The sequence below is a fragment of the Primulina huaijiensis genome, chromosome 3 (assembly GCF_012295235.1).
Source record: "Primulina huaijiensis isolate GDHJ02 chromosome 3, ASM1229523v2, whole genome shotgun sequence".
NCBI classification, from domain to species: Eukaryota; Viridiplantae; Streptophyta; class Magnoliopsida; order Lamiales; family Gesneriaceae; genus Primulina; species Primulina huaijiensis.
In genome coordinates this window covers 9,493,844-9,557,655 of record NC_133308.1, presented here as the reverse complement: position 1 = coordinate 9,557,655, position 63,812 = coordinate 9,493,844, and the positions used below count along the sequence as shown (strand labels likewise).

General features: G+C 34.6%; 2 protein-coding genes across 5 annotated transcripts; both read left to right on the top strand.

The window, feature by feature from the left end:
- Positions 1 to 15,557: 15,557 nt before the first annotated feature.
- On the top strand, positions 15,558 to 41,502 carry LOC140973489 (phospholipase D zeta 1-like). Its single transcript, XM_073436347.1, has 21 exons — positions 15,558 to 16,016; positions 16,857 to 16,958; positions 17,134 to 17,249; positions 17,331 to 17,472; positions 18,653 to 18,823; positions 24,375 to 24,548; positions 25,128 to 25,370; positions 25,476 to 25,592; positions 26,067 to 26,206; positions 26,305 to 26,454; positions 26,783 to 26,939; positions 27,022 to 27,307; positions 27,418 to 27,542; positions 32,263 to 32,373; positions 36,983 to 37,129; positions 37,208 to 37,405; positions 37,908 to 38,009; positions 39,270 to 39,401; positions 39,604 to 39,669; positions 40,907 to 40,968; positions 41,053 to 41,502. The coding sequence occupies exons 1-21, from the start codon at positions 15,822 to 15,824 to the stop codon at positions 41,291 to 41,293; spliced, it is 3,177 nt and encodes a 1,058-aa protein (XP_073292448.1). The 5' UTR covers positions 15,558 to 15,821; the 3' UTR covers positions 41,294 to 41,502.
- A 9,848-nt stretch (positions 41,503 to 51,350) lies between these two features.
- On the top strand, positions 51,351 to 59,116 carry LOC140973488 (uncharacterized). 4 transcript variants are annotated; one of them, XM_073436343.1, is made up of 11 exons: positions 51,351 to 51,565; positions 52,966 to 53,104; positions 53,971 to 54,652; positions 54,780 to 54,864; positions 55,283 to 55,370; positions 56,045 to 56,229; positions 56,884 to 57,016; positions 57,361 to 57,497; positions 57,671 to 57,745; positions 58,177 to 58,296; positions 58,812 to 59,115. In XM_073436343.1, exons 2-11 carry the CDS (start codon positions 52,990 to 52,992, stop codon positions 58,881 to 58,883), a joined length of 1,692 nt encoding a protein of 563 aa, XP_073292444.1. In that variant the 5' UTR covers positions 51,351 to 51,565; positions 52,966 to 52,989; the 3' UTR covers positions 58,884 to 59,115. The 4 variants fall into 4 exon arrangements, with proteins under 4 accessions (XP_073292444.1, XP_073292443.1, XP_073292446.1 ...); XM_073436342.1 differs by lacking the exon at positions 51,351 to 51,565 and adding an exon at positions 52,446 to 52,588 and having other exon boundaries at positions 58,812 to 59,116; XM_073436345.1 differs by lacking the exon at positions 51,351 to 51,565 and adding an exon at positions 53,441 to 53,495 and having other exon boundaries at positions 52,965 to 53,104.
- Positions 59,117 to 63,812: the final 4,696 nt, after the last annotated feature.

The following is a 63,812-nucleotide window of genomic DNA, read 5'->3' as shown; positions in this document are numbered from 1 at the left end:
GGTCAAGAAGCATAATTTTGGCTTCTCGACCCATAAAGCTATATATATTATATATATATATATATATTTTTTNGTAATGAAATTTGTTATGAATTTTTTTAGTTCTATTATTATAAAATTTGTTAAAAATTTTAGTAAAATTATAAAATTTTTTAATGTTTATATACAATAAACATTAATTTCATATGCTTCGATATACATTCATTAAAGTGAATATGTAATGAAATTTGTTATGAATTTTTTTTAGTTCTATTATTATAAAATTTGTTATGAATTTTAGTGGAATTATAAAATTTGTTAAGATTTTTAGTCGAGTATAAATTCAACCCACATTGTTAGAATAAGAGATACATTCTTCTACTTGTTTGAATTTTTTAACTAACATACTTAAATTATAACATATAACTAATGTTTAAACAAATAAATTTTTTATATATATTTACATTCTATTCATATATAAAGTGAATTATATATTATAAAATGATCAAAACTCAAAAATATCAAAAATTTCCTACCCACTAGACCCATCTCGACCCAAACTCGACCCAAACCCTAAACAAAACCCTAAACCAAACCTCTAACATTATCACTCGACCAACTCTTTTTATTTTTTTATTTAAAAAACATAAAAAAATTTAGAAGAGTGGGTCGAGCACTCTTCATTTTTTTATTTAAAAAAAAGTATTTAAAAAAAAAAATTACTCGACCCACTCTTCATTTTTTTTATTTTTTTTTCAAAAAATTTATTTTTTTTTAAAAAAATAGAAGTAGAAGAGTGGGTCGAGCTCTTCTCGACCCACTCTTCCATTTTTTTTATTTTTTTTAAAAAAAATTTATTTTTAAAAAATAAAAAAAATAGAAGTAGAAGAGTGGGTTCTTATCTCTTAAAAAAAATCAAAAAAAAAATCAAAAGAGTGGGTCGAGGTCTTCACGTCCCAGCACCTCGACCCACTGGGTCGAGCGTTTGAAGAGTGGGTCGAGCTCAACCCGAACAAAGAGCTCGATCCCAAGTGAAATTTAACTAACTAATTAATGAACTAATTAATGATCTTATCTAACTAACATATTCAACTCCCTTTTTTCGATTTAAAAAAGTCAAAATCCTTTTTATTTAATTAAATTTTAAATAGATCGTATATTTTTTATTGACCCGGATTCGAGAAGAAAGAGAAAAGGAGAGAAAATTTTATATAACGCACGACGAGATGGGGTGTTCGAAAATGACCACTCTAGCGGGCCTCTTAAAATTTTTTGTCTGGGCAACAGTGCGTGTTGCATTTGGGGCAGTCGCTTTAGATTAGGGCTGGCAAAAATCAGAAAATTTCCGACCATTCTCGACTTCCGACCCGGGCCCGACCCAAATTTGCCCGACCCGAAAAATCCCGACCCGCTCAGAATCGGGAAAGAGATCGGGAATATAGGATATACCCGACAGGATTCCCGACCCGACCCGAATATATTAATAATTTTTTTATTAGATTTAAAAAAATAGGAAATCCCCACTTTCAGTTTCAGTACAAGGATTCCAGCTTGTGGACCCTATCCAATTTCATATTTTCACACAAATACATATTACGCAACAGTCTTTCTAAAAGCCCTAAACCCAACCCACCGCCCCTTTTCCTTCTCCCGAATCCGACCGCCGCATCGTCGTGAATCGATGCTCGACCGCTGTGGGTTACAGCTGAGTCTAGACGTCTCCTGTAGTGGCCTGAATCGAGAGAACCTTGCTCCATTTGAGCAGCCCTGAGCCGATTACACGAGCCCTGTTTTTTGCGTGAGTCTTGGCTGTCTTCCTCGTGAATTCTTGCTTGTTTTTTTTGTTAGTTTTTCTTTGATTTTTTGTAAGTATTAGCATGTATTCGAAGTTCTCAGATTCTTGGGTCGTATTTTGATTGGTCGGGTGAGTTTCATTATCGATTTCTTTTTATAATCCACAATGATAATGATTTGGGCTGGATTGTGCTTTGATATATCCATTTGATTTCTTGCACCCAATGAAATTGACGCATAGCTGTATAGATATTTTGACCATTGGGAATTAGTGTTTGATTAACTCTAAATGAAATCTTCCATTATAGTTGTGTAGCTAGAACTGATGGCTGTGATTTACATAAATTTCTTGTGAGGAGTTTATTAGTTAATAAATTCTCGTAATTTTAAATCTATTTCCCAACTATGTGATGGCATTAGTTGATAGGAATACATTATAGGTGTCATTTCTTCATAAATAGGATCATAGAAATAATTTGTGTGACTGTCAGCAGTAAGTGTTCCCTATCTAGATTCGATGATTTGAGTGAAAAGTGACGAGTCAGGAAAATAGAGATATTCCTAATATATAGATGTGTATTTAGAATTGTGATATTAATTGAAATTTTGTTAAGTTAGATATTAGTAGAAATCGGGGAAGCTTGCGAATGATTTATTTCTAATTGTGCATTAGAATTATTTGAATTGTTTGTTTGGTTTACTTTGTTCAAATATTTGTTTTTTAATGCACTAGAATTTATGAATACATTTATAGACAACTCATCTTTTTCTTTTATTATTGATTATTGATTAGGTGAACATGGATGCATCTAGTGGAAGTAGTAGACTTACTTCCACCACTCAACCTGAAACATTATCTCCATCCAAAACACCTATCATACAAGAAGAAGTAGTGGATGTTGGAGCTAAAAGAAAAAAAGTAGCGAATGTGTGGTCACATGCCAAGAAAATTGTGAGAAAAAATGACAAAAATGAGGTCATTGCTATTGTTGTTGTCTGCAATTATTGCAAAACTGAAGTTCCTACCCATAGCAAAACACATGGGAATAATGGCATTGATGGGTATGTGAAGAAATGCAAAAAAAATCCTCATAATGTAGTGAATTCGACTTCTTCTCAACATATCTTAACACAATCGTCCATGAATAATGCTTTGACACCCCACATCTTTAGCCAAAAAAAGCTTGATGATAAGGTTGTTGCATTTGTTGTTAAAGATGAGATGCCGTAGTAGTGGAAGGGGCAGGGTTTATAGAGATGATGAAGGAGACTCAACCCCGATTCAAGATACCTAACCGAAAGAAAATTGCATCTCTTGTGTAGGATTTATATGCTGTGGAAGTGGCTAAGATAAAGAGTGTCATCCGTGATCAAAGGGTAAGTATCACGATTGATACTTGGACCTTGATTCAAAATATCAACTATATGGTAATCACTGCTCATTTCTTGGATGATGATTGGAAATTGCATAAGCGAAGAATAAATTTCACCAAGATCACCTCTCACAGAGGATATGACATCGGCAAAGTTTTAGAGACATGTTTGAGTGATTGGGGGATAGACAAAGTTTTTACTATAACAGTTGATAATGCTAGCACGAATGATAAAGCAGTGGAATACATGGGAAAAAGACTAAAGGAAATGGGCATTCTGTTATTTGATGGTAAGTACTTGCATTTGAGATGTTGTTGTCATATTATAAATTTAATTGTCAAGAGTGGATTGAAGTTTCTTAATGAGTCAGTTGAGTTTATTAGAAACTGTGTGAAATATATTCACTCTTCTGGGGCAAGGTTGGACCAATTTAGGGAGTGTGCTATCCTGTTGAAGATGGATAGAATGTCAACCGTTCCAATGGACGTGCCTACAAGGTGGAATTCCACCTATAAAATGCTTTCTGTTGCATACAAGTTTAAGAAAGTGTTTCGAAGAATGACAGAGAATGCACAATTTGCTGAATATTTTGAGGAGATTGATGGCTCGGAGACAAAAAAAGAGAGTGGGGCCTCCCAACGAAAAGGATCGGGAAAAAGCACAAGTCTTTGTCAATTTTCTCAAGAGGTTTTATGATACTACGTTGTAATTTAGTGCTAGCAAGACAACTACATCAACTTTGATTTGGGAGGAAATAGTTTCAATGGGGACCGTCATTAACGAGACAATGCTTGACATCATAGATCCTTCATTGAAAGAAATAGCTATGAGAATGGAAAGTAAGTTCAAGAAGTATTGGGGTGATCTTGAGAAGGTGAACAAGCTTATTTTCCTAGGTCATATTCTAGATCCTCGTTATAAACTTCAAATGATTGCAATACATTTGGGGGAAATGAAATTGGATGCTACTAAAATACAATCATTTGTTGATGGTTTAAAGAATTGTCTAATGGATTTGTATCATGCATATAAAGGCATTTCACCTTTTGATACTTTTAACGAGATTGATGATGGTGACGTTGACAGAGAGTTGATGGAAATTTATAAGAATGATCCCATTAAATTGAACTATCATCTGAAAATGTCACAAGTAAGAAAATCTCAAAATCAAGGAGAGATAACTAATGAAGTGGACAAGTACTTGTCGGATCTTGTTGTGAAATGGAGCTCAAGCTTTGAAGTTTTGGAGTGGTGGAAAGGAAATACAACAAGATTTCTAGTATTTTCAAAAATTGCCAAGGATATTTTTGCAATCCCTTCATCTACTGTTGCTAGTGAGAACGCTTTTAGCCTTGGGAGGAGGGTCGTGGATCCATTTAGGGCATCATTGCATCCCAAAATGGTGGAAGCACTTGTGTGCACTAGTGATTGGCTTAAAGGTGAAGAAATTAGCTTATACAAAGAACCGACAGAAGAAGAATTAAATTTTTATAAAGATTGTGAAGAAGTGGTCACAAGTAAGTAAATATTTAATTTTTTAGTACTTTTTATGAATACTTAAATTATGTTTATGTTTTATAAAGATCCATTTAGTACTTTTTATGAATACTTAAATTATGTTTACTTAAATTTTTTAGTACTTTTTATGAAGCACTTGTGTGCACTAGTGGATGGATGTTTATGTTCAATTATCGATCACCTATTTGTAATTGTGAAAATGCTCACATGATTTTATTATCTATTTTACTTAGTCATTGATGTTCATGGAGAAGAATGTAGCTCAGTAAGTTGGAGCGAAGTAAGTTCATGCTTGGTATATATTTATAGTTTTGTGTAATGGTAAGTAGGTGCTTGGTATATTTCTTTTTTAAAAAAAGGTTGGTGCTTGATATATATTTATATTTTATATTTTTAGATTATGTTTATATAATATATGTTGTTTGTAGGTACTCTCATGCACACAACAAAGTAATGCATCCCTCAAGTGTAAGCTCCAAAGGTCTCGTGGTGGAAGAATAATGGATTAATTGTTTCTTTCTTGCTTTAGTATTTGAATGTCGGTTTGGACAGATGTTTGATGTTTCTCAACCTGTGATTGCTTTCTCAGAATGGAAATAGTAGTTTGATAGATAGTAGATAATTTTCAGATTGAACATTCCTGTTACATTTTAATTTGAACATACAATTTCGGCACTTGGTTGCAAAAATGTTCTGGTTTTTGTTCACGTTTTCATGAGTGAGTCCATTGGAACCATAACATTTTTAAAGGGTTAATTTGATGAATCAATGCATTTGTAATTTAATTAACCAGAGAAAACATCAACACTGACTTGAGAATATGCAAGTAATGAAAATTATAAAAACAGAGATATTTTATTTCGATAGCAATTTAGTACAGAAGATGATACTCAACAAAATGATACAAAAGTATATTGAATCTTCTAAACACAAACAATCAGAATACACGCATGACAAAGCATCCTCCTGATCAGAAGTGTAATCCAAGAATTGGGAAAAGAAGCCACATCTCTACTCAATCTCTTATGCTAGTTTCACATCATAAGGCCTGTGGTTTCATAGTTTCAAGTTCCGAATTTTTTAAAAAATATTTATCGGGATTTTGTCTCCCTTCTCGACCCGATCCCGAACATTCGGGATCCTGAACATTCGGATCCCGATATTTGTCGGGTACGAGATCGGGAATCTTTTTTATTCTCAATTCTTATCGGGACGGGGATCGGGTTAGGGGGTTACGGGACGGGTCCCTACCCGATCCCAGTCCTAGTTTAGACAACACTAGTACAACTTAAAAATTTTTTTGGGGACATTGTATATCGTGTTGTGGCGATCATGTTTGACCGCCCTAGTGCATCTTTTAAATTGTTTTTTTTTGGATATAAAGAAAACAAAGCAACAAAAAAATTAAGAATTAAATTAAAATTAAAATTGAAATTTCTAATGCAATGTGAAAATTAAAAGTATAAAAGAATAAATTTAGTTATCAGTTCATAGTCTAGAGCTCGACTGGTTGTCCATCCGATCCTGACTGTCTTGGAACCATGTGGTCCCTATATGTGGCTCAAGTTTATCACCCAAATATAGCTTAAATCACTAGGTATTTACTGTGGACATCCTATGCTTGGCGTCTTTCATAGCTACAACACCCGGTAGTTGTACCTTGGCGATTAAAAATGGTCCAGACAATCTTGACTTGAGCTTTCCAAAGAAAAAAATAAGTCTGGAATTTTACAAAAGTACGACATCACCTTCCTTGAATTCTCCATACTTGATGCGCATGTTGTGGGTCCTTTTTGTTCGTTTTTTCTATGACATTGCCAACTTATAAGCGTGCTCTTTGAACTCCTCTAATTGGCTAATTGTAGCAGTCACTTTTAATCTACAAAAGAAAAATCCAAGTTTAGTGCTTTAGTCGCCCTATATGTTTTATGCTCTAGTTCAACTGGTAAATGACATACTTTATCAAAAATGAAGGATCGTTTGCTGGGCACCTTGAGGTGCTTCAAACAAAATATTCTCCAATGAGCTGCAATAGCTCGTGTTCTAAGAATGTTAACACCGATGAATTAAATCGAGTTTGGTATAAAACCAAGCGGAAGAAATTCGAAGTAATCCTTTGTGAAGAAAGCTGTTTAAATTAGAAAATATTTTAACTTATATAAACTGAATAACTGAAAAGAAAGTGATCAGTTGTCGCATATATCAGTTCAGTTATAGTAAGAACTGAACTGACGGATGCTCTAACTGATCAAGTCAATTTGAAAACAACAGATAATCAGTTAAGTACACAAGATAAGTTATGGATGTTCGTAGACTTCAACTGCTCCTACGTCACCCCTTCTACCACCTCGGGTAGGATCCACTAGAAAACTTTGATTTATACTACTACATGTACAAACCCACCCAGCTTAGGACTTACATTACTGCCTAACTGAACTCCTAGTCTAGACTAAAGGGAGCACCTTACAGCCAACACTTCTTTAACGTCTATGTGTCAAATACTACATACAAAAGTTTAATGTCTTTGTGCAATACTGTATTTGAGTGGTGGTGGTGGTGTGCGTGTGTGAGAACTGATCTCTGAAAACAACTCGAAAGTGTTCTCACACAATGAGGGAAAATAAGCTTCTACACTAAGCTGATAAAACGATTAAGTATCCCTCTAGGCTGAATGCTTCTTGAAAGCAGATAGGCAGATAAGCGTGCCCTTTTCTCTTTACCAAACTCTCTTTGGTTTTTTGTTTTTGTTCTATATGCTTTCGTCTCCACTGATCTTCTTTATATAGGTAGAAAAATGATCGTACAATGAGACTCAATTATTGTATCTGTTGCATCTTGAATTTGTTCCTTGGACTTTGTGTCTCGACCTTTCGACTGCCCTTCTGGAACGTTTGTATTTAATGCTCTGATGCGACGTTCATTATTGTCATTTGACTGGACAATTGCTTTGTACTTTTGTGCATAGCTGGAATCCACTTGAATGAGTTTGTCTTGTTCTTCAACTGAAAGATTCTAACTGATGCTCCGAACTAGTCAGCTGAACTGATTTTCAGTTGGGTTGGCGAAATCAGTTGACTCGTCAGTTGAACTGATCTCGCTCTTGTTCAGTTGAACTGATCAGCTGGGCTCTTCATCAGTTGAACACTCCTTTGGCTGGCCAGGCTTCTGAGGTTCTTCTGCTGAACCACCTATCAGCTGGACAATCAGCTGAACTGCTCATTTAACATATCAGCTTGTGCGATCAATTGGGTCTTCAGTTTGCGATTTAGACAACTCGTAACCGATCCTAGCTTCTACACACTAAGGTAAATCATTAGTAACAAAAAAACAAGTTTTGTTAACATCAAAATCAAGATTACGAAATTGTTGAAAAGTTCCAACAAAAAAGCAACTTATATGGTGTTGTTGGAACAATTCATGTTCGCAATCTTGATTTTGATGTTAACAAAACTTGTTATTGTGTTTCTAACATATTTACTCAAGTGTGAAGTTATTAACACAAGAAGCAAACCGAAACTGAATTTTGCACAAACTGAATTTATAGCAAGCTTCGATATTTGTTTGATATCTCTCAGCTGGATGATACAAATTACAATCCGCCAACTTAATTGATCAGAAACTTAATTTGAAACAAGTTGTATTTCACGTCAGTTGGACAAAATCGGATGTTATCAAGGTCTAACTGATCGCTGAATCACTAAACTGATTGCACGAAAACAACAATCAGTTGTGTATGAGCAGTTGCGGTATTTTGGTCATATCGCTCAGTTCAGTTATTGAAATGAATTGATTCCATGTGCGTTGGAAATATACGACGATGATCTACAAATCATCTTCAGAAGTAAAAGTCTGAATCGAAGCTTAAGATGCTGATAAATGACGATGAAGCTACTGATTTTGCACAAACTGAAAGCTGAAACTGAACCTGTTGAACTGAACGAGACCAGCTGAAACTGAACTGAACTGAATCAGCAGCTGACCAACTGAACTAAATCAGCTGCTGACCAACTGAACTGAACCTGTTGAACTGAACCAGACCTGCTGAACTAAACAAAACCAGTTGAACTGAATCAGCTGAACTGAACCAGACCAGTTGAACTGAATTAGTTGACCAGAGTTGACCACTCGGAAAAATGTTCAGCAAGGCGAATTTGACCGTTGAAATTTCAGAAACAGTACAAAAACTTTCCAAACGATCATATTCTTGTGTCTAACGTATATATCATTGTTGGGGCTTATAAATACAACATCTTGAAGATCAAAGAAGAGCTTTTGAAGAAGATTCAAAGCATGGGTAGTTAGCATGAAGAAATCAGCTAGTTGAGAGCACAAGCCCTTGTGTGAGGATACATTTGAGATGTACACTGTAAATGATAAATTCTTCACACACAATCACTCACACATATACAAGAGTGTTGAACTTCAAATATTAGTTGAGTGAGTCTTTACACAAAGACGTAAAACATTGTGTTTGTAGTCTTTTAATATGAGACATTAAATAATATGTTGATTGTGAGGTACTGCCTACAATCTTGAGTGCTAGGAGTTCTAGTTGGGTGTTGCCCTTCCGGATCGGGTTTGTACAAGTAGTTGTATAAATTAAAGTCTTCTAGTGGATATTTTTCAAGGGAAAGAAGGGGTGACGTAGGAGCATTTGAAGTCTCCGAACATCCATAAACAAATTTGTATCTATTTATTTATTACATTTACTTATCATTTCCATTATTTTAAAGATTTATTGTTGAAGCATTTTATGTGTTCTTCAAATACCAAAATTTTGCATACAAAATGTTTGATAAAATGCTTCAACCAAAATATTTTTACTCATTCAACTTACATATATTTTAAATACTTTACAAAATATTTAATTGGTTTCTACGAAGGATTATTTCGAGTGTCTTCCGCTTGGTTTGAACACCAAACTCGATTTAATTCATCGGTGTTCATTATTTCAATAACCGAGCTATTGTAACTCAACGATGATCTCCCTAACCGATCATGTCAGATGTAGTGTCTATACGTGTTTTAAAGGCAGTTTGATTTGCCCAAAAAGCATCATCCGACCTTATAGATCAATTCTTCCTACTCACACTCGCTATATTTTTCAATATTATCTAGATTTGACAGTTCGAAACTTCCACTTACCCACTCGTTTGTGGATGATATGGGATAGAGAATTTGTGAGTGACACAATATTTGATCAATAATTTTTCAAAAAGTTTGTTTAAAAAATGGTTGCCACCATTACTGATGATTGCTCGTAACCAAATCCATTAAAAAAAATTTTTCTTCAAAATTTCAACACCACATGAACATCATCAGAGACACAAGCCTCCATGTCTACTCATTTAGACACATAATCAATCGCAACCAAAATATATTTTTTCATAAAAGAAGTGGGAAATGGTCCCATAAAATCCACACCCATACATTAAACACTTCACACGCAATGATATTATTTAATGGCATTGCGCTGGAATCTATAACAAGCAAGAACATATGCGCGAGCATCCTTAAAACTACTAGGCCAATAAAAGCCACATTCAAGTACCTTTGCCACTGTTCTCGTTGGTTCAAAATGACCACCTACCTCACGATCACGGCAGTGACTCAAAATTTGTCCAATCTCTTCATCTGCAACACATATTCTTATCATTGAATCTCCACACATTTTAAACAAAAACAGTTCTTCCTAAAAATAATATTTCATGTCAAAAAAAAATTTCTTTAGTTGGTGAAAAACTAGATTTAGAGGAGGAGTGCACGTGACAAGGAAATTTGCCAAATTCGCATACCAAGGACAGTTTGTCAGCACAAGTATTGTTTATCAGAAAACCAATCATCAATGTCATTATCTCGACAATCACTACTAATATGTTATATTCTAGACAAGTGATCTGCCACAACATTCTTTACACCTTTCTTGTATTTAATCTTACGGTTAAAATTTTGCAGCAATAAAATCCACCTAATCAATCTTGGTTTTGCTTTTTTTAGCAAGCAAATATTTCAGCACATAGTGATCGATGTACGCAGCAACTTTAGGCAGAATGAGATACAAGTGAAATTTGTTAAACGAAAATACTATACTAAGTAATTCTTTCTCAGTAGTACAATATTTAGTTGAGCTTCATTCAAAGTTTTACTTGCATAATATATTATATATGAAATACCTTGTCTTTCTTTTGACCAATGACAACACCCATAATAATGTCATTAAAATCGCACATTACCTCAAAAGATGATCTCGATCTAAAGTTGCCAAGACATGTGCGATTACCAAACACTCCTTCAATTCTCAAATGCCTGTAAACAATCATAATTAAAATCAAATGCACTGTTGGGACATCGATTTCTCGCACCCAAGATGCAGCGGAAGTTTAAAAATTTTGTTCTTGGGCGTCGTGTGTTTAAAAACATTCATAGGGTGTTTAGAATTATACCTTGGCGTTCTCAACGCTTGGACTCCAAACTATTCCGATTTTTCACGGAGATAGTCCTTCTTGTAAATCCCTACGAACGACTCTTCAACTTTGATCACCTAATTAGGTCCACGATCGAAAACAGTTTTCCTCGTTTGGTTTGCACTAGAAAATCCAAACGACTTGTGCGTTGGAACTGTAGTCTCCGAATTTCCAAAATCCGGAGACGGTGCAACGACGACGGCGTGGCGGTGGAAGAACAAGGAAGGCCGAAAATATTTCTTCACCAAGTCTTGTGATGGCCGAGAGTTTTTCAAAGTGGGGAAACTTAATTGATTCATAATCAATCATTATCCAAGCTAATCAAATCATTAACAAAATTAATTGGATGATTTTATTTGCTTTTTCTCCACATGGCCGTTACTTCAATTGGAAGAGAGAAAAGCTTTTTGAGTTGTTTTTGTGTGCAAAAACTTGTGTTAGGTATTATGAGTTTTAGTGGTGTATATATAGAGTGAGACTCCTGATCCAATTTGGAGTCCCTCTCCCACAAGGACTCTAATAATTTCATTATATTTAAACTCTCATATTATTAATATATAATGTATTTATTAACCTTTAATAATACATGATATAATAATATTATATACACATATTTTATATCACCATATAAAATATATACATGTATATGTATATTAAATTAAATAACCATTATTTAATTTATAAACTAACTCTTTGGGTTAATTTAATTCTAGACTTTTCTATAATATTTATGAGAATTTGTATATGTTAGTAGTCACCACTACTAGCACTACCATTTAATTAGTAAATTCCAAATTCACTAAATAAATGATTCCGAACTCATTATAACCCCGATCGACGATCCGAGAGCGCCGATATATCAAGGATACAAGTCTTGTTCATATAATGAAAATCGAAAATTTCGAAGATCAAAATTTTCATTTTGCCAATTTTAGAACTTACCATATATGGCAGTTATCATATTTGGTAGCTGCCAGTTTTAGTGAACTCGTTCACAAAACAGACAGTTCCGCTCTACTTCCTTATTTAGCAACCATGCTAACTTCCATTTCTTCCATCCTATGGAATCAGCTTATAAACTTCTTTATAAGCTTCATGTTTGATCTCCATCAAACTAAAGTCGCCAAATTCCAACTCCTTGAAATTTGACTATGTTAACGGGAACACATAATATGATACTTGTGTGACCTTCAATGGTTCAGGGATACAACTAGCCGTTGGTTCACATCTCCATGTGATTCATAATAACATTTAGTCTTATTCGGGCTTACCCTAGTTAGACCCATTCTTTTCATCAACACCTTGATCAAGAATGTCAGAACTCATTTCTGATTGCACCCATCGGATCATGGTAAGAACGTCTAGTAGCCCCATGATCCCCTAGGTATCACTGATAGTGCCTGCAAGAATCTTAGTCATGGTTAGCAGATATCTGATCTTCTGAGATCGTCTTGTGCTGCTGTTTCTTTATCTCTTCACAAGCTATTCACCTTATTACATCTTATTGAGAAGAGTATGTAATATGAAAAGAGTCTTTTCAGAACCTTGTTGTATTCATTACATTGTTTTGTGAAACTAAGAGTTTCAGTAGGCGAAGGGTAAGTCCTATTGAAGTGGGTGTGTACAAGAGTTGTACTGTAAAAACCAAAGTCTTTTAGTGATTACTTCTGGAAACAGAAGAAGGAGAGGCGTAGAAGATTTCATTTTCGAACTTCCAAAAACAACTACTGTCTACTGTCTACTGTTTTATTGTTTTCATCTCAAACCATCAGATCGTGTCCGCACAAATTATTGTGATCTGCTGGGAATATATTAGAACAAGATAATCTATAATCTCTAACAGGATTCTAGCACATTTGCAAAAACGTCAAACAAAGGAACGAGTTTATTCACCCCCCTCTAAACTCTAAGTCGATCCCCAACACATAATCAACCACAACCAAAATGTATTTTTTCGTAAAATAAGTGGGAAACGGTCCCATAAAATCCACACCCATACATTAAACATTTCACACACAATGATATTATTTAATGGCATTGTGCTGGAATCTATCACAAGCAAGAACATATGCGCGAGCATCCTTAAAAATATCAGGCCAATAAAAGCCACATTCAAGTACCTTTTCCACTGTTCTTGTTGGTCCAAAATAAACACCTACCTCATGATCATGACAGTGACTCAGAATATGTCCAATCTCTTCCTCTGCAACACATATTTTTATCATTGAATCTCCACAAATTTTAAACAAAAACAGTTTCTCCTAAAAATAATATTTCATGTCAGAAAAAAAATTATTTTGTTGATGAAAAGCTAGATTTAGAGGGGGAGTGCACGTGACAAGGAAGTTTGTGAATTGACAGTTCGTCAGCACAAATACTGTTTATCAGAAAACCAATCATCAATATCATTATCTCGACAGTCATTACTAATGTGTTCTATTCTAGACAAGTGATCTGTCACAACATTCTCTACACCTTTATTATTTTTAATCTTAAGGACAAAATTTTGTAGCAATAAATTCCACCTAATCAATCTTGGTTTTGCTTTTTATTTTTTTAGCAAGAAAATATTTCAGCACAGAGTGATCGATATACGCAACAACTTTAGACAGGATGAGGTACAAGTGAAATATGTTAAACGAAAATACTATATCAAGTAATTCTTTCTCACTAGTATTATAATTTAGTTGAGCTTCATTCAAAGTTTTCCTAATATATAATATGAAATACCTTGTCTTTCCTTTGACCAAGGACCACACCCATGATAGTGTCACTAACATCGCACATTACCTCAAAAGATAGATCCCGATCTAAAATTGCCAAGACATGTGTAGTTACCAAACACTCTTCCAATTTCTCAAATGCCTGCAAAGAATCATAATTAAAATCAAATGCACATCTTTCATCTATAAAAAAGATAAATTTTGGAAATTTTGGAAAAATATTTAATAAAGTGTAGGTAAAAACTAACGTGTTCTAAGAAACTTTTGACTCCCTTTATCGATGATTGAGATGACAAGTTCTTGATAACTTCAACATTGTCCTTGTGCACCTCAATTGCTTGCTCCAAGACCTTGTGCCCCAACACAATTCTTTCTTGTACTATAAAATGACATTTCTCTCCATTTAACATCAAGTTCGTTTCCTCACATCTCACCAACACCAAATTCAGGTTATGCAAACACTCGTCAAACGAAGATTCAAAAACAGAGAAATCATCCATAGAAACTTCTAAAAAGTGTTCATTCAAGTCGGGGAAATTTACAGTCATGCATATTTGTACTCCATATATAGACTGAATCAATCCGTGTCACAGAAGACCTATTCTTCAAATAATTACAAGACTTTGAAACTCACGAGAACCCAATTTATATACAATTAGTTAAGATTTTATAAAAAAAAATTTTCATTTTTAAATACACAAGTTGGACCTAAAAGCGAAAATCCTATGCTCCTAAATGAACTCCTAGTACAAGAAAGGCATAATATAAAATAATAAACTAAAAGGGTCCCTTGGATGTATGGTATATAAATATTTATTAAATTTCTATTAACATCATTATGCTCACAGCATATTCTCGCAGGCAAGCACTAACTTGGATATTCTGCGATTGATTCGATAGCCAACGTGTCGTGGGCAATTTGGACTCGATGACATGTCATCGATGAAAGTTCCAAGTTACCCTCAACCCTATTTCATTGCTTCATCCTATTTTATTTTAATAATTTAGCAAATTAAGTTCACATGATCACTTTCATTTTTTGCACGCAACAGTTAACTTGTTGCATAAATATTTTATTTTTTTAGGTAAAATAATACAAATATTAACACTTCAATCTACCGTAAACTTATAAAGATACATAAATTTTTAGCGTCTATTATTCATCTTTTAGATTTATGATTTTTTTTTCTCAAAGTGATTCCTTTAATAAAAATTTTAAAAATACCCATAGAACATAATTTTTTTGGACTTAATCATATATAATAGTTTGAAAAGTAAATAATTATTTGATAAATTTAATTTTGAACTAAAAATCCAACCATACAAATGAAACAAATCAAACCAAATATTTATTATTTGTAACTTTATATTATTCACAAAACAAATCATATTCAAAAAAGTGAGATTGACACATATTTGTTTCTTGTATATATGTTTAGCTGCTTCGTATTTATAAAATATTAATCATAGGTTGCCAAGTAGCAGATGATTTATGAACCAAAATATTTGACATTTAGACGTGACCCAAAAGTTAATCCTACTTGATTAATTTAAATCTACATCAATAAATAAAATAATATAAAATTGCAAGTTATTATTATATTTAGGCAAATCAAAATTATAATAGAAGCAAGGGTATATTTGTCATTTGACGACCGTTTGACATACAAAATCCCCCTCGTCTCCTACTTATAAATCTACGCAGCTAAAAGGACTCACCGGACTTTCACCGATCGATACGAAGCACAACCTATCGGTGAGCCATTACGAGTACACGTGTCGCGATTTGATTCGAGTCTCGCGGAAATCCTGGTCATCGGCAGGTCACCCATTCCCGCACTATATTACGCCTTCGGCTTTTGCTTAACCGCAAAATCGAATCTCTTATTTCTCGATTACGTCAGAATTTGGAGCGTTTAGGCAGTTTGGCGCCAATTTTGATTCGGAAACTTGGTGATTTTCGACGGAAATGTCTTCGGAGAGGCTCATATCCGGCGGTCAGTCGGCTGTTTCCTCGTCGCATTCCCTTCGGCTGGCTGAAGAAGATACGGTGAAGATTTTCGAGGAGTTGCCGACGGCTACTATCATTTCGGTATCGCGGCCAGATGCGAGTGACATCACGCCGTTGCTTTTGTCATACACTATTGAACTCCGGTACAAACAGGTAAGGTAACAGCTAAATAATAATATTTTAACTCACATTTAGTTTGCACGTGCTTTCGTTTGGGGCGTTGAATTTGTTTTATTTTTTTATTTGTTGCATGTGCGTTACCATGCAGTGTGGACGTGTTTGCATCATACCTCTGCGTCAAAATTACTTCAATGTTAATGTGATTGTATATTTAATTAACATTTGAAAATTATTACTGTTGGTGTAGATCAGGCGTCGTAACTGTGCAACAAAACGACACTGATTATGAAAGTTGATTTTAGTCTGGTAAAAAACTCACTGCGATAACTTTGAATAATGGAATATTCAACGTTTTATGGATGGGAACTATATAGTTGGCTAACCATTTGTAAGAACTAAAAATGGGATTCTTTTAGAGAAAGATAAGAAACTGTATACTTGAATACATTATTCTAAGTGTCTGATGAAATTAAGGTCCTATTTCTGAGATATCAGATCAGACGTTGGGGCAACTATTGGTAACTTAATGCAATTGGTTTTACAGAAAGCTTTATCGAAATAGGGCAGTTTGCTGTGCTCCCTGGATTTTTTAGATGTAATTGTAGTTTATACATTCCTTTTGTTAGCGTGCCGGTAAGAGAACCTTCTATTATTTGGTTGAATTATTGATCAAGTGAGGTTCAATTATAATCGGGTTGCTAATCCTTTAGGAGTGTTTCTCATTTCATTTTTTTACATTGTTTCTATTCACCAGTAATTGTCCCATTTGTTTTAGATTTCTATTCACATCTTCGAATCTGGAGAGCACAAGAATGCTTTTCATCAGGCACCAGATTTTATTCTTAATGTGTAATTTGAGCTTTATTTTCACAGTTCAAGTGGTATTTGTTGAAGAAGGCTTCCCAAGTTATTTATTTGCACCTGGCATTGAAGAAACGTGCAATAATTGAAGAATTTCACGAGAAGCAAGAGCAGGTTCTTTTTCTTATCTGCACTTCCGTTTTTTATTGCCGAAAATTCCTACCTTTTATATTTCTGTTTTTTATTATGTGTCAAAGTGCATATTTAGTTTTGTACACTTGGTCCTTGATAATGTATTCATGGTTTATTTTCTTATGTTTTGCAGATGATCTTTGTCTTTTCGTGACAGGTTAGGGAATGGCTTCATAATGTAGGATTAGGTGATCATGCAACCGTTGTGGATGATGAGGATGAGCCAGATGATGGAGCACTGCCAATATCCAGTGAAGATAGTGTTAAAAGCAGGTGATGAGAATACATTCCACTTTTTTTTTCCAAGGAGAGATTATCCAATTATAGGTTCTTACATAACATTTACTTTTTCAGATATGTTCCCTCAAGGGCTGCTTTGTCCATTATTCGTCCAACAATAGGCAGGCAGCAGACTATATCAGACAAAGCAAAAAATGCTATGCAAGGTTATCTGAATCATTTTCTGGGAAACTTGGATATTATTAACTCACCAGAGGTGCTCAACTGAATTAGTCGCATTTACACTGAATAGTAATTTTCTATTTTTTAAATTCCAGGAATTTAATCATTACATCGTTGATATGTTCAGTCACTTGCTTTATTGTATGATTTTAAATAGTGCACAACATATTTCAGTTGTCTGATTAGCAGCTAGCCATCAAGTTGTGCCAAAACTTTTTAGTTAGCAATGATTTAAACATATTGATATTGTTGTTGTAGTTAGGCTCATCTTTCCAGATATGATTTCCGTGAATGATTTATTCTTGCCTATTCAATGATTATGCCCTCATCTATTTCATATCTCATCTATTTCAAATCCTCTAAGGGAGGGTCTCCTGTTTCTTCATCACCCACCCACACACACACTCTCTCACACAGTTAATTTGCAAAATGTTCCATTTGGATGGTGGCTGAGCATGCTATTATGCCGGATTTATGATGTCTTTTCCATCAAATTAACTTGTTCAAATTTTCTATTTGCATAAAAACAAGAAAAATTGTGGTTGGTCATGTTTAAAATGTTCGTCGTACTTTAATAATTCATAGTGAAATATCTGTGCTTGACGTTTTTAATTCTTTCGTGCGTAACACTGGTTCGACTGATTATTGTCCTGACTGGCGACAACAATTCAATAATTAGCATTAAATGTAGATAAATTTTTTCTTTATTTTTGATGGTTTTTCTTCTTTTTTTCTTTTTTTTTTTATGGTAAGGATATCGACAAACATTTTATAGAACAACAAAGCCTACGTTTACTTTTATATTATTTATCCTTAATCGATAATAAACACTGTTAGAATTGAATTTTAGTGTTTTTCATGAATTCTGACCCTTATCTAAGAGTTTTTGCAGAACATAAATAAATATTTTTAGTAAAATAAGCTGAATCATATCAATCTACAGAGTATGATGTCATGATGTAGTTAACATGTGCCCATGGCTGTTCATAAGATAAGCTGAATCATATCAATGCCCTACAATTGCATTTCTTTCTATTCCATATTTTTTTACTTACATGTGGTTTCAATCGGTCAACATGTGCCCATAGCTGTTCGTAGATCACCTGCGTTCTTGTACTATTGATCTATATAACCCCATTTTCATGTTTCATATTTTCCGTATGTAGCATATCCAAACCTTAAGAACCTTAAGATCTTTTCTTCCGTCATTCCAGGTATGCAAGTTCTTGGAGGTATCTAGGTTATCGTTTTTACAAGAATACGGCCCAAAACTTAAAGAAGGTTATGTGATGGTAAATCATTTGACAATCCCTTCAGAGGATGTGGCATGTTCAATATGTTGTCTGTGTCATTGCTCGGGTTGTTGTGACAACAATTGGAGAAAAGTAAGTGTTCCCTACTGGAAATGTTTTCCATGTTCTGCTAATAAGTGGCATATCACTAATCTGTCCTGTCATTAACAGCACATTTGGTAGATTTCATGTCTCAAATTTTAATGTTTTCTATGACTAGAAACAAAATGTTAAAGTTTATTTTCTTTTTGTTTAAGAAAACCTACAATTCCATCACAATAACTTTTGCCGGCTCATATTTTTAAGCAAGTCAGATCAGATTTGTGGCAGAGTTGCAGATACCTTGTAAGGGTTAAATCATGCCCATGCATTGTTTGACTGGAAATAATTGAACTTCTCAGACTTTGCTTCACAGCGTGTACTTTCGATTGCTAATGCTTTTTAGGTGTTCCATTATATGATATAGGCGAGAAAATTTACAGAATGGTTCTAATCCTTTCATATGCACAGATATCTTAGCATATACCAAATTTTGGAATAATACATTACAACACATTCGAGCTCTGGGATTTCAGTTATCAAGACAGTTAAGTTATCAAAAACAAAACCATTATACTCTCTATAAGTTACTCTTTTATTAACTTTTCAATGTGAAATTCAGAAACATTAATTTTTCAAGATGCTGTTTGATGAACTTCTACTGACGTTTCCATTAATTACCAGAAACAAGAATCCACTGTGTAAGTTGCTTTCTGATGGACATTAACTGTAACCTTCGTATCAAAATGTTAGCGATCCTTCAAGAATTGGATGTATGGGAGATGACTGGTTTCAGAATACTAATGCCATGAAATATTCATTTACAATGGGGGATTATGTTACGAACTAAATTTTCAGTTGATTCAAAACAAAAAGTATTACACTAATCTGAGTGAAACACTCAGCCAAAGGATTAAATCCTCTTAGAAAGCCGAAACACCTTTCTAGGCAAATCTCTTTTCTGTATCTAATAGATAATCTAAAGTTATCATCTCATAAATGTTTCCCTCATCTTGAAAACCTCCATTCTTTTCGAAAGTACAGAAGCTAGGAAGTTTGGTTTGTTTCAGGTTGTGACAGAAACTCGAACCAGACGAAGTTCATCGGTTTTATTGGATTACAAACCAAAGCAAACTATTAATAAATAAAAACCAAACCAAACTAAACCTAGATTTTTGGTTTTGGTTAAATGGGGTTTAGTTCAGATGATTGATTTTAAATTTTGTTTTTTTTTTCAAGTGGAATTTTGTGATTATTTTTAAATATAATTTAAATTTCTAAATTAGTTATTATAAATAAAGTAATATCAATATATACACAAACATTAAAGCATTTAACGATGTAATATATGATACTAACATAACAAATTTAGCATAAAAAATAAAAAACCTCAGAATAAATTACTTTAACTTTAAAAAAAACTTCATAATCCTCTGCTATCACTTTCATAAAAAAATATATCCTAAAAATCAATTAAAAGAAATAAATAGATTTAAGAAAAGAAATTAAATCAATTACAACAAATTAATTTTCTGAAGTTGAAAATATTATAGTAAATTAAGTATTTAACAAGATGTATTATACAATTTTAATATTTTCCATCCAAGTTCTTAGCCAAACCAATTTTTTTGGTTTAATTGATTTTAAAACCGATCCAAACCATCACTAACTAAAAATAAATCCAAACCAGTGTTTTGATTTGGTTTTGTGGTTTGGTTTTGGTAGGTTTTTGCTCTCTACTGGCTGTAAGTTTTCATTTGGATCTTAAATTTTAATAAGTTACATACTCATGATATAGTCCAAGGGAAAAACCTTACTTGATCGTTTTCAAGAGTTTGAGTTTGAGTTTGTTATGCAAAGATAGCAACAAATCCAGTTAATCATCTTTCTCCCTTGCATGTTTCATGCATTTATATGGTGTACACACTTAAAGAATCTGGTTTTCATTGGGTGTGGCAACAAAAGTAACATGTTTTCAGAAACCAATAAAATGTTCAGGGAGCGAGAAACATTGTCATGGACACTTCGAACCATGACCCAAAACATGCAAGCCCATGCCCAAAGGACATGTATACAAGCGTTACCAGAAAGTTCTCTCATCCCTGAACAGAAGCTTATCCTTATCTTAGGGTTGTTATTTTTGAATAAGAGGAAAATCTGATCCTCGGTATAGCATTTTAGGATTTAGATTTTTTGGTTTATCTTTCAATTGTTTGAATTATGGTTATCTAGGTTTGGTTGTATATAATTGGTACGATCAGATTGAAAAAAGCAATTAAGATTCATTCCAAAAAATATCACGTATTTGTGGAGATCGAGAGGTTCTCTCTAACGAGCCTCTACCCCGTGTTACATCACAAACAAGCAAAAAAACAAACAAAAATCATAGCTCGACACGGTAGAAAATCTCACAAAAATCAAGGTGGACAAGGTGGCAGTGGAACAATGACACAACACCTTGGCCGCAAAATTTGACGAGCTTTCGCAACAGGTAACCAACACAAGACATGAGTTGATAGGTGACTAGGAAAGGGAGAACAACCTGGAAGAATCATCGAAATCACATCACAAGGTCAAGGACAACTGATGCAAGGAGGAGAAGGGAAAATGCTTTGTGCCCAAATTTCTATGCTACATTTTCCAGTATTTGATGGGAAATCTGATCCGTTGGGATGGCTCAATCACTGAGATCACTTTTTTCGCCATCAGCACATGCTCGATAGCGAAAAGTTGGGGCTGGCTTCCTTCCATCTTGAGTGCGAAGGCCAACTGTGGTTTTTGCAACTGGAACGGGATAAACCGGACTTGATTTGGGAAGAATTTAACAATCAATGCCATATGAGATTCGAGCCCTCACCCGATAGCATTCTTTAGTTAGTCCCTACCAATTCGTTATGGAAACCTACCTGCTTATGAGAAGGAACTAATCGGTGAAGGGAGTAAGGCACTGGCACGCTTACTTCTGGGGCAACTCATTCGTGGTCGGCACGGAACATTATAACCTCAAATTTTTATTGGAACAACGTATCACTAAGTCTCCGCAACAACAATGGATAAGTAAATTCTTGGGTTATGGCTTTACGGTGAAATACAAGGCGGGTAAATCCAACATAGATGCCGATGCCCTTTCTCGTCGTGATGAAGATAGATCGCTTTTGGTATCTGCCATATCTATCCCATGGCTTACATGGGAATCCGAAATTAAGGCTGCCATTATCAAGGACACGACACCGCAAACTACTATTCACAAGATCCAAGCAGGCGAAATCCTTGGCCCATGGGACTATGCGGATGATCTCTTGTGGTATAAAAAAAGCTATTTATCCCTTCAAATTCCAGCCTCGCTTCCATTATAATTGCCTTCTTCCACGACTCGTGCCATGAGGGCTATCAACCCTCCATTGTATTAATCGTAATTTTTATTGGCCTGGTAATTGAGACCAAATTCGTCTCTATATGACTGCTTGCCCGGTCTGTCAACGCAACAAGATTGATCATTTGAAACCTGCTGCTTTATTGCAGCTTCTACCCGTACCTCATCACGTTTGGCCGACATATCCATGAACTTTATTGAGGGTCTTCCGTCTTCACAAGGAAAAAAATGTTATCCTCATCGTCGTCGATCGCTTCTCTAGATACTCCCACTTCATCGCCCTGCACCCATACACGGCCGTTAAGGTTGCTCGCATCTTTTTTACAATATTTTTAAGTTGCATGGCCTTCCAGAGTCCATTGTGAGTGATCGGGATGTTACGTTCACTAGTTCTTTTTGGACAGAAGTCTTGAGGCTAAGTGGAACTCGTCTCTGTTTCACGTCCGCTTACCATCCACAATCGGATATCCCATCCGAAGCAGTGAACTGCATTATTGAGATATATCAAGTCGTTTTTCGGGGGACTTCCTGAGCAGATGGCTATAATGGCTCTCTTGGGTAGAGTTTTGTTACAACACGGGCTTTTAATCTTCCCTACGGGCAACACCTTTTAAAGTGGCTTATGGTCGCCCTCCACCTCGCCTTCTATCTTACTGTGCAGGGACTTCCAAGCTTGGTAAAGTCGACCATACACTAATATCCCGAGATCAGTTCTTACTTGAGCTGCGTAAATGCTTGTTTTCCTTCCAATCTTTTATGAAGGCCCATTATGACTCAACCCATCGCGATGTCCAGTTCCTAGTGGGCGAACAGTTCCTTGTGCGCATCCGTCCACACATTTTCACACTTGAAAGATAGCCCAATGATGGGCTGGTTTAGATTGATCCTGTTAATGTGCATAGCCGCAGCAACAAGAAGCTTTCACCTCGTTATTATGGCCCTTTTGGCTTTGTTGAACGCATTGGCCAGGTGGCCTACAAGATAGGCCTACCTGCTTCCATCAAGATACACTTGGTGTTCCACGTTTAATGCTTGAAGCCCTTCAAGAGCAGTGCAACTTATGAGACAGAACTTCCCGATTTTTCAACAACTGACTCAATGCCTTCATTCATGCTCACGATCACGGTTCTCCCGGGGGGAGTTCTGTCATGGACACTTCGAACCATGACCAAGGACAGAACTGGAAAATAGAAGTTAGTTGGGAAAATTTATTTTTAAAAAATTTTAGGGGGGCAAAACAAATATTAAGGAGGAAAGTGAAAAAAATATAATTATTTTTAGGTCCCTAGTCAATAAAATTAAAAAAATTGAGGGGGCGGTCGAACCCACCGGCCCCCCATGACCCAACACATGCAAGCCCAAGCCCAAGCCCAAAGGACATTTTATACAAGCGTGGCACACATGGGAAGCATCACACAACACCTTAGCAAAAAGTTCTCTCATCTGTGAACAAAAGCTTATCCTTATCTCAAGGTTGTTATTTTTGAATAAGAGGAAAATCTGATCCTCGGATCAGCAGTTTAGGATTTAGATTTTTTTGTTTATCTTTCAATTGTTTGAATTATGGTTATCTTGGTTTGGTTGTATTTAATTGGCATGATCAGATTTAATAAAGCAATTAAGATTCATTCCAAAAAATATCACGTACTTGTGGAGATCGAGTGCTTCTCTTTAACGAGCCTCTACTCTGCTTTACGTTACAAACTAGCAAAAGCAATAAACAAAAATCCTAGCTCGACTCGTAGAAAATCCCACAAACACCCTGCACTTGCAGTTTACCCCATAACTCGGCCCGTAACTAGATCCGTATCACGTGCTTGTGACAAAAAATCCAAAAAATTACAGAAGTTAGTGATATGAGCAATATGTGGAAAGAACAAAGGAAAAAAACCATGTAACTATATCTCCATTGTGGGAGAATGTAAGATATTTGGCTGCACTTTGAAAAAGTAGCTCAAAAAAACTCAATTTAGTTCATTATTAATTGGTTGAAAATCTATATTATCGTAACTCGACTATCTTTTTTGTGTTGAAACTAGATACCTTGATTAGGTCTAACTATATGTTCAAAAGATTTGTCTGATCCTTCGGTTACATATTTAACATTTCTTACTGATAAATAGCCTAAGTAGTGTTGCAAACAAGACTTTGGACATCTATGCATAGTTGTCTCATCATCTTGGTATCATGACTCAATTTGAAGATAAGCGATGATCTTTGACTTGCTTCCAGGTTTGGCTTGTTCTTAAGCAGGGATTCTTGGCTTTCCTTGAAAATCATTTTGAAGCTAAACTCCTAGACATAATTATCTTTGATACCCCACCAGCGTCAAATGCTAAAGGCCATGATGAAGTGTACTTGGCTAGAGTGTTAAAACAACGAAACCCTTTGCGTCATGCATTTCAGGTTTGCATTTTCTCTCACATTCCAAGTTCAACATGGATATAATAGCATATGTGAAAGATAAAAAGCAATCTGTTTCAAAACTTCATTAGAAATTTTGAGTTTACTGCTGTACCATGCTTTTTTTAATCTTATCATTAGCTTCCTAATGTCTAAAATAGTTTTGACTTTGGCATTTTAATTTATATAAGTTAATTACACAGTCACTTTTAGGTTCAATAGAATGTGTAGCCAAAAGGAAACTGGAAGCATTTGGTTAAATATATTCTACTGGAATATTATTTGTCATGGAATGTTATATAATTATAGAGAAAATAAAAATATAGGCAGAACTTTACTATTGAAAAGTTGAAAACTGTTTTAGGATTTGAGTAAATGAAATAATAAATATAATCTTCACAATATGCGGGGGTTCATTATTCTCTCGATGTATTTTGACTTTGAAACTGAAAATATCTAATCTCTTATCCTAGTTTGCCTCGATAAATACAAAATATATCTTAAAATTAGAGTGGAGTTGAGAAGATGTCAAATAATTTTACCTCCAACACTAAGTTGCAATCCAACTTCAATGGTGAAAAGGTTTCTGGTGGGAATAGGAACATAAAGTTGAGGACTACAAGTCATGCTAAAGTGCGAGACTGGGTATCTGCCATCAATGAGGTTGGTTCAAAGTGTTCCGAAAGTTGGCGTTCTCTTCATCGTTTCAATTCATTTGCCCCAACTAGAGGATTGGTTGAGGATGGAAGCCAAGCTCAATGGTTTATAGATGGAAAAGCAGCATTTGAAGCAATTGCATCCTCAATAGAGAATGCAAGTTCAGAGGTTAAGTTTTCCAACATACATACGGTGACATTTACTTGCTGAATTTGCCACTTCAATTGCCCACTATAGAGTCTGAAACAGTAAAATTGCTCAAACTACATGCAGATATACATAACTGGGTGGTGGCTTTGCCCCGAATTGTATTTAAGACGCCCATTTCACAACAACAGCTCCTTTCGCCTTGATGTTTTACTAGAGGCTAAAGCTAAGCAAGGGGTTCAGGTGCATTTTTAATCGTATCCGTATTAAGGTGTTCTTCGGTATTTTTGTGGATTGTGACTCACCTTATCGGTTGTCTGTCTCAACAACTTGTAGAAATTATCTATTATTTCTACTCTCCTTTTTTATAATAGTGTAAGTCATGGTTTTCTTAACATCTACTATCTGGTTTGAGGTGGAGTATTGAAATCTGTGACCTGATTTTTGGGGCTGATTGATTTAGTTTGATTTGTTTCATATGATAAAGGATATGGATATTATGTTATTGGTTCCTTGTTTAATATTTTTCTCATTTAGCTCCTTATTTCCAGGAGAATAATTGAATTTTATTCTCAATTATTTACATTCATCATTGTGAATGTTCAGATAATTTTATTGATTTGTTTTCATGTTTTTAATCTTCCAGCCAAAGTTATATACTAAATAGATTCTAACTTTTTCTTATTCTTACTCATATCTATTAGCATTATTGTGCAGATACATATTCTTCTTTACAAGGAAGTTTCTCTTGCTTTAAAAATCAACAGCTTATACAGTAAGAAAAAGCTTATAAATATTCACGAAAATGTTAAAGTTCTGCGGTATCCTGACCATCTGTCAACTGGCATCTACTTATGGTAAGTTGTTGCTTCAGAAATCTAATAGTGGATATCAATACAAGAATTTTCCACGTTCCATTATTTCATACAATTAATTATTTTATGGGAAAATGCAGGTCTCACCACGAAAAACTTGTAATCGTCGACCAAAAGATAAGCTTCATTGGAGGGTTAGATTTATGCTTTGGCCGTTATGACACAAGTGAACATAAAGTAGGTGATTGCCCTCCCTCTTTATGGCCAGGAAAGGACTACTACAATCCAAGGTAGAACAAAATTCTCTTGATTGATGCCAAAAGATTCTTTGTGAACAATTGCATTTGGACTTCTATGCATAAAAAATAATTTTATTACAAATTACAACCATGTGTTAGTTCTTGCTTTGAAAACTTTACTGTCTACAATAGTAATTTGTAGAGACACATCATTGATTGATTATCATGGCAGCATCTCCTACAAGCACTGGAAAAAAATGGTAAATGACTGAAAATTATGCTGATAGTGTGTATCATCAGACAGCAACTTGATTAAATCCCGAACAGGTACCATAGTTTTGCCGATTTGATATATTTCTTTCGTTAATGGAATGTACAGAGAATCAGAACCAAATTCTTGGGAGGATGCGGTGAAAGATGAAATGGACAGACAAAAATATCCTCGTATGCCATGGCATGATGTTCATTGCGCTCTATGGGGACCCCCTTGCAGGGATATTGCTAGACACTTTGTTCAGCGTTGGAACCATGCAAAAGTATGTCTTTGGTTTTTCTTTGTAGAATTATTTTTTTTTTAAAAAAACTCAGTGTCCCAACATATTTCTACCTTCGATCCAGAGAAGCAAAGCACCGAATGAACATAAAATACCACTGCTTATGCCTCAGCATCACATGGTTTTACCACATTACATGGGAAGAACCAGCAAGGTAGACATTAAAAGGAGGACCTCTGAAGTGAATTTTGAGAAACTCAGTGAGAAGGTTTCTTTTTCACCAAAATCACCACCAGAAAATATCCCACTTCTGTTACCTCATGAAGCAAGTGTGCCAGATGCTTCCATTATAGAAAATGGCTTCAGTTCAAATGGATGTTATCAAACTGAGCCAAATATTCCTTTCAAAGGTAGTTCATTTTTTAAAGAGAATCCAAATGTCCAACTTCTTTCTAAGACATGAGAAAAAATTTCTTTGATATTTATGGTAATTCAAATTTTGATAGTGGAAAGTTAACAGAGACAGCCTTAGAATCTTCTTTGCAAGTTAAAGATGATTGGTCAGAGCCAAAAGAGAAAACATTCCAGGTTATATCGGCCAATGAAGTAGCACAAGTTGGCCCTCGTAGTTCATGCCGCTGCCAGGTTAGCTAAAGATAGTAGAAGTCTTTTAAGAGCGTTTTGAGTTCTCCTTCTCTTGAACTAACGTGGAAAGGTGCTTTTATGATCTTTATGTAGACTCACATCATTTTTCTCATGTGTTCCTCTTTTCTTTGGTTTGCAATATTTTATATAAAGTATAATATATACTAACTTTCCAGTCTAGGTCTAATATTGTTTCTATAATAAAATTTTAAGGTGGTTAAATTTTGATAAGGAGATTGAAGAGAGAAAAATCACCATACAGAAATTAAGTGATCTGATAATAACCATACATTCACAAATAAAATATGTCAGTGCTAAAATTCTTATTGTATTCTCTTAATTTGGATACAATATCATCTCTTTATATAAAAAAATAAAATGAATGGAGACATAATCATCATTGCATAATATGAAGTAGTAAGATACAGTGAAGAGATAAGCAAATAATATACATGGTTAATGTCGTCCGGCTATTAAGATGTTAGCCCACAGCTTATCGTTTCCTAGTTTAAACGCAATAATCACCCAGTTATATTCCATAAAGAATCCCTTGGAGATGAATATGCTACAAAATATCACTAAAACTAAATCGGAAGGAAATAGCACTAGATATTTATCATGATGATGATAATATCAATTCCAATTCAAACATATGATATCTTTTTCCCAACACGCACCTTAAAGTTGAACACAAACATTAACTCAAGTGTTCAACTCGGAGAAAATAGATCTCGAGGAAAACTTTCTACAGTTGTGTATCTGAGAACGAATTTGCTATCATGATATGGTACACTATCTCCAGACGAACTAACTTTGACTATGTGTAGAATACATACATACCGTGAGTGGTAGATAAAGAATTATTATTTTTTGTTTATAACAAGTTATGCATTAGAGGTAATTATGCATTAGAGGTATTGAAACGTCCCTAACTTATACATTGCTTTTAAATTGGGTTGTAATAATTTTTTTTCCAAATATATATGTATATACTGTTACTCATTACACCATTAAAATAATCCAACCACTTATTTTAATTAAAAATCAATAACTGCTCTAAAAATCATAAGCTCGCAAACATTCAACAAAACCTAAAACTAGCATTTTTCAAAAGTAATCTGAACGCCATAAATCCTCTCAAAACCACTCATTCGCATAAAAGTCATAAAATTTTTTAAAGTACAGTTAAATCGTCAACTGTGCGGAAAACTAGCAAGGTCCTCGGGTTTCAGTGCACCATCAGTCCAGCCAGTTCAATCATCAAATTCCTGTCTCAACAAAAGTATCCTCACGTGCATCATCACTCCTAGTGAGCTAATGACTCAGCAAACTTTAACTATAATAAATAGTAATACGTATACATCTACATGCAACAGTAAAAATTACCTTAATAGAATAACTTTATAATAAATAGTAATACGTATACATCTACATGCAACAGTAAAAATTACCTTAATAGAATAACTTTAACATGAACATTTGCATGACCTTAAACATTTCCTATCATCTTTATACATATACATTTCCTTTTAGGGGAAAATCAGTTCATTAATTGTGACCGTTCTTTCATCTTTCGGTCGATTGATCAATCTCAGCTGTGACCATGGCACCAGGCGACGGAGCAACAGTAACCACTTTTCCATTCTTTGCCTTAACCTATAGTTGACAGGGGCACCAGCAACCATTTTTCGGTCACTGGGCCGTGGCCTATGAAAATCCGGTATTGGGTTCCCTCAGGGTTTTGTCCCGTAAACGGGTTTCACTGGGACTTTGTCCCTCACGAATCCCCATTTTCTTACCATCACAATCAAATCACCTCATTCAAAACATTTTCAGCATTTCTTTCACTTTATAAAAATACATGCATAAATATTATTTTCTTTGAAACTAAGCATGCAATAAGTATTTTAGTATTTATCATTTTTCGTCATAAAAATTCCATAACCTTTCAAGATAAAAGTTTGATACAAATACCTAAGTAGACCTCTAGGCCAGCTAATTCTAGTATAATAGGCTCATTAATACGTAGGAAAAATATATCGTTTAGAAAAGTTTTCGAAAATATCGAGCATCCAAAAAGTCTTTATTTTAGTCAAAAATCAATTACCGGTTTAAAATATGACTCGACATGTGAAAACATCTCAAAAGACACTATTTTTGAATTTTACACAATAATTATACCATATATTAAATTAAATAATTAAAAAAAATTATTTAATAAAAATATTTTTCCTTTACAGTCACCCCTCCGTTCCTCGGTCGCGTATCAGATAACACTTGAAAACCCTGATTTATGCATTCTAATAGAAAACCCTACTTTAAATATGTAAACATGCCTATCATATTTAATTAATACAATTAAAATAATTTAATTAGACATTTACCATTTTCTTAGATTTGCATGCAGTTGGATTATGTTATCGTATTTTGGACCTTACAGGTAAACTCTCTAGGCTAAACTTGTATTAAAGTTTCTTGCTTTAGATACATGTAAAAATTTTGAATATTAAAAGATAATGAAATTGGAAATACATATAATATAAGATTTATGTGGTTATACCATAATATGTCTATTTGCATGAAAAATTCCAAAAAGGCTGAAATTCTTATCATAGTCTCTAAGGCATCATTTATTGCGAAAAGCAGTACATTATTATATATTTTTGTTTCATGTATTGTTTGACTCAAGTTCTATAAGTGATTATAATCATATATAATTTTATTATCCATATATATTGATTTATAATCCCTATATTATATATCTTTCATGTTAGGATCAGAGATTGATATAGATGAGGGCGTGGATAAATAATCTCTACAAATTCTGAAAATATTTTGGTTGAGTTAATAACACTGAAATGTAATTCTTTTTGATAAGGTATCAATAAATTTGCAGTTGATTACTGCGTGGAAAAAGGCTTACTGATAATGTTGAACACAAAAATGGCTCATGGTAAGAACAATTAGGCTATCAAATATTGAGCAAGAAAAGGAAAACTGAAATGTAAATAACATAATTTTGTTTTTTGGATGTTCGGAGATTTCAATTACTCTTACGTCACCCCTTATTCATTGCAAAAGAATTTCACTTAAAGACTTTGACAATTACAACACTTTGCAGCTGTACACTTCAGTAGGACTTACCACACAGTCTAACTGAAACTCTAAGTTACTCACTCAATAAAACTGATCAGTTCACTTACTTTCAGATTACAAGTATTTCAGAAATAAAATACTGAGCACAAAAGATCTTTAATGATATGATAAAAACACTCAAGTGTGTGTTGAGAACTTTGATCAGTTTGATTCTTGAACGCTTGAGAATATTTGAAATTTTTCAAAGATGCGAGAGAGCTAGACTGACTGATATCTTTCTCTATTTATACACGTTGATCCAACGGTCGATAAAATCAAATATAATATCCGTTCCAAATAGAGTAGCCATTGGTCACGTCGTTTTCCGCCTCATTGTCTTTTCTGACAATAGTACCATGAGAGTATTGTTCGCGAAATTCTGATATTCTATCATAAATCAGAGACGGTTAAAATACGAAAAACTTTATCGGACAATTCAGCTGGGCTCTGATCTTTAACACGGAGTAAACTGAAGGATTCAAGGTTATGTTCGTATGAGAAGCCCGACTGATTGATTTATGATTCGGTAGGCTTCTCAAATTAGTATTCCTCAATTTCAGTTTGTCTCGTAATTCAGTTTGGTAGACTCCGAGAGAAAGTTAAGTAAATTAAGTTGTTTTTTGTTAAACCACTTAACCACCAAAATTTAATTGATCTAACAATTCATCAACCTATCTCACGAACCAAACGGTGCATAATAAGATTGTCCTGAAAGTACCTTGGGAATGCAAATGACAAAGAAAGGGTAGAATTTTGGACGCGATCTTTGCAGGAGGATTATAAGTTTTTGGACAATGACAATTTATTGTATTTGTTGGTCAATCTGGATGGAGCGAAATAGGAGGATTTTCGACAATATAGAAGAGTCGAGTGAAGAGTGTTGTGAAAATATTAAGTTTCAGGCATCTGGATGTATTGAGAAGCGTTCAGTCTAAGAATTTCTCGATTTGAGATTTAGTGAGGGACTGAAGTTATATTTGCTGTTGATATTATTAATAATTTTACTTTCTTTTTTCCCTTGGCAGATCTCTTGCCCGGCTATTGTAAATATTAAATTTTAATCTTCTAATATATTATTGTTTCTTATAAAAAAAATATATAACAAAGAAAATCACGACATTTGAATCACAACAAAATCATATGTAATGTTTATTATATTCTTGATTAATATCCGTTACGATTCCAGAACATCTATTTCATATTGCTACCATAATCTAATTAAAGATTTATCTTGATTTATAAAACCTGACTCCAGCATTCGGTTTTCATATTTGACTTTTAGCTAATACTGTTGTAGTTCATTAGGAACAGGATACTTCAGCCTTTTAGCTTCTGATTCCCTCTTACTCTTTAAAACAGGGTAAAGGGCAGAGTTTAAAAAATACTGTAAGTATAACATAGTACAAAAGATTAGTGTATGCATCGTTGCCATGTCTGAATAAGCCCACTATTTAAAAATTAGTTGTCTATGACTTAGCCAATGATCTAGCAGGGGAGTAGCTAATGAGATAATTATAATTTTCGAATATTTAGCTGCAAAATTTTATTTTTATTGAGTTCATTTTCGTTCCATATTGTTGAATAGGTCGTCAGAAGTGTCAGCCAGTGGTCTGCTGGAACAAGCAAAACTGAAGACAGCATTCATAGAGCTTATTGTGCTCTCATTGAGGAAGCAGAATGCTTCATTTACATCGAGGTGACATTTATGTACATATAATAAGTTGACCTATGATGCCATTCTTTCATATTCATTCTTGCTGCATTTAACTAATGTGAATTTTAAAAATCATTTAAGCAAAAGACATAAACTATCTGATGTTAAATTATTCAGAAACATGAGATCTCAAGGATATACGTGGGTAGGACCTATTGCTTTTTTTTTTTTTTTTTTTTTTTTTTTTTTTTTTTTTTTTNCTTCACCATTGTTCTCCTTTCCAGAACGTGTTTGACTTCTATTTTTATTATATTTGCACATATGCTTGATTTATCTTTCAATTACAACTTGAATATATCTTCATCGTCTCCTCAACAAAGTATGTCCACATGTTGTGAAAGATATTTTACTTCCTGCCAAATATGCCGCCTTCTAAGATTCAGTTTGTTTACACTTATCAAATTAAACCGTCTTTCATCAGCACTGATGTATATATAAGGAATTTTTGGACATATTTTTTCTAGGGTTGTTTCTGACTACAAAATCCATATTAATTGAGAGATAAGTAATTAGGTACCTAATATGTTGATGTGGTCAGCCCTATATCTATCACAATTTGATATGAGCATCTAAATGTTGTAGCTGTTAATTGTTGTTTTTGAACCTATCCGAATTGTTAATTGTCGATGAGTTCCTACTCAAGAAAACCTCGTGTTTGTCAATCATCTCAATTACTCTATAAATTCGTGTTAAATGTGACATCACGGTGGAAAGTTTCGTGGTGGCACAAAGAATAAAAAACATCGTTGATAATATTTAGCATACAAAATCATAGAATATTTTGTTATTAAAACTTGAGAAGGAGTGAGGCTTAGGTAGAGTCTACTTATACATATATTAAAAAATAACAATTATGGAGGCGGAATTCAATTGTTCTTACAGCGGTATACAGGTTATGACCAAGTAGAAATATGTTGTCACCCCACGAGCGAAGGATCTAGTTTTGGGACGATTGACAAGAAAATCCCCACTCCCAATGGTGTTAGCGTGTTTATTTGATTTCCTCCAAGGTCTCACTATTTTGATAGTTATTGTAGAGGCTCACTATTTTGATAAACAAACGAGTTGCAAAAATAAAATCTGGAAATCCTATCACCAATAAAACTAGCTAAGAATATGCAGCTTTAAACTTCCCATGTGTATCTTCGTTTATATCCTCTTCGGCGAGAGAAGAAGCATCCTTCCAAGAAGCTTCTGCTGGCGAGAAACCGGCCCAATTGATTACAAGCTCTCGTCGGCCTCGGTGAACGCGAATCCAAAATATCCAGCAGTTGTGGTGGCGGGGGTAGTCAGGAGAGAACATGGTCAGGTCCGAGCTGTGTGGAATAGACCTCTTGAATGGCTTTTAAGGATGAAATTTAGAAGACCGGGTGGATCAAAGTGGTGTCTGGGAGTTTAAGCTTATAAGCTACCTAGCCAATAAACATGAGTACCACAAAAAGACCATGATAGAGTGGGGAGAGCTTCTTATTCACGTGGGCAGCCGTGATAGACTAACGATATGGTTGCAAGAGTAAACGAACCTTGTATCCCAGAGAATATTGAAGATCACGATGAGAAGAACCAAATTGTTTCTTCATGAGATTTTGGAATGCAAGAGACATGAACTCATTCCATGACTACAATTCCTTGTCAACAACTTCCACTTTAGCCATGTCGGGACTGAATTATGAGGGACGCGGAGGCGGGCGGCCATAAACCACTTCAAATGGGGAAGTCGGTAAGGAGGAATGTAAGTTGGTGTTGTAACAGAATTCTGCCCAAGCGAGCCAGGAGTCCACTTCTGAGGGTATCTCCTGAGATACATCTCCACGATATGGTTAACTGCCTCTGTCTAGCCATCTGAATAAGGATGATAAGCTAAGTAAAAACAATGTTGAGTGCCACTGAGGCGAAACAACGCCTTTCAAATACTGCCAGTGAATGTGATGTCCTTGTCGCATCATGGACTTGGGAAGCTCCTGAAGCTTGAAAATATTCTCGAAAAAAATCTGAGCAACTTGCTCCGCTGTGTAAGGGTGTGAAAGGGCGACAAAGTGCGCATATTTCGAAAATCTGTCAACTATGACCGGGAGAACATTTTTACCTTGCCACGGAGGAAGTCCTTCAATGAAATCCAAAGAAATATCCATCCACACATGGTGGCTTTAAATTTTCAGTCTTAATTGCATTGGCACAACACATGCTGTAACAAATGTCTTCACCTGGGCACTCAATCAAGGCCAATAAAAATCCAGAGTGAACCAACGCAGAATCCGATAGTAAGAAAATCTTTTGTTTGTACCATAGGAGATCATCTGAATAATCCCAAGTATCAAGAGCTTCTCCCTTCTTTACTTTCTCGATTAAGGACTGTAATTCCGGCTTGGGGTGATGTTCGGCCCGCTGCGTGGAGACTGAGAATGCATAGAGGGACTTCGGGTTCATCACGCTGAGAGAGAGCATCGACTACCACATTTGATTTTCTGACTGTATTCGAACCGGAAATCAAACCCTAACAGCTTGCTAATCCAATGTTAGAGTGGAAGTGATACGCTACTCCAACAAAAATTTTAGGCTGTAATGATCCATGTGCACCAGAAATGAATTACGCCGGAAGTAAGTCTGCCAGTGGCGGATGGCCTTAACCAAGCCAATCAACTCCGTTTCATATGCTGGAAATTTATGGTGTTGCAACATCAAAGTATACCATTCTGAAGGAGGACAACACCTAATCCTACTTACAAGGCATCGCATCCCACCACAAAAGGCTCCCAAAATTAGGCAAGGCCAGCACGGGGGTGGATGTCATTGTCTTTTTCAAGGCCTCAAATTATTGTGAAGCATCATCTGACCAAAAAAATGAATTCTTACCAAGGAGATGCGTCAGGGGTGCGGCTATAGTTTCGTAGTCCTTCACAAACTTGCTTTAATACCCCGCAAGTCCTAGGAACCCAAAGCACGTATAGAAGTCGGTGTAGGACATGTAGAAATTGCTGCAAACTTTTCGTCGTCCACTTTAACCTCTGATTGCGTTACCCGATGTCCAAGATATGCATCTGAACCAGAGAAAACTTGGATCTTTTTAGGAAAAACGGTTGTCTCTATAAAGTGGAGAAAACCATATGTAGGTGATCCATGTTATCCTTCCAAGATTTGTTGTAAACCAAAATATCGTCAAAGACAGAGTTAATAATGGCCTGGAAGGTAGACAGTGTGTTGGTTAGCCCGAAGGGCATAACCAAGAACTCGAAGTGTTTGTGATGGGTTCTAAATGCTGCCATGTGGAAGCAAGCTGGCTCCATCAAAACTTGGTGGTATTTAGTTTAAATTGGTCAAATATTGAGCCCCATTAAGTTACTCCAATAACTCGTCAATCACCGGAATTGAAAATTTATCCTTAATGGTCATTGAATTCAATGCCGGATAGTCCATACAAACTCTAGGAATTATCCATTTTTTTTACTAACAACACTAGTGAAGAGAAGGGAGAGTTGTTGGGTCAGATAATCCTCCTTTTTAACATGTTGGCACACTGTTTCTCAGTCTCGTCTTTCTACCCATGTGGGTAGCAATATGGCCGAACTACAACGTGATCTGTCGCTCGTGTCGATAAAATCCTGTGCCGATGTGAAGGGAGGCTGTAGGCTCCAAAAAATCTCAAATTCGGCCAGTAAATCATGGAGGCCTGGTTGCTTCCTTCCAACCAACTCTGAGATTGTATATACAAAAGGCCATTGTTCAATCCCAGATCATCTCCCTTAAGGCTGATCACATTTTCCACATATCATAGATGCATCTCCAATATTAGTAAAATCCCAGTTAATGGTTTCAAGTGTGCACAACCAGTTGAAAGACAACCCCAAATTCATCCGAAGGTATCAGGAAGAGATCAACGGAGAATTTAGCCCCTCCCAGAACAATTTGTATATTTTGGCACACTCCTGAACACTGAAGTTGCTCACCACTAGCCACAAACACCCTTAGTGTTGATCTATGCTCGACTAGAAGTCGCAGCCCGTTGGTCGCGATTGTGGTGATGAAACAATGTGTGCTCCCAAATCAATGAGTACCTTCAAATAGAAGCCGAGAATCTATCCCAAAATTCGCAATGTTTTTGCGCCTCGGGAGCCACCCGAATTGCATGTATAGAACTTTAGAACCAATGCCTATTTTAACAAATGGAGATAATTTTTGTAAATTATATTTGACTTCGCACATTTGTCTCATTTTCCCCTCAGAATTATGCTCAACATGAGGGCTACAATCTGATTATTGAAACATACTATGATACTGATGACTATGAAAAATAAAACTTTAGTTGAAACTACCACTAATAATTTAAGTATCTTCCAAATGAGAAAATTAAATGGTATCAAGCTACAGATTTTTCTGCAATTGGGTTCTTGTTGGAAAATTCTTCTAAAATTCTTCTTTTGTACTGTAGTTTGTTTATTATTTTGTCCTGCGTGATCGAGTATATGGATATGTTATGAGTATTCAACTTGTGTATTTTAGAAAACTTTGGTCCCTACATCCGTCGTCATTTTTTTTGTCAGAACTGAACTTAAAAAAATAATTTTATCTTACTTCTTATACCGATAAATTCCAGAATCAATTTTTCGTATCGGGCCTGTCAGAAGATGAAGTTATACAAAACCGTGTGCTTGAATCCTTGTATAACCGAATAATGCGGGCACACAAAGAAAAAAAGTGCTTCAGAGTTGTAATTGTCATCCCACTCTTGCCCGGGTTTCAGGTTAGTCTTCTGTCCTAATATGAGTTCCAGTTTGGTCGTTTTCATTTCCATCTTTTATTCATACTTTTCAGTGAACAGGGGGGTGTGGATGACAGTGGTGCGGCTACTGTTAGAGCCATAATGCATTGGCAGTATCGGACTATTTGTAGAGGACATGGTTCAATATTACAAAAACTTTGCTCAAAGTTGGGTGCCATCACTCAAGATTTCATATGTTTCTTTGGCTTAAGAACTCATGGCAGACTTTTTTATGGTGGTCCTGTGGTTACGAGCCAGGTGTTGATTCTGGAAACTTATTTGAAACTTTAATGTATGTTGTATCTTTATTGTCTTAAAATATTTGTGCCTGTTATGAAATTTCACTAAATCTGCAAGTTATTGTTAACCTATTCCGATGCATTCGGCGAGTAACCATTTAAGATGTCTCTCATTAGATGGGCCGAGCGATATGTTATCGTGTTTATTTAATAACTTGTTTAAAAGAAAATGTTCAGATTATGATTGTTAACCTTATCAAGCTTCTACGCTTTATAATCTCTAAAGTCAACATCTTTTTAAAACTAATGCCCCTGTCATTGGAAGATGCTTCTGAGGAAGATAATGATTTCAATGGTGGTCACATCTTTTTCTCATCTTTTGTAAAATAAAATTACTGATCAGCATATGAACATAGGCAACCTTTTTTCATTTCATTGCCTATAATTTTTTAGATGAACAATTTAACAAATTCCTGTCTTTTGGTTTACTTATTCTCAAACTTCGCTATTGTCTCACACAGGTTTATGTTCATAGTAAAGTGATGATAGTTGATGATCGTTGTGCTTTGATTGGATCATCCAACATAAATGATCGGAGCTTGCTGGGGTCACGAGACTCAGAGGTGAAGTAATCTCGTCCCTGTTAATATTTTTGAATCAAGTCACACACTTTATTTCATTTTCCAGGTTTATAACCAACACACTTTAAATAGTTATTTGAAATACAAATTTAATTAATCTTATTCTTCAAACTTATTGATCCTCCAGAAAGAGCGAGGGTAGATGAAAATGAAATGCTAGTAACTTTATGTAATGAAAAAATAGTCGATGTAGATAATTTGACAGCTAACATTTCTGATATATCTATCCGTTTAAGCCTCACAAAATTATTCGTAGTTTCCCCATCTGTTATAATTTTATCTTTCCTCCACAAGTCACACACTTTATTTCATGTTCCAGGTTTGTTACTAATGCACTCTAAATAGTTATTTGAAATACAAATTTAATTAATCTTATTCTTCAAACTTATTTATCCTCTAGAAAGAGCAAGGGTAGATGAAAATGAAATGCTAGTAACTTTATGTAATGAAAAAATAGTCGATGTAGATAATTTGACAGCTAACATTTCTGATATATCTATCCGTTTAAGCCTCACAAAATTATTCGTAGTTTCCCCATCTGTTATAATTTTATCTTTCCTCCAAAAGTACGGCGCATACGTGTTTTTTCTCTTGAATATTTTTTTCCTTGATGATGTAATATAGAGGAATACCATCCTGGCATCCAACATGTTGATGGTATAACTTGAATTTACTTGTTCTTGTATTTCCAATTGCACTCAAAACGTAAATTTCGTTCCATTAAGAACTTGAACCTACTTAAATGGAGATGTGACTACAATATGTGGTTAGATTACTTTTAAGACATTATTATTATAACATAATGCAAACATAAACATACATTAGAATTCAAATTCCTAGCATTATCATATTATAATAGATTCTGACTTAATTTATTGAGAATAAAACCATTTTATCTTAGTTTGAGAAACTCGAAAGTCGAATGTAATTAAAATCTAAGTGTAATTAACTCTTAGTTAAACATAATTACTGCATAATATTTAAGTTTGTGTTTAATATTCATATTAGTTAAGGTGTGAAATGCCATTTGACAATTGAAAGAAACAAGCATTTGAAAGGAAATGGTGTCCTTTCAATTGGAAAACTTTGCATTATATATACATAGATGTAGATAAAAATTCTTGTTCCTTCTCTTCTGTCTCATCTTGGTTATTTGATTATTAAGTTCTAGTATATTTTGTTTATTTAATCTTTCTTTATAAGTGAAACGAATAATCTTATATTTGATTTATTTTTATACAGATTTCTGTTGTCATCGAGGATAAAGAGTTTGTTGATTCAACCATGAATGGAAAGCCATGGAAAGCTGGAAAATTTGCTTTTAGTCTCAGGCTTTCCTTATGGGCCGAGCACCTGGGTCTAAATATTGAAGAGGTGGGTATAATCATTAATATGAATGATAATGCTGGTGAAACATCTACATATCACCAGTTATCCTAGAGGTGTCAAATTTTAATTTATGAATGACGATTTTAGGCATTGTTTGGGATTTTCTCAACGGTCTCTTTTTTTTTTCTGAGAAATAATTCTCATATTTACTAATAAATAATGGTGCCAAATATTTCTTTCGTTTTAGGTTGATCAAATAAAAGATCCCATAGCTGACACAACATTCAAGGACCTTTGGTTTGAAATTGCCAAGGTAAGGGTTTGGTTACGTATTAATTTCATGTTTCTTGAGAGTATTTTATTCATATTCTGTACATAAGACTTGTCATAATTCTCTCTAAAGTGTGATTTTTCACTTATGTGCACTTTTATTTTGTACATTTGTTTCACATGTTTATTGATTTCACAATGATGGTGCATAAGTCTTGTTAGTTTAGTTATATCATCCCACCATCTTACTCAGGATGTCTGGATTTAGAAATTTTTTTGCTACACGATTTTATGTTATGAAATAGTTATCATCGCCTATGATATCTTTAACTAGAATATAATACTTGTTTATTTATTATTTGACTTATATAAGAAAGCGAAAACTATATGTGATAACTAATAAAACTCTACTTAAGAAAAATTTGCATCCTGAAAATTTTTCTGTTTTAGTTGAACTTTTCGGATGGAAAATTTTCTGTTTTAGTTGAACTTTTCAAATTTCTGCAAGTACAAGTTCTTTACAATGACGTCAATTTTTCTAGAATAGGAAAACATGTTTAATATTTTCATTCTGTTAAAGAAGTTCTCCCATTCATCCATTTATCTCTTGGATGGTGATATATTACTTCCTACTTAGTTCAAATGTTTATATATGCCACACAATACTAATTATTTTTTTCAATTACTCACTTTTCTAGTCCCTTCTTATGGTAACAAGTGATTTCGAATTACAAAATTAATCAATAGCAAACACTCTTTAAAAAAATATTTTGAGCATCTTTTCAGAGCAACGTGTAAAAACTTCACTAGAAGATTTGCTTTAAAAGGATCAGAATTACTCTGAAACCATATTTCTACCCCAAGGTCAAGAATGTGGCCGTACATGGTGAAGATGTTTCAGATAATAATGCGACCAGTATACAAGTCGTTTGACTGAGCTCCTTATCAATTTGGGATTCAATAGTTCAAGTTTGTTTTCTAGTGATTATGATGCTGACAAGGCCAAGTATATTTGATGTCCTTGATAGATTATATTATGACTGCGCTTGTCTACTCGTGGAACACGGAGCAACTCATTGGCAAATCACACTTCATCACTATGAAAACAATTTAGAATACTCGAGGCATATAGCAATTACACTTGCATGTCGAACATGAGACATGGTGCAAAAATAGATCATGGGCACAAGTTTTTCAGTTGTCAATGCATAATTACTTGTTCTCTTTCATTCTACTTTATAATTTTTCCTTTAACGAACAATTTAATTTTCCACTTCCAGTCAAATACGAAGATTTACCAAGATGTCTTCTCTTGCATTCCAAATGATACCATCCACTCCAGGTGATTTACACTCAGTTTTTGTGTCATTACCCACTTTTGTGTCATTCACTGATCATCAAGATTGATTTTCAGATCTGCTCTTAGACAAAGTATGAGTTATTGGAAACAGAAACTCGTGAATACGACCATCGATTTAGGAGTGGCTCCCAAGAAAGTTGAATTGCTTCAGAATGATGAACTCATAACTGCGGACCCAATCACGATGTTGAAATCCATAAAAGGACATCTTGTTTCTTTTCCTTTGGAATTCATGAAACAAGAAGAAGATTTGAGACCGATGTTTATTGAGGGTGAGTTTTATGCATCTCCACAAGTGTTTCACTGAATATAAAAAACGAAGATAGCTTCAATTTATCAATAACAGTATATATTCATTTATCGATAGATGTACGTATAGTAGGAAGTAAGGGTGGGTGGATCCACCAACTTGAACATTCACTCCTGCAGCAAAGAAAATTTGTATTTTTGTTATGTTCTTTGAACATATAAATTTTATCATTTGTAAGATTACATCCACTACATAAATCATCTTATAATATATATTCAGCTGTTACATCATGATCTTTATTTTACGGAGTATGATTTGTTGCATAAATATATTACAATTCTTAATAAAAGATAGAATATACAACTTTTAATTAAGTTTTCACAAATGATATTACATACGGTTGTTTTGATATAAACCGGTACTGCTCATATATAATGTATGTATGTATGTATGTGTGTGTGTGTGTGTGTGTGTATGCATATGATAAAATATTTATTTCTTTGTTATACCTAAGGAAAAAATAGATATTTAATTAGCACATTATTTGATTAGAGGATCCCTTAACTTAGGGAGACTGGTTGGAGAAGTCTACAGATTAAAAACATATTTCTAAATTATTTTTCCTAAAGTATATTGTTTGGTCACAAAAACTGTTTAAAAAATACTTAAATAAAAGAATTTTTTAAGCCAGAATATCTAGCTTTTAGGCTTCTGCTTTTACTTGAAATTAAAACATAAGAATTTTTCAATATTTATCAAAACGTCAAAATTGTTTCTGTTTTTTTATTCATTAAAAGCACTTCAAAAAACTTGGCTTATTTAAATATTTTTTTAAGCTACAATTTTATATCTAAGCTCACCCTAACTTCATTCTTTCTTGTATCTTATTTTGATATATCAGAGTAAGATTTTCCTATATTGTACTTACTGTTGGGTTTGTCCTGAAAACCAGATCTTAAACGTAGCGGAAATTTAAATTTTTTCAGATATACGACATTTCAGGGACGATCGATTGCCTTTGATTCATATTTAGCATATACGTGTAAATAAAATAAATACGTTAATAGATATTACCACACGATCTAGATCGTGGTGACGATAATCTTGTCCAAACCTGACTGCACGGCTTGACTTTGCTGCTACCACGAACCGCCAAAATCCAGTCCACCAAATGTATATATCTTCCTCAAAATAGCTGGCATTAGACAACTATCCGATTTTCTCCGAACAAATCAAGAAGCACGAAAATCAAATAAAATTTATTTCATCAATTAGTCAAGAGCGAAGTTGAGAGAGAAGCAAGAATTATTTTGAATTAACTCTTCTTCAATCACACCTCTATTTAATTACATGGCTCATTTAATGAATGATTATCCTCCTGTCATGTTTCAAACATGACTAATTACATAGGATATCTTCACCCGTAGGTTATCGGTGAATCCCCAACTACAATATATTGGCTCCTTTGTATTTCGAAACTACACCCAACCTCGTCACCTTATGACCCTATGTGGAATCGGTAAACGAGTCAAAGTGTATGCTAATACGCAGAGCCTCCATATTGGCCCGGGTCAAAGGATTAATGATGTACAACCATAACCGTAGACTATTCCACTCGATAAGTGATAACCACTTGGAAAATCCGAGGGAAGGTTGTTCAGTGCATCATCATATGATCACCCATCTGTATGAATGGACCTCTCCATGCCCTTGTCAATGAAACATAACGTTTTCATCACAGATGCTAGTCTCAAGCTCGAGCGACCTTTATCTTTGTTTTAGACGGCTGAATCAACTAGGAACCGATTTAGAATATACAGTACACATCCTCATGAGTTTCATGATCTTACGTTGAAAGACAGACCTCATGATACTTATTGTTTACTCAAAAACTTTATCTATTCAGCTTGCATATGTATTCAGATAAAGTAAATGTCATAATATGATTAAATCATAAAATATTATTAAAATAAAGATTGTTGTATATTAGAATCAATAAAACCCTAACCATAAGTTAGTTTGTCAATTCTTCCTCTTTGGCCAACGAAACCTCACCTCCTTCACAAATCACGTATGGGCTTTCTAATTTGTAAGATACAACGAAATGAATCCACGGGTTGCCGACCCTACCCGATCCAAAATGAATTCAAAACATTACATTTGCATGCTTTGGATGGAGTAGTTTTCCTGAAATCTATCTCCTATAACTTACCTTTGTCTGAATAATGAATAATTAACTTTAAAAAACAAGAGGAAATGGCCGTGACTTCATTCTCAATTGCAAGAAAATTATACCAAAATTATTAAGTATTTGGATTGTGAAATGCAATTCCTTGCCTTTGTGATTACCGTTGGACCATCGAAAAGTCATTATTATAGTGCCCAAAAACTAAGTATACGTAAACTCATGCATTATTGAATTAATTAATTTATTTAATAATATAAGTAATGCGTGTTATGTGTTAAATTGTTTTAAATGCATAGATATTTATTTTATTATGCAATTTAAGATGATTTATCGAGTTTTAGTTTTTCAAACCAATGTTTGATATCGAACCGGGAAAGGAGACCGGAGACGATTAAGATGTTAAAATTTTTATTTTAAGTCAAGAAAATAGTATTTTTAAAGGTTTTTATAAATTTTAGCATTTAAGGATTAAAACTAAGTTATCGGGTGAAAAAAGAGACGTTAAGCATTTTATTTATCAAAATTCGAAAATAAGGGATTTAAATACTTCCACTTAAAATAAATTGTTTGAATAATTATTTTTATCACTTAATTAATTAAATTAGATAATATTTAATTATGGGTAGAATTTTAAAATTTTAGGACTCTTAATTTAAAATTGAAGGGCTTAATTAGTAATTTAAAATTTGAGGGCTTAATTAGTAATTTAAATTTGATTAATTAAACCTAAAACCCTAGTTAATATTTTATTTATATACAAAGAGGGGTCTTACCCTAATTTCACATAAACAACACGGCCACGACTCACACACCAAGAACACACACACACAAAAGAACACACACAGTTCAGCCAAGATCTTCAACTAGGGTAGGAGGAATTTTTTTGATCTTCTTCCATCAGAAGCTTCTGCCGAACACTACCACCACCATACTTGATAAATTTAGCCACTTTCCGAGTCATTAAACGCAACAATTCGTCTCCGTTCGGTCTCCGTTCTCCCACGCATTCGTTTGTCGATATTTCGTGCGTTTTAACGCAAAGGCATGTCTAAACATTTTATTTATGCATAAATCATGTTATATACTGTATTTTGATATAAAATATGCATGAAAACTCATTTGTTTAATTATATATATGCTAAAACTTGATTAATACTCGTTTCGATATATATATTGCATGAACTTCAACGTTTTCTTCGAGTTTTGATCTTGGCCTTCGTTGGAAAGTACCTATGGATTGATGCTACCTGTGGTTATGTTTTAGGAAGTGTTTAGATGTTATTAGGCAGCCCATGATGGGGCAAGAGGTTGCTGGTACAAAATAAAAGGAAACAAGCGCATAGCCGCACGCGCAAAGGGAGATCGACTTGGTGGCATCGGGTTTAGTTGTAGGCTGGACCAAGGTGCATAGTGAAACGACCTTACTTCTAAAGTCATTTAATTTACAATAGTTTTTTTTTCTATACCATGCATAATTAATTTATCATAAATAAACTAGCATAAATAATCAAATAAATGAATTCCATAATAACCAAAACTCCTTCATTCGGAATAAGTAAATAAAGCAATAAAAGTCTAAAATTCAACTCAATAAATTCTAGCATATTAACAGTCTATATGAAACGTCCACTACTCGATTTTCTTTAAAATATACTACATTTTTTCCCTTCTTATACTACTCATTCGGCCGAAATATACCTTTACATATATACATATATATACATACATATATATATATATATATATAACCAACTATTATTTGAAAATTCACAATAAAGTAATTTAAATCTAAAGTCGTAAAACGTCAACCAACCTAACTTTAACATTTTCAACTATAACTTGACTCTAACATCCTCTCCAAAACCTCTCAAAATAATTATAAGTCATGAATCTTAAAAACCACGAAATCATTTAGCATAAGTCATAAACATAAGTCATAACGTAAGTCATAAACGTAAGTTAATTGCGGAAAACTAGCACTCGTCCTCGGGTTGTGTGCACCTTCAGTCCAACAAGATCAATCATCAAGGCCTCCAGTAACATCAACATCATGCTCACCTGCATCGATCACACCTAGTAAGTCTAAGACTCAGCAAACCTCAACCTTGATAACAAGTAATACATATACAATCACATACAACAGTGAAAATACTTTTACTTAAAATAGCTTTTCATGAATATGCATAAATTTAAACATTTTTCCTTTCATCATATACATTTTTCTTTTCATCATATACGTATACGTTTTCTTTTTTATTGAATTCGGATCGTTAATTATGACTTTCGTTTCAGCTGAAGGTCGATGAATCCATCTACGTGTAACCACAGTACTGGGCGGTGGGGACATCAGCGACACTCTCACCCATCAACTGAGCCTTGGCCTTACATATCATAATATCATGTCGATGGAAATACGATCGTCGGGCTTCCTCTAAGGCCTTCTCCCGTAAACGGGCTCCCTCTGCGGTATTTTCCCTCACGATATCTCAAATCATATCATCGTATTAGTCCCAATCACTTCACCTCCTTCAATGTTTCATATTTTCATCACTTATAAAAATTCATGCATATATATATAAATCATTTTTCTTTTAAACCAAGTATGCAACACGTCTTTTAGCTTTAACGTTTCATCATAAAATCTCATAAACATTTAAAATAAACGCATTAACATTATTTACAGCATTCAGGGCACTGCCAGTTCGTCTAACATTTTTCTAGTGTAAAATGACCGTTTTGCGCCTGAAACCCTAACTTCCTACATTTATCGTTAGACCTCGAAACGACGTCCCCAAATCATTCCAAACTAAATCTATTATCTTAAAACACTCCCTTAAATATTCCTCAGGCTTAAAATTTAGGTTTTCGATAATTTTCTTGATTCGTTTTTAAACTTAGATGCACATCCCGGTTTTGACTCGTATTGACTCGAAACTTAACCAAAGCTTACCAAACTTGAACCAAAGCTTAATAACATCTAAATAAACCATATTCAACCCAAACCAAGCCAATCCAGTCTCTTGAACACACCTAGGAAGCTACTGAATTTTTCTGCACAACAGTCCTAGTTCTAGTGTGATTCGTACCTACGCTATTTTGACTCCAGCCCTTAACCACTCGGTCCAGACCCTAGTCGACCCTCCTAGGGCTCTAACCGAACCCTCTAGGACCCTATTAGACCAGCCTCCCTGGCCCATGCACGAAAACGTGCAAGTTTCTTCTTAAGCTCTCGGTCGCGGCTAGGAAGAGTCATAGCAGTGCGCCTCCTCTCTTCCTAACCTTCCAGCCTTGCATGGACCTTCTTGGCTCGTGGCTAGGACCCTCACACGTCCAGCCCTTCACCCTGAAAGAGTCCCGCGCAGCCGCCTTCCCTTTATTCTTCAAAAGCCGCAGCTAGCCCTAGGTGTCCCACCATCATGCGGTCCCTCTCCTAGCTTGCTTCCAGCCCCTGCACGGCCACCCTATGTAATGCCCAAATTTTGAAATATTGTGGCATTAGTTGTGATGGTTTATGACTTTACGTTATGGTATAAATGGTAATTAATGTTATAGAATGGAATAGATAATTGATGGGTAGAATCAAAGGTTGAATTTGAGCTAAATAGGTGATGGAAGTGCAGAAACGGTATGAAAAATGTGGCAGTAGTTGTGGTTTTTAGCATAATGTTTTGTATATTGATCCAATTGATGTGAGGCTACTTCCATTAAAAAGATATGACATAAGGCTATAACTTTAATGTTTTGAGTTTTGTTCAAATCATTAGGAAAGACAAGCCAAAAGCGCCCCGAAGTGTGTCGTGCGTATCGTCGTTCATACAATGACACATGTTGGGAGATTTAGCATAACGTTTTACTCAGACCTTCAAATGATCTAAAATTTGGAGAGGTTCACGAAAAGACATAGAGCTACAACTTTGTAGTTTACCACTTTCGCAAATTCTGAAGTTAAAAATACCTTTTGGGCAGAATACGGCGCGCCCCTGCGCCAGATCCCGCGCGATGGCGCGCCCGGTGCTGAAATTTTGTTGTTGGACAGTATGGTGCGCGCGGCTGCGCCAAAATCATGCGCCATGGCGCCCAGCACTTTTACAAAAAACGTGTTTTGAGGTTTGGATGGTATATATTTGATTGGGGAATGATTTTTGTATCATTTTCTCTTCTCTTTTTCCTACTCCATCGGTTTAGAGCTAGGGTTCTTCATTTTTCCTTTCATCTTCTAATTTCTTCTTCAATCTATGGGAGATTTGTTCAAGGAAATTATGAAATGAAGTTAGATTTGTGATCCTCTCTCCAAGATCTTCAAGATGGTGTAAGTATGTTATATTTTTATTCAAGTTTGGAAATGGGATGAAGTTTAGAATTGATATTTGTGTTGATATTTGAGATGTTGGAGATGTTGAAATTGTGTTGGTTTGAATTTAAAATGGAATTGAAGCCAATGGCAAAGTATAGGAGCTAATTTCTTTAGCACGCAAGCTATGTGTTTGATGAAATGATTCAATGAATGTTTTTATGGCATATTAAGGTTAAGAAATTTACGGATCTTGATTCAAAGCAGTATTGAACTAATTATGAATTTTGAACAGAAATTACTCTGTTTTGATAGATGATCAAAGTCCTTGAGTTATANTAGTGTATGCGGAGGTCGCTGCTATGGCCTGAACACTCTCTATAGGCGCACCATAGTCCTGGGATTGTAGAACACAGCACCCCACCCCGAGCGGATGAGTCGGTGGATGTTGCTGGGTGATTCTATTCCCTTGGGTACCCTATGACCAGATGATTCACTTGATCTTGAGATTTATTGATAGCCCACAGCTTCTGATCATGCATTGCATTATATTGCATCTTTATGAATTTATATGAAATATTTGAAAATTTAACTCTCATTTGTGATTGATTGTATCATACTGGGTTTATACTCACCGGCATGTCCGGTACCTCTTGTTTTCATGTGCTTGACGGTAGGTGAGGCGAGGCTTGGGATGCCAGAGTCCAGCTCCAGGCGAGGAGATACGAGTTAGAGTGGGATTCTCGGGTCTTAGGAGCTATGTGATGATGTTTGGATTCTTTGGTTCACTACTTCATGTTGGCATGTTAAAAATTTATATTTCAAACATTTGAGACAATTAAATTATTTTGACGATGTTTATGTAAGCTTGTGAACAACAAATTATGTATTTTACTCAATCATTTGGTGTGTGACAATTATAATTATTAGTATTAGATATCGGACCCGGGGCCCCACACCCTAGGACCCTCATACCATCCCTTTAAGTCTCTTGGGCGTGACCCTAACCACAGTTAAGTGCCGTGTTCCCCTAGGAAAGAAAAGTCGAACCCTAGTCCTCAATACATCTAATTTTCGTTCAGCAATGAAGCCCTCACGTCCAGACCTTATGCCGACTCCTATGTGGCTCCCAGACCCTCTGATATTCATCCTTTTTGGTGTCCCTACCATGTCAACCCTTTTAGGTATCCTTAGCATGAGTTTTTTGAATCAGAAAACATGAATTTATGGCATAGCATGGCATAAAAACGAAAATAAATGCAAGGCAAAATATTTTTCATGAAAATATAATAAAATTAAATATACATAATATGGTGTGAAGGATGTTTAAAGAAAGTTTAGGCATTCCTTTGCATATTTTACGCACGAAAACGAGTTGACGATGTGAAGAACGACGACGTAGAAACCATAGGCTGAGTTCTTCCTCAAACTTGCGTGAAAATCCTCTCAAAACGTGGTGTGTGTGACGTGATGCTGCTACCTTAGGAGTCCTAGTGTGTTTGTAGGGGTGGGGCATGTGTTTGTAGGGTTTTGGGGTAGGGTTTAGGGCTTTTATTTTGATTGAAAACACAAGTGTAAGCCTCGGCCCATTAACCATGACATAATATGCCCATTAAGCCCATTAAGTAATATATAAAATATTTTGTTTAGTAAAGTTTGTGAAAATATTAGCCGAGTTCTCGAAAAGTTCATATTTTTGTCGAAAATCGAATATCATTTAAAAATACGACTCGACGTATAAAAACACCTCATTTTCAAAAATAACATTTTAAATACACCACACATTAAAAAAATTAAAAATAATTATTTAATAAAAATATTCTCTTTTTCGTCCCTTGGTCTCCGTTCCTCGATTGCGTCTCGAATAAGCTTTAAAACACATTTTTATGCATTCGTGTAGAACATTACATTTTAAACATGTAATCATACACACCATATTTAATTCATGCAATTAAAACCCTTTAATTAGTCATTTTCCAATTTCCCTAAATTCGCATGCAGTTAGGTTACGTTATCGTATTTTGGATCTTACAATTCCTCCCTCCCTTAAATGAAATTTCTTCCTCGAAATTAAAACTTACCGAATAACTCCGTGTAGCGACTCCTTCTGTCTCTCTCAGTTTCCCAAGTAGCTTCTTCCTCCGAGTGATTTAGCTACTTGACTTTGACCATTGATATGGCTTTGTTTCCGAGTCTTCTTTTTTGTCTTCCTAGGATTTGTGTAAGTCTTTCCTCGTATGACATATTTGGAGTTAATCATATGGGCTCATAATTTAGTACATGTGAAACATTTGACATGTACTTTCGCAGCATCGAGATGTGGAACACATTATGTACTCCGGCTAGCATCAGTGGCAACACCACTCTATAAGCTGGTGTTCCAATCCTTTCCAAGATCTCAAATGGCCCAATGAACCTCGGACTGAGCTTGCTCTTCTTACCAAATCTCATAACACTCTTCAGGGGTGCTACTTTCACAAATACGTGGTCACCCACTGCAAACTCCAACTCTATTCGACGCTTATCGGCATAACTTTTCTGTCGGCTTTGTGCAGTCTTCATCCTATATCGGATTTTGACTACTAGCTCCACTGTTTGTTTTATCAAGTCCGGACCAAATTCTCCTCTTTCACCAATCTCATCCCAATGTATGGGTTATCTACACTTCCTCCCATATAATGTCCTGTAAGGAGCCATTCCTATTGATGATTGATAGCTATTATTATAGGTAAACTCTACTAGAGGTAATTTAGGCTCCCAACTTCCTTGGAAATCAATCACACAAGCTCGAAGTAGATCCTCAAATATTTGAATCACAATTTCGAACTGACCATCGGTTTGAGCATGGAATGTCGTACTGAATAACAACTTAGTCCCCATCGCTGCATGCAGACTCTTTGAAAAAGACGATGTGAACCTCGGATCTCTGTCAGAAACGATAGATATGAGAATCCCATGCAGTCCAACTATCTCTCGAATGTACAGCTCTGCATATACTGTGTCATGGTGATTGTCATCTTGATAGGTAGAAAATGCGCTGATTTCGTTAGACGATCAACTATCACCTAAATGACATTGAATCCCTTGATAGTTCTTGGCAATCCTACAACAAAATCCATGGTGATATTTTCCCATTTCCACTTGAGAATATGAAGTTGCTTAAGTTCTCCTGCTGACCTCTGATGCTCTGCTTTAACTTGTTATGTCAAACATTCAGATACAAATCGCAGGATAAATAAGAGTTGTAAATATTGAAAATTAGTGTGTGATGATGTATGTAATGATGTATTAATTTTTAGATTATTTTCAAAGAAATTCTATAAATAGGTCTCTCAATTTGTGAAGAAGAACACAATTGAGTAGAGAAAATTTTAGAAAAGTGTGTAGTTTAATATATTTTGTGAGTTTGAGATTTATACTTTTTACCGTAAATTTTTTTTAACAATAAGAAAATATATGATAAAATTAATTTTAATTTTTTATTTTTTAAAAATATGAATAATATGTTTTAAATCTTGATTTTTGTAAAAAATAATTAGATTATTTTAGTAAAATTTTAAATTCAATAAATTTTAAATTTCAAACCAATCACAAAAGGAATTTTCATTTTGCAAATTCATGAATTTCCAAATTTTATTTTATTTTTAAATCTAAATCTACAATTTTATGCATCCAAACACATTGCAAATGTTTAGGGAGTTTAAGCCATAGGATTTCGACGCTAGCAGAGAATCGGAGGGGAGGTCCGAAGTTTCTCGTGTGGCAGACAATTCCCGGCTGAAACCCGAGCTGTAAACTGGTTCTTACTGGATTTTGGCTTTGGATTCCGGCAGAACTTCAAAGTAATGAGGCAATTTCTGAGTCGGAGTTTGAATTTAAACTGAATTAGGAATTTGAGTCGAATTTGGGGCTGAGGCTTATGCATATGTTCTTGTGTGTTCGGAAATTGAAGTAATAGTTCAAATGGGAGTTTTACTAATTTAAGTTAGCTGTAAAAGGGTTTGGAATCACACTATTTGGATTTAAAATGAGCAAGATATGCTTAAGTTTTAGAAATGGGTCCAAAAGTTGAATTCACCTAGGGGCGGTGCACTGGTGCTGCGTTCATACGAAATATGACAAAAATCCATAAAATTTGGAATTGGCTTTCAAATAAATGTTTTGATAATCTAGTTAACTTTCATTTGGCACAGGTCTTGCGTGTTTTGGATTGGTATCGAGTGAGTTTTGCAAATTTATAGAGACTACACAATCTGTCAAATTCAGGACATGCGAAAATTAAACTTGTAACATGCAGATAGTTTTTGGGCCATTGATTGAATTTATTTGACAAAACTTTGTGAAGTTGAATGGTTGGGCTCAGTGTTCGTTGGAACGGGAACGGCCACTATCATGCCAAAGTTTAGGGCTACAACATTGTATTGAATCTTACAATGTTAGTTAACTCAAGATTCTAAGTGATTCAAAATTTCAATTCTCAAAGTGGAAAGTAAGGGCGCTAACTGTTTGTATTTTTCACTGGGATAAAAGCTTTACAAAATATTTTTTTCCTGTATATATTCTGAAAAACAATTGTTAATTGATGATCTGATCACTTCTGTGGACTTGATATTGTTGTGGATAACTTTCAATGGGAAACTGTAGATTCCCAAGGTTTCAATCCTTGTGATGCTCATCATTATTGTTTTTAAGTGTTAATAGAATTAGATAATATCACTTCTGTATATCTTTGCAGATAAATATTCTAATACCGGTTGTCAGTTCCAATTTTCAAAATTGAGGTCAGTTAATTGGCCAAAAGCCATCTATGAAACGTTCAGATAGAACAAAATTGAGTAAGCTGATTCACAGAGCTATCAGATTGACATATCCTGTATGCATCTTTCCTCAAATAAAAGAAATTAAAGTCATGTACCTGAAATAAATCTAACTTTTAAGTCGTAAAACATATATAACGATGACTTAAGCTTCACAATCCCAGAAACTCAGAAAACACAGTAAATTAAATATCAGTTGCAAGTTGTTTCATGCCATCTCAATACAGTCGAACAAAATGCAGGTATCAGAGTGATTTTATTATATATTAGATTAATGTGATGCGAATAATGGTGATCCTATAAAAGCCATGTTTCTAGGTTGAAAACATGAGAAAGAAGCAACTTTTTTTTGCCATTCTTGTGAATTTATTAGCACTCATTTATAAATCGTATTAAATATTAATCGTATAATAGCTTTTTGTATTTCCTGTAGGTTTTTTCTTTTGTAACCATTGGAATGGATGGAAGATCTGTAAAGATGCAAACTACCATGTCAAAGCATGCATTCTTTGATCTCTCTCATGTTTCGCCTTTGGTTTTCTTATATCTTCTTAAAGAATGTTATGCTTATGGTAAATTCAGCCGGCCTTCTGAATTTGATTCTGATGAGTATGTCTCAATAATTATCTTTTCTGATTTTTACATGGCTTGAAGAGGAAGTAACTAAATATAGGTTGCTTCACGTCTATTATATAGACAGGACAGGATATTTTAGCTTTATAGGTGGGAATATTGAACTTAGAATTTTGACCTTCATCTAGTTGAAAAAGGTAGCTGACCGATTATCGTGCATTTTAGTGATTAGTTTTGTTCAACAACTCGATATTCTTTTCATCAAATATTCACATTTCTTTGTTCCTTTATTATTTTTTTCTGATTGGCTTGTGATTAGTCTTTAGTTTTTATAGAGTCAGTGGGCTACTTCAAATTATGCTCAGAAACTTCTTTGAAGTTTTTCAACCAGTCAGATATCAATAGATTCTATGATTCAAATTTTGATTTGCGGTTTATTTTAGGCATTTTTAGCTAATTCTTAATGTTCCTTATCATAACATCTCCGTAAACCCTTATTTTTTTTAGGTAAATAAACAAAACTTTGAGGTAGACTGTTTTTTAATATTTTGAACTAAGATAAAGTCAATTTAGGTGCTAATGCCAGTTTGTAAATAATTTGTTTTTGTGATCTCAACCAAGTGATTACTGATAAGTGAAGTGAGCTGGCAATAATACCTTTCAATGAGATGAAATGGCAATACCTTTTTCATTCTCAAATCTTTGGTCACAAACAATGGATAAATTAACGAAAAAATTAACTTAAAATTTTAAGATTATGAAGCCATACGAAAATTTGAAGTCAGATTGTAATGTACATCTGGTTGCCCTTTATGTTTGTGTTTCATTTCTACAGTTTGTTCAAGGATGGAAAATTCATTTGCAGGAACATGCAAAGCAGCTGTGAAGTTCCGTGCTTTACAGAAACAAGTTCACCTAGTTCTGCTCAACAATTCTCAAGCTGGACCAGCTACTTTTATTGCTTGTTGCATCTGCATAATGCCCTTAGTTGATTCATATCGTGATGGCTTCAGTCATTTGGTACTATCTGCACTTCGCCATTTCCTAAAATTGGGATATTGTGGTGAAGACGTTCAGAAGGCAAAACTTTATGCTGCCAAAATGTTTGTGGGTTTTGTTAGAGGAAGATTTCTAATTGATGAAGGGATTCTAATTAAAGTAGTTCAAACTTTTTTTGTCAATTTAGTAGATATTGAAATTGCTATAGTTAATATTCACATGGAGGGAAATAATAAAATGGAGACGGGAAAAGAAGTGGTTGAGAAATATGTTTTCAGGTTGATAGAGTTTCAATCATATTTGACTGCTGTTGATCTGTTGATACAATTCTCTATCCGTGAGCCTGGAGACTCATTGCTACTAAAAATGATGAAAGGTCAACAATTCAAAGCAGCGGAAAAGTGGGCCGCATTTTTGGGGAAGCCAACATTGTGCTTACTTGTTCATGAATATAACCACCAGAAGCTCATGCAACCTGCTTATGCTGTTATAAAGAAGTATAATTTGCGTAATGAATTCCCAGAATTATATCTTCAGGGGAAAGAAAGGCAAGCTAATCGGTTAATTGCTCCGGGTCCCAATTCTTAATTTATGCTGAGCCTATTCTCTTTGGATAAGTGGGTGAGGTTCCCAGACTCAAGTTCATCAGGATGACAGTTTTGTACATGATTGCAGCTCGCTGAAGAAGCTAGCAGAAAAAGGTGTCTGGGAGATAGCAGAGGCTAGAGCAAGGGGTGATGGGCATCTTCTTAAGTATTTGGTAGGTACCATGAATACAAAGTGATGGAACATTTTTTTTTGGGATCATTGGTGGAGTAGCTTACTGAAATTTCTCATTCACTTCTAGTGGAGGTTAAAATAACTTGTATCCTTTATTACGACATGATACAAGCTTGGTATTGTTATTTTGGAAATGTAAGGTATGACCTACTATCAATAACTTTTTAAAAACAATTGAAAAATAAGGAAAAACAGCATTTGTTACTGTCCAGAAGATAAAACTCTTAGTGTTTTTTTCTGGTACAGGGAACTTGTACTATGATTGCAACGTATGAATGCATAAATGGTCACATTCCCTGTTACAGAATTCCATTTGCAAGTTTCTCAATAAAACTAGGTTTAAAAAGTGGACTGTGCGCTGAAGTACATACATTACTCATATTTGTTATAATTGTTAGGTTTATTTAGCGATGGAAGCTGGCTATTTTGAAAAGGTTGAAGAGCTTTGTGCGCGCTATTCCCTAGAAGGATTCTCGAGATTCAAAGGTATGCCAATAACAGTAGAAAGGTTAAACTTTTTAGTTTTTCCTGGTAGTGTTACTTCAAACTCCTGGCAAAAACATGTCAAGAGTCATCAAGGTCTGAAAATGGAAACTCTTATTCTTTGTCCTCCACCCACTTTGTAGGTGTACCCTTGTTTTTAATAGATGCCTCTACTATGAATTTTCCTTATCCTTTGAGTGAATCAGATGCATGCATTACCAAGATTCTCTACTAGCCACCTTTTGACTAGTAATATTAATTAATTCCTGAAGTTGGATACAATCCATATGTGATGCATCTGAACAAATAATGCGGAATCTTGTTTAAGTGGATTGCATGAAGTGAGATATTTTGTTTCTAACAGTGATTATTTACTTGATATTCCAAATGTTACTGAAAGCTCTCTGAGTATATTTGGATAATATAAACATTATCTATCAAGTAGACAAGTACAGACATATTTTATGCTAACTCAAAGTCTCAAACCGTTGGCTGATAAAATTTTGGAGGCAGTGATTCCAGGTTACTTATTATACTAGGTGATGACCAACGGGTGGGTCTTTGTGATTCTTGCTGAGTTTGTTTTCATTTTATACATTATGTGAATCACTTAGTTCCTTCCACCGCCACATTTTTTATGATTTTTTTCCTCACCAAGACTTTCATTTTTTTAATAGAACTCGAGGTAGATGCTTTCCCAAGCCGCCATTTGCAACTACATGAATTATTTATTAAGGAAGTGATTTTGGTTGATGAAGTTCATGGTTTGCGCAATGCAAGTTGCTACTTTGAGGAATGCAAAGTTGTTGGTGTTGACTGTGAATGGAAGCCTAATTATGAAAAGGGGAGCAGTCCAAATAAGGTATTTTCTGTTTATCCCTTGCCTTTTAACAAGTAAGTTTACTTTCTTCCATCAAAGCGCCACTGTTTTGGATTTCTTGATAATGGGCTAATATTTGCTCATCGCTATTATCAAACCATAAATGTTATTTAGCTCTGGAAAGATAACATGAGGCAACTGAAACATATCAAACTCCTTTGATTCTGGGAAAAAAACTTTCTTTATGTTTAACTTCACTCTCCATCTTTCCTGCTTCTTTGCTTTCAAAGGTTTGTCTTCTTGTCTGATGTCTCTTTGTTCCTAACTAGTAAAAGTGGGCATCTGTTTGTATCATGAGTTTGCTTCTATTTGTGTTTTACAACTTATAGTTACGACTTTGCTATAACTCCTTTCGTGGATTCATCTTTTCTGATGATTGCTCTATAGAAACCTTACGAGTTTGAAAATTAGATCTACTACATATATCATCTAGGTTTCCTCATCTACTATGTTGAAAAAATATATTATTCCGCCTGGAAATATATTATCCTACTTTATCGATATTCAATTATTATATTCCTAACAGTTAGGATATCAAAATTTGATTTGTTTCCTTATAGATTTTGGTGTACTGATCTTCATAAGGCTTGTATCGATTATCATTCCAACTATTATATATTTTGCTGCTAATTCCAGGTTTCTATCATGCAAATTGCCTCTGACAAAAAGGTTTACATATTTGACCTTATCAAGCTGCATGAAGATGTTCCAACTGTCCTAGATGAGTGCCTTTCCAGTGTATTGCAATCTCCGAGCATTTTAAAACTTGGTACGGGAAGATGTTTGATTATAGTGCTACCTTATTTAAAAGGAGAAGCTGCAAGGAATAAATCGGTATACTAACATAAAGTAAATGATATTTGGTTCTCGAATAAAAAAGAAAAAGAAATATTAGATTTGGTTGTTTCAGGTGATTGCCGGAATACTGGGTACTTCCTAATGCTAACGCACACTGAACTAGCACCAAATTTTTTTAAAAGCTTTTACTTGTTTTATTGCCAATGGCATGAGCCACTGTTTTCTGTTCAAATGCTGATTTTGGTCTCTGATTTCGTGCCTAGGGCAATATGGTATGGTAAAATTTACTGCAGCTATGGTCAATGTAATTTGCAGGCTACAATTTCCAGTGCGATATAAAGCAGCTCGCTCATTCTTATGGAGACTTAACTTGTTTCAAACACTATGATATGCTACTTGATATCCAGAATGTGTTCAAAGAACCACGTGGTGGACTTTCTGGTCTGGCTGAGGTAATTTTACGAGCTATCACGCATGATTGTTTTTGTTCTAGCCCTCGACTTGTTGTAACTAGCAGTTAAGAAATTTTGGAACCTAAAAAATGTCCCTTTCATTCTGTTCCTCAATGATGTGATCTAACTATCAATTGTCAAGTGACTTTGTTTTATGTTGTTCTTGGAAATAGAAAATATTGGGAACTAGTTTGAATAAAACGAGACGAAATAGCAACTGGGAGCAGCGGCCTTTAAGCCAGTATCAGGTAGTTGTCTTATTTTTCATATAGCCTGTATCTTACATGCCATACTGTTGAATATATCCGACTATTGTCATATTGTTTCGATTGTTGATAAGACATTCTGGCTTCGTTTGGTTGGTGATACTGAAAGATGGAACTTTTACCCATAGTATAATATTGCATTTTTAGCTGAATTATGAAAGAAAAAACTGAGAATGTACTTCCAGCTTGACGCCATCGTCATAAATAAATATCGATGTGAACAATAAATGTTCGAAGCAAATAAAGGGCTTCTATGAAGATGCTGATGTTGATTGATCTAGTTGGTGGATAAGTTGGATGAAAAAATTTATTCTGCATTCTTTTATCAATCGATTTGCAGATTAAGTTCTTCTAAAGTTGCTTGAATTTCAGAAGTCCATGTATGGTTTCTCAATTTTTGAACACCAATGCAGCTAGAGTATGCTGCTCTTGATGCTGCTGTTCTCCTCCACATATTTCAGCATGTGGGCAGCCACACCTCGCCAGAAGGTGCCCCTGATGGACACGCCAAGATAGAATGGAAATCATACATTGTATGGATTCTTGAAATTTCTCTAAGCATCTATGTGTGCTCATGCATATGAGTGTGTTCCTGCCCCCTCGTTGGATATTTTTTAATAAGTGCTAATGGCTGCATGAGAATTTTATTTTTCACTGTTACTATTTTAGTTCTGTCACACATTTGCCTGGCCAGTCTGGCTTGACTTGATACACTTTTATTTATATTTCTAAATTAATAACGGAGAGTTTTAATTATCCTTTACTAGCTACTGACATCTTGACTTTTAGGAATGTGAAACATTTTATCAAACTAGAAATCCAACAATTATCTCAGATTTACGTGCATACAAGCTTTTGTGTGCTGAAAAGCCATTAGCATGTGCATGCCTACGCCATGAAAGTATTTATGCATGGCGTGTCTGTATACATGTATGATCTGATAATCAAGATACATTTTTATCAAGAAGTTATGCCACATTAGGCGTGAGTATACTCGGTTAGGGGCTCATATGAAAATTTCTGACTGATTCCTGCTATTTTTTTACAGATTTCGCATGTGGACAGCTCAAGATCACCTAGAAAGAACATTGGTTTTGGGGAGGGTAGGAGCTTCGGATGAACAGTCTTCAAGATACATTCCTACTCGTGAGGATTTTCCTGCTGAAGAATATGTTTCGAGCCACCTATTCTCCTTTTTTCCCATCTTTGAAAAATTCTTATGCTGCTGGAATAAAAGTATTAGCGAGTGACTTGTACCAAAGGTCAAACTGAAAATGTACAGTTATTCACCATTGCAGTAGCTTTTTTACTCACTGTGAACTCTTTTATTCTCAAATATTTTCTTATGCTGTGTGTGGGTGTCTATCTATATAGGCATGCTTATCGGTTCCACCGGACCGGTTTCGGACCGGTTCCTACCGGTTCTAGGTCCGGTGAGTTCGGAACCGGTCTGAACCGGTTAGGAACCGGTTCCATCCAAACCCAAGACCGGTTCGCCATCTAATAAACCGGTTCCGGTTCGGGTCAAACCGGTTCCAAACTCTAATTTATCATATTTTACTATATAATTAAAATTAGTAATATTAAAAGACAATTTTTTATTTAGTATTTTGATTGCAAAAAATTGTGATTACATAAAAAATTCTAACAAAATAACTTAAACATTTATTTTTACAATTAAACATCTAAAATTCATCACGATTTATTAAAATATATTTTGAATATTCTGGATCTTCGTCGTAGCTTGAGCTTTGAAATTCGTCGATCGCAGGTCTTATTCTTTTTTCTGCTGCAAACCAATCTTGTAGGCATGTTAGCATGAAAAGTGTATCTGGCTTTAAATTAGTTCTTTGGTCACCAATGATCCTTCCACATACTGAAAATGCTGATTCGGAAGCAACACTTGAACTTTGAATGGGTAGGACATCTCTTGCAATTGCAGATAACACTGGATAAAGTTTAGAATTTACTTTCCACCAATCAAGAACATCGAAATTATCCGTAATCTCAATATATTGGCTTAGATAAATTTGGATTTCATTGTAATTGGTTGTTGTCACCGATTTTCCTTTGAACTTTTGTCGTTTCAAACTTTGAAAGAAGTTCAGTGCTCCACTTTTGCTTTTATATGTCGGCATCTCCTCCGGCTGCGCACTCGGTTTATCACATTGTTCACTAGCATACAAATCAAACAATTCTTGGAGAAAATGCATGATTGACTTCTTTTGATCGTCAACATTCTTCCCAAGAAATTTAGCATAATATTCAAAAAAACACGTCTAATCCTCCTTGATTTTGAGTAGGATCAAGTAATGTTGCTAAACCATGCACAATTGGGATAGTTTCCCAATATTTTAAAAATTTGTTTTCCATATTTGAAACAAAATCACGCATAATAGAATCATCGCGATATTCAATAAATTTATAAAACATATTGAAAAGCAAAGGTAGAAACATGGTTGAAGTAGGGTAGTTAATACCATAAAATTTTTCGATTGCTTCTTTAAAAATTTCTAACAAAGAAACACATTTACTCAAAATATTCCAATCATCGTCAGTTAGCATTAAAGATTGTACCGCAATATTATTATAATATGGAATAACTAAATCTTGAAAACGTAATAAAGTATGAAGCAAGTGATATAAAGAATTCCATATAGTTTCAATAGGAAGAGAAAATTTTTTAAATTTAATTCCGGTTGATTCGACTAGTGTTTTCCAATCACGTCCATATCTTCTTTCACGTAATAATTTTCCACATAATTTGAATTTTTCTATTACAGTGGACATTTACTCATCACATACACATTTAACACATAAGTTGATAATATGACACGCACATCTAACATGAAGCAAATTACCTTCTAAAATTGGTTTTAGTGAATCTTTAAGATATTTAATTGCAAGAGTATTGGCACTCGCATTATCTAACGTTATCGACATTATTTTATTTTGTATGCCATAAATTTTAACAAGATTTAAAACATATCTAGCTATAGTGTATGCGTTATGAGACGATTCTAAATGATCTAGCGCTAAAATTCTTTTTTGCATAGTCCAAGTTTCGTCAATCCAATGACATGTAACAACAAGATATGATTCATATTTTAAATTACTCCAAATATCAGTTGTCAAACTAACTCTACAAGAAATTTTTGAAAGATGCGATTTTAGTGTTTCTTTATATTCTTTGTAAATATCAAAACAATATTTCTTAAGTGTGTGCCTAGAAATATTCTGAAAACCAGGTTGAATAGTACTAGTAAATTCAACAAAACCTTCTTGTTCAGCTATTATAAAAGGTTGACAACATTTGGTAACAAACTTTACCATGGCTTTCCGAGAAATTTCTTTTATAATTGTGAAAGCTTTACCACTTGAAGGATTAATTTGTTGTTGTGTTTGTTCCCTACCGAATGGTTGTAGCGTATCAAGGTCTTAACTAAATGTTTTTTCAAAGTACCGGTACCACCGGAACCACCACCCGTTTTGTAAGAATACCTCGTTTTGCAAATTTTATAAACGGCAAAAGAGTTATTCGTACCTTGTTGTTCAATATCAAAGTGATCCCAAACTTTGCTTCTCTTTGCACGGGCTGTCTTCGTGCTCGTTGACATTGAGTTGCTTGCTCGAGTAGACGATGGCGTCCCTACATCTTTGTTGGGGAGTTCCATGGCTTCTTCATCCTCGTGGCCAGGTTTGACTTCATCAAAGTCGGGGATGTAGCCAAAATGTTCACCAAAGTCGGGAGCGTATTCGCCACCACCACCACGACGGTTTGAAGATGATGCCATAGAAATTCGAATTATTTATATGAGTAAATTACGAAATAATAAATAAATAACAATAAAAGTAATACTGATTATAGATAAAATTATAACACAATTATTGAATATATTTGGAGAAATGATAGCAAAGAAATATATTGATCGTAGAGAAATGAGAAGTTGAGAGAAAATTGATATGTGAAATATAAAAAAATGACTTGTATTTATAGGTGATTTTGGGGGTTAAAAAAAATAATATTTGCAATTTGGCCCCCAATTTGAAAAAAAAAATGCACATTTCAGTAGCCGTTGAAATGTGCGGCAGCCATTGGCCCAAAGGCCTTTTTTTATTTTATTTTTTAAAAAATTCGGATTATGGGTTTCGGGTCCGGTTCTGGGTCGGTTCATGATACTGTCCGAAACCGGTTCGGAACCGGACCCAGAATCGGTTCAGAAAAAGCTGAACCGGTTCAACCCACAAACCAACGGATTGTACATGGTTTCGGGTCCGGTTCCAGGTCGAACCGGTCCGTTAAACATGCCTATATCTATATATATATGTGTCAATGTGTGTGTGTGTCTCTCTCTATATATACACACACGTATATCTCTATATCTACATAACTACAGGGATAGTCATATTATGCTACATTGTCGAAATTCTGAGGGGACTTGGTCATTCAATCTTAATTATTTTGTTACATCGTACTATTTTATTTTATTTTTATTTAGAAGAGGGAGTTTTGACCAGTCTGAATTAAATTAATGTTTCATTTTTATTTTTATCTGAAGGCAACTAATCATTCATAAGTGAAGTTTTCTCAAATTTTCTTCACATTTAATTGAAAATCGAGAAATATAGACCTAAAATTAAATATTCAATAAGTATATATGCTTGTTGGAATGGTTGACAGGGTTGAAATCACAAGAGAGGTCTAAGCCGTTGAGCAATTGGTAGGTCTCTACATGTAAGATTGTCTTGCGTATCTATATCCGTGAGTTTGAGTTGAATCAATACACATATAAATCAGCGCAATTCTCTTATGCATGCTTCTGTTGATTCGTCTTCCGTTCATCTGTAGTTAATTTCCTTCGTTGCTTGATCGATTTGTTTTTTAATTGAATTTTGAAACATGACGACACTAGATCGATTGGACGAAATTCTCTCCAAAGTTGCCCTACAAGATTATCATATCGTATTGATTGAGAAGCAGAGTGACGATACCGAGTTTCTCTAAAATTTTGATGCAAGATTTGATAATTGGAATGCGGAATATTGATACCATAGTAGGAAAATTTGTTCACATATCACACACCCAATCCTCTAACATCCAACATCAATCGAAAATTGATTTCAATGCTCCAACATGGATTTCTAATTCTGCAGATTCTTACAAAGTTTTTGTTTGATTTCTGCTGATGATTTTGCTGAAAAATTTGGATACATCTTCTACTTATCATCTTCACCAGTGCTGCAGCGTAATAATCTAAACTCACACCATTTTGTAATAATTAAATGTAACTATCAAATGCTTGAATGGTTTTACTCAGAGTCCGTCGTTACTTCAATTTGCATGGTTTCAAGTCTTGTCTGAAGTCTGTTTTATGCCGGCATCTTATTTTTGTGTTGCACGATTACTGGGCTTTTTCACCGTTTACCGTGAAAAAAAAAAAGAAATTGAATAAATAACGTATGCGGGAGAAGGTTAATAATCTACCGTATCACGCCATTTTGAATGACGTGTTTTAGATAAAAAAAATCACGCCATCTTGGCGTGACTTGGTTTTTTAAAATTTCAAGTCACGCCATCTTGGATGGTGTGAATTGATTTTGTTTTTGTTTTTTAATTAATAATTGGAATTGTGGTGCCAGAGTGATGGGATATCACGAGCAGTTCAAAATAATTTGCGATGACAGAGTGATGAGATGTATCAGTTCAAATCAATTAACACGCCCTGTTGAATGGCGTGTTTTTGACCGAATATTGAAAAATTGCTTATAAAATCGATGAACGTATAGAGAACATTTGTTATCATCATTCTTCGTTGGTCTGAAAATTTTTGAAGTGTTTTTGAAATTGTTTCGGCCGATTGAAGTGATACATTTTCTTTCAGTATTGAATATATTTAATTGTTGAAGCTACTCAATATCAATTTCTTCTTCCACATACGAGGTATTTATACTCCAAATTAAATTTTGTAGTTTGATTGAAATTGATAAATTATTTATTTGTGATTATTTTTTGTAGATAAAGTTTTGATTATTGTTAATTTTGTTCTTA

What these genes read in the sequence shown, in the direction of transcription:
- LOC140973488 (XM_073436342.1), top strand. Translation starts at nt 52,523, where the DNA reads ATGAAACGTTCAGATAGAACAAAATTGAGTAAGCTGATTCACAGAGCT. An exon ending in AGGATTCTCGAGATTCAAAG is followed by an intron (nt 55,371 to 56,044) that starts GTATGCCAATAA and finishes TTTTTTTAATAG; the next exon opens with AACTCGAGGTAGATGCTTTC. An exon ending in GGCCTTTAAGCCAGTATCAG is followed by an intron (nt 57,746 to 58,176) that starts GTAGTTGTCTTA and finishes ACACCAATGCAG; the next exon opens with CTAGAGTATGCTGCTCTTGA.
- LOC140973489 (XM_073436347.1), top strand. Translation starts at nt 15,822, where the DNA reads ATGTCTTCGGAGAGGCTCATATCCGGCGGTCAGTCGGCTGTTTCCTCG. An exon ending in GAAGATAGTGTTAAAAGCAG is followed by an intron (nt 17,250 to 17,330) that starts GTGATGAGAATA and finishes TTACTTTTTCAG; the next exon opens with ATATGTTCCCTCAAGGGCTG. An exon ending in AATGATACCATCCACTCCAG is followed by an intron (nt 40,969 to 41,052) that starts GTGATTTACACT and finishes ATCTGCTCTTAG; the next exon opens with ACAAAGTATGAGTTATTGGA.